At 40.1% G+C, this 72,089-nt stretch overlaps 1 protein-coding gene across 1 annotated transcript; it reads left to right on the top strand.

Moving 5' to 3' along the window:
• The first annotated feature begins 21,332 nt into the window (after positions 1-21,332).
• Positions 21,333-51,498, top strand: LHX8 (LIM homeobox 8). The gene is made up of 9 exons (XM_082458216.1): positions 21,333-21,422; positions 23,423-23,509; positions 23,908-24,069; positions 27,911-28,032; positions 30,128-30,348; positions 30,866-30,969; positions 35,605-35,700; positions 42,205-42,388; positions 47,614-51,498. The coding sequence occupies exons 1-9, from the start codon at positions 21,342-21,344 to the stop codon at positions 47,688-47,690; spliced, it is 1,134 nt and encodes a 377-aa protein (XP_082314342.1). The 5' UTR covers positions 21,333-21,341; the 3' UTR covers positions 47,691-51,498.
• The last annotated feature ends 20,591 nt before the right edge of the window (positions 51,499-72,089 follow it).

Raw genomic sequence — 72,089 nt, 5'->3', positions numbered from 1 at the left:
AAGTATTTGTTTTAATATTATTTTTCCCAGAAAAATATTGTACTTTGCTATATCAGTAACAGAAGTTAATCTTTGCTGCCTTAATACTGTATTTCCCTTCACCATAAGAGCAGCTTAACATGGAGAATCAAGGTGTTAGTAAAACAACAAAAAAATACTGAAACTCCTTGCTATTTAACCTTGAATAAAGGCTCACTTTCCAAATTCTTTATCAAAAATAAAGAATAAAAATGTACTTGGAACTAAGAGTCTATTAAAATCCACCTTATTTACACTCTAATTCTGATGAATTACTTTTATACATTCATAGATAATAAATTCAAGATATTACTGACCAATCTTCTAAAAATACTATAACATTTTCTACAATGCAATTGTTTTGAAATATTTTTTCCAAATGAAAAAAAAATCAATTCGTCATTTGTGTAATTTAAATGAAATTTTGGTTATTCCTGAAATTATTTTAGTCATTCATAAATATCTATTTAGCATTTCTCTTTGATAATTTGTTTTATCAACAGTATTATTTTAAATGTTTTTTGTTCTCCAAAGAGAAGAGTAAGAAAGAAATGCTCTAAAATTTGAGATGTTTTACTTGTAATTTAAATCTTGCTGAGACTCTTGGCTTGGCGTTCTCTTAAAAAACAAAAACAAAAACAAAAAACAAACCAGTCACGTTTAGCAACAGATACAATAGCCAGGCAGCCAAAATAGGTTAAACTTGAGTATGACAGTGTTTTTACTTTATTTTCCCTTCCCCCCAGATGCCTAGCAATTCTTTCTAAAGACAAAATGCTGATTAAACTATAATGTCCTAGGTAGACCTAACAGTAGCACTGGCTGGAAGACAAATAATGGTACTTTACCCATCACATTTTCATTGAACTTAAAAGATATGAAATAATTAGTTACTTGTGAACATTTTAAGTGTGTCAAATATAGTATTTACTTGTAAAATGCTCAATTTGCAACAAAGCACTTTCCTATACTTAAAGTTTTACTAAAAGGAAAAAGAAAAGATACTAGAACCCTAACTTAAAAGGGTCAGCAGTGAACACGTTTAAAACTTCATGTACTGTATATTAATAGCTTACTTTAAAATCCACCAGTATTCTGGGAAGTCTTTAGAAATACTAATACGTATGCCTTTGGTCAATTACCTATTGCCATCACAACTGCTGACCATCCAAGAGCCTAAGAGTTTGCCAACTGGTAAGCCTTACATAAGCAAATTGTAAAAAGAACCTGAACCAAAACAAAAACAAAAGCAGAAAGTGCCGTGTAAGTCCAGGAGAGTCCTCCACCCTAAATGTGTGCTCTAGAACTCAGTCCCCATGCTAGAGGAGAACTACATACCTTCCCACTTAATCTCACCATTAAAGACTCAAAACCAGAGTCTAAGCAAAAGCGAGGCAAATACCTGAAGACAGAGACATTTATTGTAAAGTTTTTAAAACACACCCCTCCACAATTAAAACATTTAAAAAGGTCTAGATGAATGGAACATACAGTAGAAAATTTCAACTAGCAAAGCTTAAGCCTGACTCATTCTGAATTTCTGGTTAACAAATATCAGTAATAAATATTTACCCCCTGAATTTCATCATTTTCAAAAGCTTTAAAGTTGGAGTTTTTAATTTCCTCTTGGTTCTATTTAGGGCAGATGTGCATTTTAAGAGACATTCACAAAAATAAGACACTACTATGCTTTACTTTAAAATACAAATATCCATAATTTTTCTCTCTTTACATCAAAATTTAATAACATCAAAATTTATTTTAATATATTCTTTATTTCTTAGGAACCAGGAAAAAGTAATCTATCAGGAATATCTGCCCCATGTAAATCCACAAGTTGGAAAGCAAAAAAAACCAAGTGAACAGTAACTCAGTATAGAGAAAAAAGGCAATACCCCAAAGCAAATTCTCAAAAGCATTTAGGAGAAAGTGTAGCCAAAAAAAAAAAAAAAAAAAAAAATCTAAATCCTTTATCAGGATTAAAATTAAAACACTCTGAATTAATGACTGAGTTACATACCCAACAGCTTAAAAATATTTTGTAAAGTAAAAAATAGTGGAATTGGTGATTTGACGGTTACTCAGAAGTACAAAAGACTTTCCTAAAAATGGAAGCTTCAGCTGCATCATGATAAGCAAGCCAGTTTGATTATTTCATTTTCTCTGATCTAAACTACCAGATTAGCTAGTAGCTAGAAATAACTGACAGATGTGGAAAATCTCTTTGCAATACAGTTTTGCAAATAGCATGTTTGTGCAGAAAGTGAGATAGGTAGTAAATACTTAAGATCAGGCATTCTGGGATTTACAACTAACTCTGAAGCCAGCAACTCCTAATAGTGTTTATTTGCCTTGGAGTTGTTTTGGGTTTTTTTATTTATTTTTTTGTTTTTTTAATTCTTCCTGCCACATAGACTATCAGGTTTTTTTATATTGCTGTTTGTTGGTATTTGTGTTTTTTTTAATTAAAACTACAGTCATCAGCTTCATAAGGTCATAGCCTGTAGGAGGGAAGTAAAATATCATTTTTTTCTCACTGCATTCCTACATCCTTCAGAGTCTGACCATGAATTTACTCATTTATGCAACAAATATTTATTGATTACTTTCTACAAATGAGATAAATAAGGATAAGTAATAAGGAGAAATATGTTTTAATAAACTTTTTCCTTTAAAACACCCAGTAAGATTTATTTAAATTAAAAAGTTTTCAAAAATGTTTACAGTTAAACTATCATGGGCTTCCCTGGTGGCTCAGTGGTTAAGAATTCACCTGCTAATGCAGGGGACACGGGTTTGAGCCCTGGTCCGGGAAGATTCCACATGCCACAGAGCAACTAAGCCCATGAGCCACAACTACTGAGCCTGCGCTCTAGAGCCCGCGTGCCACAACTACTGAAGCCCACGCGCCTAGAGCCTGTGCTCTGCAACAAGAGAAGCCACTGCAGTGAGAAGCCCGTGTGCTACAACGAGGAGTAGTCCCCGCTCGCTACAACCAGAGAAGAGCCTGCACGCAGCAACAAAGACCCAGCACAGCAAAAAATAAAATAAATAAAATTAAAAAAAAAAAAAAAACTATCACAACTTGGTTTTGTTCTTAATTCTTTTGCTTTTCAGTTATTTGTTTTATTTAGTGAGATTTTGGAGAATTTGCCCATGTCTACTTTCAATGTTGAATTAAATTCTACATCCTTAAATAATCAGACTTAGTGGTAACATTGAAGAAGATAAACAAAGAAGCACTTTAAAATTTATTTTGGAGAATGTATGAAAATTAGTTTGGGGAGGAAAGATGAAAGAATTATATTATTCTACATTAGAAAACTGGTTCATAAATATTTTGCAGTATCATCTACTCCCATCTGTGGGAAAAATTATTTGTAGAATAAGTTGTTAAATGTCTATGTCAGCCAACTGCCTGGAAGCATCAAGGGATCAGGAAAGACTGTGTCTGTTCTGTTCATCAGTGTGCCCCCAGTGCCTGTCACAGTGCTTGGCACATAACAGGTGCTCAATAAATACTTGAGTGAATATTCACAAGCCATATTTTCCATTCTCTTGCTGACAGAAGAAAAGGTCTACTACTGCTCTGCTTATCACTTAGATTATCTATACTCGGTATGTTTTTAAAAACCAGTTCCATCTACTTATTCTTCCTCTTGAGGGAAGAAGAACCTTAGTGCCACAGCTTTTTCCTTCTCCACATTAGGGCTTTAGACTTTGCCTTCCTGAAGGCCTAGAAGGGAAGACCAACAATCAGTACAAATTTGAGAGGAGCAGTGTAGTCTGTAGGTTCATAACTTTAGTTCAAGCAATGTCTGTTTCATCTGCCATTCCACCAAGACTTCCCAATGTGTCTTCTCTTATTGGAAGTCTTTTTTGGACCGCACCTTATAAACTCTTTAGAAAGCCCCAAGCAGTTCTAAATCCCTAGGTTGCACACTATCTACCAAAATCAAGTCACTTCAGTTTAGATATGAATTACAACAGAAACCATTATCAGATTTTCTCATATAATCCCTAAGTGCTAATGAGCCCTTATCACTGTGGCTTTTTTTGTTTGTTTGCATTTAGAATATGCTCCACAATTTATGCTCTAGAAATTCAAAAGGTTACCTAAAGTTGTAGACATCTCTGATACACTATCTCATTTGATCATCACAATGACCCTTTAAGTTAGTCAAAGAAGTCATTACTACCTTCATTTTCTAAGTAAAAAAGAGACATGGCAAGGTCACAAGGCTAGTAAGTAGCATAGCTGATTCTTTCAACTATAACTTCAGACTTTTTTTTAAAAGACCTAATGCAGGAATCCCAAACTAGCAATGTTTGTGTCTTGACACTCAACTTTTTTAAAACCAAACTTAATCTGAATGTGCATAAGTAAGGTATGTCACAGGCCTACCACTCCTTATTGTATTTTATTGAGCCTCTTCATACATTCATATTACTACCTGGTCACTAAATTTATTTGCATTGAGATCCCATCAAAAAGAACAGCCATTCATTTATTCACTGATCTATTCATTTGTTCAACAACCACAGTATAGCCACTATTTAGACACCAGGATTATCAAGTTCCATAAGACATGGTCACTGCCCTCAAAAAGTTTTTAAGCTAGTAATGGAATCAGATAAGGCCATCTGGATAACAGGGTAGCAGATAGAGAAATGTACAAAACACCAGCCAAGCACAAAGGTAAGGTATTTAAATCAGAATGTGCAGATCAGATCATGAAAGGTAATCATTGTATGGCTATTATAAGCCCCAACACCTCTCTCCCAATACCCTCCTTAGTTTTCAGATAGCATTCCAGAGGACAGCTTTCAAAGTTTAAATTTTGAGTTCTTATTAATATTCTGTCATATGGAATGAAAACTATAGACAGCTTCAGGTTAAGCTCAAATCACTACAGATTTGTGTTAAAAATTAGTAATTATGTTTTGGAGGCGAGCCTAAGGCTACAATTCTACTATAGATTTAAGAATTTTAAAAATAGATCTTTAATATATAACAAAAAGGTAGATGAGAGATGCCTTATTTCTGATATATAAGCTATATTCTATATTATAGTTAGATTAAAACCACTTCAAGTGTTTTATTTAGCACTATGTATACCACTGTGTTCTAAATACATGTGCTTTTATTATATCAAATTCAGGGAAGGTAAAAAGCACATAACAAAATTTACCTAAAAGGAACATATCCAGTTTTCTATGTATTACGTAATACTCACTAAGCCTCTGGATCTAGAAAAACTGAATTATATGTTTAAAACTATTTGTTGATTTGTTAAAGGCGGTCTGGTTCAACCACAACATGAAAACTGTTTAGATTTCACATGTCTTGGAGTTTTTACCAAAAACTCTAATTCAGTCAGATTGTCTGATGGTAGTTTTGTATTCAAGTCTTTAAACTCTTAGCCTCAGGAATCAGTGTGTACAGGAAAAGAGCTAATGAATGTGCTAACTGGTCTTTGTCATATACCTTCAACTGTTCTCCATATATCATTTAGGATGCTCTTGGTCAAATCAAAAATATCTAATTCAAGGTAGTTTAAACCATAGAGGTAAAGTAGAGGTGCAGGTTAACACAGAGGCTCTTTTTCTCACTCATTTTCTCATCTTTGCCCTCCTCTCTCCTCCATATGTCAGTTTCATCTTCAGGCATTTCTTTCATGGCCGCAAGACGGATACATTTGCTACAGGCTTCCTAGTTTATATCTATGGAAAATAGGGACTCTCCAACATTCTGAGGATCAAACAAAACTCCCAAGGGTCATTTTGATCAGACAATTTGCTTCCTTTATTCTTTCAACATATATTCATTGATCATCTACTGTATGTCAGGTACTATTCTTGGCACTGGGAATACAGCCATGCACGAAACAGATTACATATCTTCATGGAGCTTAAGTTTCTGTAACCATCCCTGAATTAATCACAGTAAGGCTGCACACCTGAAATATAACATTTTAGATTAATTATAATTCAATTTTTAAAAATCACAGTGACAACTGGTTTACCTCCATTAGTTTGCCACTCCTGGACCTAGGGTTAGAGCCAATCCTAATCAAACTACACAGCTACTGCACGATGGAATAAAATACATGTCAGTAAGGCAACTGCAATGTTTATCCCTCTCACCTATTAATATTTGGCAATGGATATTGATAATCAATTAAATCAATTCATACACAATTCTATATGAGTTGAAAAAAAATTTTTTTAAATATATATATATGGAATTATTCTACATGGAAATAAGCTATACCTTGGGGAGAATGGAAGTAATCCCCTGCAGTTGTGAAATGGGCTATGGATCTCAGCCAGACAGGATGATGGGACTTCAGTTCTACCCAGCTGCTCTTGAGTTGTCCACCACCTAAAAAAACGTTAGCCATGCCAATGTTTTTTATCAACGTAATTAATGTCAGGAAATATGTTGGATAACTTTTTTTAAAAACTTATATTTTGGAAAGTAAAATATCATCACTCTCCAAACCAAGCCTACAGTGTCCTAGTTCCCTTTAGTCTCTTCCATGGCCACAATCTTCATCCTTGACTTTAGTCCACTGCCCTGCAAATATCCACTAAGGAGACCTGAATTTAGGATGGCCATTTCAGTCCAAAGTCATTATGACTACCAGAAAACAAACCAAATAATACATGTCACACTCATGGGTGAGAGGTCTGTTAGAATTAAAAGACACCAGTTAAATATGTTGAGCTCATTAACAAATGACCTATCAGATCACGTTACCAGTTTCTCGCTCTGCCTCATCTTCATCATTACTGGGGTTTATTTAACACCAAACCTAAGGATGAATCAACAAAAATAGGATGCCAGAGCTATAGCATTAGCAGAATCACATTCAGCTGTGCCTACAATGGACACTAACTATATAGCCAAGCAACTGCCCAACTCGATGAATATGGCTGCTCAACGAAAAGAGAAATCACCTCCAACTTGAAGGGAAATGCTCAAGGAGAAAGCAGCATTTAAGCTAGGTTTTAAAGGTTGAGGGAAGAGAAGCAGAAGAATGAGGAAGCCTGTTGGGGATTTCTCATTCTGCTAGACTTGGATCCATACTCCGGGCTGGAGTCAGAGTTAACTTCTCTTAAGATAATTTAATCTAGCTTTGTAGAAGGAACCGATGCTGGTTAGAGACCAGGGTTCAGCCTCAACTTGATTTCAGTAAATAAACTATGACGTGATGATACTCTTAAACAGGAATATAAACTGAAGAAAAATTTCCTTCTGGAGGACTGTCATAACTAAGATTTCAAAGCTGGTTTAAGAAAAGTTCTTAAAACTCTGTGAACAGTGATTTACCATTAAAAGCTAGAAAGATTTTCAATGATGACTTATTCTGATGACCCCTATCTCCCCCCCAAAAATGCAGAAACTGGGGCTTAGAAAGTTAAGTGATTTCCCCAAGGTCAGCACACAAATAACTAAAAAGAGAAGGGGCTAAAACTGACATACAGGTCAGCAGATCCCAACTGTCAAAGTTTTCACATCAGCATTCTGCCTTCCTAAGAAGCAAGGAGTTGAGGAAAATGGAGAGAATCAGAAATGAAATGTACGACAACAGCCAGTAGGAATCAGCTGATCACATAAATAAATCTGTGATTATGATGAGGCAAATGAGATGCAATATCCTCTAAAAGGAAAACATAATGTAGACTTATCCAAAAACCATGATTAGACAGAAGACAATTAAAATGCAATGTTTCCTCAAGGGTAAAAGGCATTCAATTAATTCAATCAAATGATTGCTCCTTTCTCTCCTGATATTTTTCATCAATGTATAATAAAAGAAGAAAATTATACTTCAATCTCTAAAAGTATTAGAGTGAGTAATTAAAATTAACTTGGCTGTAATTCTTTGAAGTGCTAAAGAAACTTTACATCTACATTTTTTCACTCTAAATTCCCAACAAAACTTTCTGTAAACAAAAACATTCAGATTTTAAAAAAATCTGCTAAACACTTAATCCCAACTTGTTTGTATGAAAAATAAGCTCACTCTTGTAGTTTTGGGATAATTAATTCCCAAAGTTAGCAAATATATGTTGGAAAAAAATAGCCAATATTGACCTTAATCATCCAATGCCTTAAATGATAGTCTTTGTAGAATCCTTCTCTCCCCTCCCAATCACCTATAAAATTTTTCGGTGATAAAAATATAAAATTATTTTGTAGGGGAGAGGGAGAAGGCAAGAGGAAAAGAGCTGTTCCAGATTTTTGAATTAAACAAACCTAAAATTTTTTCTAGCTCCAATACGGCATCCCATTACTACTCTTTCAACAGATTCTACAACAGACTGAAGAATAACTATGATGCAAGACTCAAAATAATTGAGCAGATGTTTCAGGAACAGCAAGTAAATGCTGTCCCCTTCCCACATCTGAAAAAGTACCAAAAGTCTTGGTTCTCTCAGAACCATATGGTATTCTGGGGGTAGTCTGCTTTTATTCACTTTCATTCCATATGAATTCTATAAAAGTTTTTTTAATTTTAAAAACCTATAGAAAGTATTATGATAAGATCATATGACACTTTACCAATTCAAAGCCCAAGAAATAGACAGAAATCATTATAGAATTGCAGGGATGAGCTAGTTCTATTTTTGTCAGTCTTTTTAATGGATTTTGGGGATTTTCTGAGAGCAAGGACGACCCATGTCTTACTCTTCTCTGTATCCACAGCACCTGGTACTTTGTAGATGCTTGATGAATTGAACTCCAAAGATGTATATAGTTTTCTTTCAATAATCATTGACATCATTTTGAGACCATCCCACTTTTATACATCCCACTTTTATACTGATGTAACCGAAAAATAATCTTTTAAGAAAATGCATCTATTTAATTATTCTTCTAATCCAAGGTTTTACATGAGGATAATTATGCATTAAATATGTATAGGAAAAGGCATTTGACCTTAAAGAGGCACATAGAATATTGGTGCAGAACTGCAGATTGACAAAATTAGGTTTGTTATTTTTTCCATTAAATAGTCTAAGCAGATTAATTGGAGCCAGACATGTGAAGATTCATAAGGTTTGATTTTTTGTAATATCAGTTATTAAAAAGAAATTTATAGGTTAAATTTGACACATCTAAATTAACAGTTTAAGGAAAATGTAGATCTTGATAAAAAATTTTTTAGAAGTATATATAGACAGAAATGTTATGAGACTGGTTCCAGTTCTATAACCAGATTTATCTCACAGAAACACAGTACTGAATTCCAACTCTCTTGATTAAATAATGTCAATTACCTACATTATTATGGATACATTTTATTTAGAAATTAAATATACCAAAACAAAGATTTGTTTTCCTAAAGAAACGAATAAAAAGAGACTATAGCCCCCTAAGCAGTTATCTAATGGACACATCTTTAATCATAGATCTACCATAAAAGCAGTCTGTCCAGGTAACAACTGAAAGACTGTGACAATCTGTTTTTGGCATAACTCAATCAAAGGAAATGTCTTTGTCAATTGAAGAATGCTGATTTTCAGGAAAGAATGTCAGAAGTTTATTAACCCAAGTGTCAAGCTTTATATTTCTGTGCTTATAACTAAAGTATCATGTGGAATTACCATTTTTAAGGCTTTACACTGGGGTATACACATTGGGTGTAAACAAAATAGGTCAATGTATCAATAAGAGTGTTGTGTTCTAGAAAAGATATTTGAAAACATACAGCCAGTATTCACTTTTTCAAGCCAATTCCAGTCTTATGCCACTATTAGATATATATGCTTAGCCATCAAATATAGATACCTTAATTTTTTTTGAATTGTCATAAATAGCTCTACTTTTTTTTTTTTTTTGGTCACACCCAGGGCCCTTGGCAGTGAGAGTGCGGAGTCCTAACCACTGGACAACCAGGGAATTCCCTAAATAGCAGCTCTACTTTTAAAGAGGTCAGATGTGGGCAACATTGCCTGTTACCTTTTGATAATACAGTGAAAAACCTTTATGAGTGACCTCATGATAAAATATCTATATGTACATATAGATATATAATTTTAGTTAGGCTCAATTATTAAGTTTATCTGTATGTATTTAATATAATTTAGTATATATTTTATATAGTCACATTATAATGTTATTCTACTTTATTACATTTTAAACCAGTTGTTACACCCTTGGGAATAACGTCAAAAATACAAATTGCCAAGTTTAATATATATAATGAAGAAATACATAAATCATCAAAAATACACATTAACTCCCAATAGCCACATCAAAATTCTTGTGTGTGTGTATGTGTGTGTGTGTGCGTGTGTGTAGCAGTTGTTTATTTGGATGATTATTTGATCTAAATTTAATAGTTTTATTTCTAAATATTTTTCTTTTCCAACATCTTTACTACCTTAATATTGTTCCTCCTATCTAACATTTAGCTAAACTGCTGTTGACCTGGGCATATGTGTTTCTGATGTCTGTCAGCAACTATAAAAGCATAATTTCATTAAAGTTTATTATATATATGCTCAGGACTGAGAGAACATTATAAAATGAAGAAGTTTGGCTAAAGTTCAACTGGGCATCAAATAGCACTGGCAAGAATTTTCTTAAACAGATGGTGTAAAATCTTACTAACACAATAGTGTGTGCTTAACACAAGACCAATATCAGAAACAGATGTGCTGCAAATGACCAAAGTACCAAACAGAAACAATAAACATGGGATATATAATAAAAACGATCCCTGTGCCAACTGAAAAAGAAAGGGAAAGAAAAAGAGTGAGCAAACGCATTTCCTTGTCAAATAAGAAACGCTACTGATATTTTTCCAGAGCAAGGTAGGCATACAAATATTTTCCCTTTGGCTTCCTCTTATGGTTGGTATTAAACCTCTAACAGGGTGGCCGAAATTAAGAATATAATTTTTCATGCATGTTTTTAAAAAGTGATCATATAAAAAGGAAATAGGTTTTTGCATTAACCTAGGAAATTTAGAGGATCTAAGAGTCCCTATACATCATTTGGAACTGCAAATATTCTCATCAGCCCAGAAAAATCTCTCTCCCCCACCCCCCGCCGTCCCTCCCTCTCTCTCTCCCCCTCCCTCCCTCTCACACACACACACACACACACACACACACAAACACCTTTTATCAGAGCTATACACAAGTGCCTGCTCAGTTACAAGTATTTGCCCAAGCATGGCACAGCAGTATTAAAAGTACCAAGGGCCAAGCGTCAATGGCTGGCACAGAAACTAAGACCAAGGAGAAGAAACTCGAATCCCTAGAAACGCCCTCCCTGAGGCCAGAACCTGCCCCTCCCAAACGCAGGTCAGGTTCAAAGTCCTAGGGCCTAGATCACCAGGGCCTTCGCCTGCCTGCGTAGACGCCATGCCTGGAGGAAAACCAGTCCACGACGCGACTCTGGTCGTCAGTCCCGAGACAGCCTGCATTCCCGACCCAGCCTGCATTCCCAACTCGGACATTTCGAGCCTGTCCACTTTACTGATCAGTTCAGGCACACGTTGTTCTGACCTAGTCGGGCCTCGCCCCACGGCCTGGTTTGTTGCAGGCTTGGATTCTAGGTTTTTCCTCCTCTGTAACAGCTTTCTGTGAGATGCTAAGATATGCCCTCTGTGGGTTGGAAGGGTTGAATAAGAATTACCTACCTATTTACGGGCAGATACAGCTGAGGGGCAGAAGGCCTTGGGCCTTGGGTCTCCTCCAGGCGCTGACTTTTTCGGGAAAGAAAAGTCTTAACATCCTCTGGAATCCAGATCTGATTCCAGGAGACGAATGTTTCGCATTTGAAACCAAAGCTTCCGCCCTATGGTCGCCCACGGAAAAGGGCGCGAGGAAGGCGGTGGTCAAACCCACCAGGGCGACCAGCCTGACTTCAGAACCTGGCCTGGGGTGGGCATTCGGGCGCTCGGAGCCGGGGCCACCCTCCTCCCGCATTCTCCCGGAGCTTGGATTAGTGATGTGGGGGTTCACGCAGGGTCCCCGCCTGCTTTGGGACCGGGGCACGTCGCTGGGGCACTCGCCCTCGTCGCCCTCCCTGCTTGCGCCGCCTCGGAGCCTCCCGGGGTGCACCGCGCGGCCGGGACGTTCCCGGCCTGCCCCGGGGCCGCCGCCCGCCTCTGACCAAGGCCAAGGGGCTGGGGACCACGGCCCGAACGCCGCGAGGACCTGAGGGGCTCCAGGGCCGTTCTGGGGAGGTCGCCTCCGAAGGCAGGCGCCGGCCGAGCCGGCCCAGGCCGGTGCCGGCGGGGAAGGGCCTCAGCCCCCTCGGGAGGCTGCCTGCAGGCCTGCGCCTTGGGCTTGGGGGTTACCAAGGAAATGCAACAATATTTACGACCTGGCAATGAGAAAGTGTTCGCCCAGCGTGAGAGCTACCTCCTTCCCCTCCCCCGGCAGCTTCCCGCCCCTCTAGCCCTTCCTCCCCTCCCCCCTCGGGCTCCACGCACGCTTCTGAGCCCTAAGTAACTGACAGCGGCGGCAGTCGGGCTCCTCAAGCCTTGCCGTCCCCCTCTCGCCCCGCCAGCTCCTAAGAGAATTCAGGCTTCTGGGACTCCAGAAGCAAGGGAGGAGCCACACTTCCAACCAGCCAGAAGGGGGCACTTGGCTTCATACTCTGCCAGGCTCACCAAATATCCTTTATATATAGTACAATGGTTAAGACCTTGGAATCGGTTTGCATCCCGACTCTTGCTAATTTGCCTTGAGAACTTGAGTCTCCTCTCTGAGCTTTAGGCTCGCCGCCTGTGAACTGGGCATAATAACATCTACCTCCTTGATGATTGTGAGGAATATACGTGACAACATATGTGAAATCTAGGTGAAGCTAAACAGTAAATGGTATTTCTTATTATAGAAGAGTATCTACATACATGCACATATTCGTCTCTAAAAATACAAAGCCTTTTTAGGAAAAAAGATATCTCGGCCTGGCTGGGGATGGGGGACCGTGTAAAGAAACAGGAATTGTGGCTTAGTTTATTAACTGCCTAATTTTTTTGCACCCTGACCTTTAAAAGACAGACTTCCAGATCAGTCCATGTATGTTTTATAATGCGAGAGGTTTCTCCCATAATATCCCTAAAATTAATTATTAGGGCACAAGTATTTTGAAAGGAGGAGGAAGAAACCTTGAAAAGGCATTGTATTTATTTAAACCTTCACCAGAAACGGCTGCTTATTGTTTTGGGTGACTTTGAAACTCAAAAGCAATAATAAAGGCAAACTAAGTGCTGAGCAGGTCAAGGCGTTATTCCTGAAAGGTAGTGCAACATGTAGGTGCCCTTTTAATAAAACGCTGCTCTGAGTCCCTCCAGAGGAAGGGGCGGCTATTTGAAGGAAATGAGAAGGGAGTACACTCTTTTAAAGGGATTTTTCCCCCCACGTTTCTTTGCCTGCAGCGGCTGTGGCTGAGTTTGCAAACCTCCTTGATGCGTCTACCAAGAGACCCCAGTCTTCAAGATAAAGCCCTAGTGCCTTCCTCTTGGTGTCGCAGTAAATTCAACACCACGGGGCTGGTGCAGTCATCCCAGGCCAAGAGAACTTTTCCAGCCCTTTTCCAGGACTTTGGGACCCGAGTTGCAGAGTCCCATGGCTACTGTTCGTGCTCTGGAGTGGTCCTTGCTTGAGACGGGTTGGGTGGCGCAGAGAGGGGGATCTACCTAGTTTAAGACTATCCATTGCCCGCACCTCTCCTCCACCTTCTTCTGTAATTTTGCAGACTGTAAACAGGGGTGCATCTCCTTTCCAAGCCAGGGAAGCCTGACAGCATCAGCATCTGGCTCTCAGTGACCTCAGCTCCCATCCTGACTGTCCACCGCAGGCTCCCTTTTTGCCCTGGGGCAAGCCAAAACTTATGTGAACTTATGTCAGGCCAACACACACAGCATTTCCATGTGTGCAGTCAGAGTGAGTCCATGGAGGCTTACCCGGGCTTCTGGGGTCCAATATGTTCCAACTCCTAATCCCGTTAGCATCCTCCTCTATAACTGAGGCTCAGACCTGGATGGTCTCTGAGGCACCCAGAGTAGGCTTCCAATTGCAAACACTGAAGTCTGAAGGACAGTTAAGGTGCAAAATGAACCATTATAAGACCCTCTTCCTAGAAGAAAAGTGGAGCCCGGCAATTCCCTCAATTTAAATTTTCAGAATATCTGTGTACTTCCTCGCTTCGATTTAAGGGATTAAAAGATTTTGGGTCCTGGGCAAGAAGGTGCCAATGTAAAGAAATAGGAAGCTAGAACTACCAATACAGAGAAAGGCATGAGACCCTCTGTACTACCAGCACATAGTTTTTTCCCATTCAAAAAGCCATCCTTTATTCCCTGGTGCCAGACACTGAACTAGGTTCCAGAGAGTCAGAACAGCACATGGTTCCTGCCTCTGGAGTGCCTGAAGCCTGGAGCTGCGTAAGATCTGTTGGGGTCGACTTTATTCACCTGTTTGTTTCGGGGAAATCTATTTCTAAGGACTTCTCCGGAGTAGTGATAGAGGGTGCGGCGAGATGACCTTTGCAGAGCCGGAGCTGGGCACCGAGGCTTCTGCAGACTCCACTTTAGTGGAAGTCCAAAGGAAAGTTCCGGAAGTGGGCGCCGGCCTTTGCACCGCAGGAGGTACGGAGAGCTGTGGTCACTTGTTCAATCCGGGTTTTGATCCACTGGCTGATGATTAGTCATCGGATTCTGTAATTTGCAAAGAAAAGGAGAAAGATTTTACCACCGATTTAAAAGCTCGACTCCTTTTTCCCCTTTGCAGTTGGCTTATTAGACACTCCAAACCATTCTGTGCTTTTAAACCTCGGCACCGCAGAGTAAAGGTGGGGGCTAGGGAGCTCTTTCCCGCCGGATGCCCGCTAACTGCAACTCAGCCGGAAGCGGGCGGGGGCAAGCGGCTGGCAGGTGGACCACCTGCACTGGAGCCGCAACCCAGGTCAACTGGACTACGTAAAAAACCATCTGCAGTTGGGGTAGATGAATCCACTGAATGAAATTGTCCTTTTCCGAACTCACCCCAAAGAGGACAACATAGCGGAATGGTTAAGACGCGGGCTTTCAAAAAAGAAGGAAAGTCAGGCCTTAGCATACGGCGTCTGGGTTCGAATTCCGACTCAGCCTGGTATAATGGCCTTAGGCAAGTTACTGAAGTACGATTATGCTCCTCGGCGCCAGTGGGGCGTTTGACAAAGAGCAACAGCGATGAGTACTGCCACTTTCACAATATTCAGAAGTTTGCACAAACTGACAGAAGGCAGGGTGCCAAGCATTTAAATGCGCCAGATTAACCCCCAAATAAAGCAGGGGAGGAAAAGTTGTTCGGGTGCGTCCTTGGGCCGAGATGCCACGGTTAGAGGTGGCTCGCGGCTGTGCGTTCTTCTCCAGAGGCCCTGCAGCACTGAGAGGCTCCTCCGGCACTGGCGACCAGATCAGGTGAACTACTCGGAATGGTCAGCTGGAATCAAGGTCGGTGCTGAGGAGCATGGCCTGTCCCCTTCACCTGGGGAATGAAGCCTTTGGTGACGCCTCTGCTTCTGGACATCTGTAGGGTGGCGAAGGAAGACGCGGAGGAGAGGAAGAAGATTGCATTCATTGAGAATCTACTGTGTCTGTCGGTGCACACATTCAACATCATTAGTGCTGTCATCCCCATTTTACTGATGAGAAAACCAAGTTGTTAAGTTGTTAGATTACTCGAAAATCCAGTACAGGTTTGACTAACTTCAAAAACCGTGCTCTTAGTATAACACATTGCCTAGCTCTTTTTATTTTTTTTTATTTTTATTTTTATTTTTTTAACATCTTTATTGGAGTATAATTGCTTTACAATGGTGTTTTATTTTTTTATTTTTATTTGTTTTTTTTATTTTTTATTATTTTTTTAAACCCCGATCTCCCATGAAGGCAGGCAGGCAGGCAGGCAGGCAGGCAGGCAGGGAAGGAGCAAGGGAGAAGGGGAGGAGAGGAAGAAAACACTGCCACAATTGCAAGAACCAATCTCCCGTGGCAGAAATCCATATAAAAAAGTTATTTAAGTTGAAAAATTATGGCTCAAGATTATTCCTCAGGCTTTTAAAAAATTATCACTTTACAAGATACATCTGATAAGCAACAATGGGACATGGAAGTGTTGCCGGGGGAGACACTGAGGTTGCGGGTAGAACTGCGTGGGCTTGCATGGGTGCACTCACACTGGCTAACCACCGGAGCTGCAAGTTCTCTTATCAAAACCGGATCGACGCCTGCGAATGGTAGGCTCACACAGCTCCCTGCCACCACTACCCCTCCCCACTCCACCCAAAAAACACCGTCAGGCGCCCACGTTTTTGCACTCGGATCAAGTTTGGCTCTCCTGCCTCCCTTGCTGGGTTTTAGTTAACTCTCAGGGATCCCTGGGAAACGAGGCGGGGGCGGGGAGAGGAGGACGGGAAGCCTGCGGGGATTGGTTTCCGTCCTCTTTCTAGATTAGTGAGCTCCAGGCTAGATCAGCTTGGTGGCCTAGGATGTGTAGGAAAACGCCGGGGAGAAGGGAGTTAGTGAGTTGTTGTTGTTGTTTCTCTCCAACTCGTAGTTTGGCACTTACGGAGTTGCGTGGGCAGAGGTCTGTAGAAATAGGTTAGAATCGGGTTTCCGCTGGTCCTGCCCTGTTGCTCATTCTGAACGATAAAATGCATATAAAATCAGCAGCTCCAAACCACAAGCGTGCTTAAGGCGAGATTGTCGGCTTGGAAATGTCATAACGAGTAAAGAGTGTAGTGGACTTCTGCGCTTTGCGCAGTAGCATTTAGCCCGGGAGCGTCCCAGACTGCGCCCTGCCTAATTTCGGGCTGTATATGGCTTCTAATTCCCTCTCTCTTACCATCCGTCCTATCAGGCGAGAAACACTTCCGCTCTCTCCTGCCGCTGCGGACCTGGCGAGTTTACTTGAGCTCAGGAGGGAAAGGGGGAGGAGGGGGTCGAGCGCACCGCCTGAAAAGGAACACCGAATCTACACGTACAACCCTCTTGGAAGCAGGACTTGGTTTTTGGTTGTTGGGTTTCTAGAACTGCTGGTGACAACCGGCCCCAGCGGGCGCATCCGACAGCATATAGCGGAACAGATTCCCGGCGGGGCCGGAGAGCGGAGGCTGGGTCTGAGCACCGTGCACTCCAGCTGTCCCGCGCCGAGCACGCTAGCCTCGCCGGGAAGCCCCTCCAGCCTCGGCCCGCAGTGGGGGAGAGACTGGTGGGTCCCAGACGGAGGCCCTCGCCACCCTTGGGCGACCTCCGCTGGCATGAATAAACGTGCCCTTCCCTTTTCCTCGGAAACTGGGTGACGAGGTCTGAAAAAGGAGCCTGGGACCGGTAAGTCCCAAGGTGAGCGTATTTCCCACTCCGCGATCTCTAAGGGGGCTTCTGAGCTGGGCAAATTTGTGTGTGTGTGTGTGGGGGGGGGACAAACCTCTGGAAACTATTTCTTTCCGCCCCTTTCCAGATCAATATTAATAATGGTTAGACGAGGTGGGCAAAAATCAAAGGATACCCTGAACCAAGTGTGACCTCCGCAGTTTCAGAGCGCTCTTGGCTGAGAGCTTTCCCGCTTACCGGTAAAGAGGTCACTAAAAGAATCACCCACAAGCTGTGTCTTCTTACCGGCGCAGAGGTCTTCCCCACCTCCACGCTCCGACAGTCCTCTGGCCGACCCCCGGCGCGGGTACCTGAGGGTAGGGGTGCGGTCAGAGAGAGCCGCCGGCTCGGGAAAGTGCAGGGCCCCAAGCGCTGGCGCTGCTTTTGCGCCTACAGGCCAAGGAGTCCTGGACACGTCTCGTTTGACAGCGTTTTCGTCCGGGCCCCAGTAGTGTCTCTCCCAAGTCTACACAGGTCTGACTCGAGCGCGTCCTCAAAGGCTGGTGGGAGGGCTGGGAGCCGGGGCGGGCGCGGATTCAGGAAGCGAGATCCCGAAGATTGCTTGAGTACCGCGGAAACTCCAGGTTAAGTTCCGTCAAACATGTGGTTACTCACCGCGAGGAGCTCAAAGGCAATGGGTTAAATAGTCAAGTTTGTGGGGACTTTCCCTACTTAAAGTAATAATTTGCTAATTCGGATCTATTGCTTTTAAATATCGAGTTCCAGAGACCTCTTGTCAATGCAGGCTTAATTTCATCCCACTGATGAAGGATGTTTATAAACGGCTCCTGTGGTGCAAGCCGAGTGTGAAAATATCAGTTTTATGCCTTTGGATAAGAATTACCGAGGTGGAAGGCTTATTAGGCGATTACAAATTTCGCAGCTGCTCGTAGCCCAATTAGGCAGCTCTTCGCCGTGAGTGGAAGCTGCGGGGGTCAGAGCGGGTTGGTGTTCCAGCTCTCCAGCCCTGGACCTCCAGTCAAGGCCTGACTCTACCCAGACCCCTTCCCTGACCCCCTCGGGCTTTAGGGAGACACCCTGCGCCTCCCAACTAGCTGGGCACCGCAAAGCCCGGGACAGGATGCACTCCCAAGTCTCTCTGGCTTTCTTTCTCCCACCCTTGCAAACAGCCCTGCCCTCCAGGGGTGTTGGTTGCCCCCTGGGTGGGCTTGAGGTCTCAGATTTTCATTTAAGGAGAGGTGGCATTCCAGAAATTTCAGGTTAGTAGGTAGGAACCGCCCCAACGCGGCGAATCCTCACCCACCTGCAGACACACATGATGATGTTTTTTTGGTCTGTCCTTGTTCGACCAAAATTGGTCTCAGTTGGAGTTCGAGCTAAAAACCCTCATTACGAAGACAAAAAGAGTCCTGACTTGTAGCACAAGCACCTAACGTAGGAAGAGGTACTCTGCAAAGCATCAGGCGAACGCTTCCTTTTCCGGAGCCGAGGAGGAGCCTGGGTAAGAGGTGTGACGCGAGCTCCGAGGAGTTGGGGCCACTGTGCAGGAATGACCCCTCGGTATGCTTGCCCTCGGCAAGGGGTCATAGGGTGGTTGGGTCGAGGACGAGAGGGAAGCGCAGCCCTGACATTCATAGCAAACACCTGCGCGTCCTCCTCCTCCTCCCGCCTCCACACACGACCTCCAGCCAAAGGCCTACACCGCCTGGGACTCAGAAACTCACCACCCGCAGGCCTACTGAGCAAGGCTGGGTGCGCGCAATTACCCCGCGGGAAAAGTCCGCGTCGTGCCGGGCGCCAGGAGTAAAGCGGCCGCCAGACCAGTCTTTTAGGTCTTCTTATGTCTGACTACCATTCTTCTTCCCCAAGCCCAGAAGCCTCTAAAAATGAATCATTTCCTCCACTTATGCAGCGATAGGAGCTCTTAGATCAAGATTAGTATTTTGAAAACCTGATTGAGAGCCGCCTGATTAGGCGGGGGGGTGGGGGTGTGTGTATGTGGAAAGACCGCATAAACGCCCGCGCCCCCGCCCTACTTCCAAAAACAACTCCAGCTCTCCCCGGATCTCCAAATGACCCGCGCGGCTTTTTCTCCCGGATAGCAGCCAAGCAGTACCCCAGATTCATTTTGCAGACCCTCACGAATAGAAACTGTAACTAAATCTCCGAATTGGGTCTTTATTTTTAATTCCACTTTCATTCCTGCTCTATACACGGCCTGGTAGTCAACATTCTACACGACTCTTTCCATTCAGAAGAGCCATCTCGAGACCGATGCTATTTAATGGAAAATGCATTATGTGGATTTTTCCAAAAATACTAATATTTGCACTTGATGAGAAACACAAGTCTTTCTGTTCTCCAAGCACAGGTTAGCATTTCGAGAAGTCGGTCCACCCCAAGCCTTCAATTCTGTGAGAGGTCACAGATTAATCATAGCGTCCCCCTCCCCCCACTGCGTAAATTTAAGCGAGAGCTCCCAGAGAGGACCTGCAGGGGGATAGCTAATATTAACGTGGGCGCAGCTGTGCGTAAAGAAAACAATGGCGTTAGGAAAATGCTCTAGAGACCCTCGTGTTTATGGGAGAAAAATGTAATGGAGGAAAAACTAAATTTGCAGTCGTTGCTTGGTCCCAGGCTGTTACATGGGCTCACGTCATCACAGGAAAGTCTACCTGTCTTTGCCCACTGCCCTTCCTCTAGCCTGCTGCTGACGGGTCTGGGCGGGAGCACTTCGATCTTCCTCTTCTAGACAATAAGGCAAGGAGATAATATTATAAACATATATATCTTATCGAAGCAACATCATATGATTTTGTTAAAGGCCATTAAGAAACAGAGACTTCTAAATATTCTTATATTACTGTTTCAGAAGCTTGCTTTGTTTCCTTAAAAAGGGAAAATTGGAAATAAAAATTGTTAGCCTTACCAAATTCCTCTTTGTACACTACATAATGAAGTAAAATTTGTACCATAAATAAGTTATTTAAACAAACACACCCTCCAATCCTAATCAAAATTACGGTATTCTGAGACCCCCCTCTCACCCCCCTTCCCCCCCAACAAACCCGCCGCCAAAATTTGAGGCAGGAGCTGGCCGCTTCTATGGCTTAAATTTTGCGTAGGATGAGATGAAAGAGCAATACTATTAGCAACATACTTTTTGTCTTTCTTGTAGCCTTGATTTCAAATCTAGTCGCAAATCATAAGCTTTTGTGCTGCTCAGATGTTCCTTCTTTATCTTAATGAGAAAACTTTTCGCAAAGGAAGTGCGAACCTCTAGATAAGTCAGCCCCCAGGTTTCCAGGGAGCCGTCGCTGTCCTCAGCTAGACAGGGGAGCTGCTCGTTTCAGGAGAATGACTGAAACATTCAAGTCACCCAGACCTCCGCTTCCCCTTCAGCTTGCTGCAGAAAGAGATGTAACCTGAATCTTTGTTTAGGTTTTGGTTGGGGAGTGAGAATCAAAAAGCCACGGCAAATGCGGAGAGGAGATTTTTTTTTTTTAAGTCAAAAGTTAACAGGCCATTCCCAATGTTTTGTTTTGTTTTTTTCTTCTTCTTCTTTAATACTAAATCTGGAGTAAGTTGGCTTGTCCTGATAAAGATCTTGACTTGTAGAGAAGGCGGGTTTTTCTTAATGAGGTGAGTCTATTCCTCCAGGAAAAGACTTTTCCCCCCACACCCTCTTCCCTCCCTTCATGTAAGGTTCCACCCTCTGGAAAAACAAAACTCTTTTTTTTCCTTTTCCTAGAGGGACAGACCTCAATGAAGTTGGGAAACAATCTTAAGAGCAGTCCATCAGAGTGGTTACGGTCACAGCGGCCTCTTTGGACGAAGACTTGTAGCATTCTTTCTCTTCTCGGTGTCAGCTTTTATTAGTGCGCTGGGGCTGGGGAGGCGGGCCAGATCGGCAGACACGGACAGCCTCTGACCCTCTGGAGTTGGTATGTGATAAGCAGCCCTAGCAGTGCCATGTATTGGAAAAGCGAGCAGATGTTTGTGTGTAAACTAGAAGAAAAGGACGTGCCGGAGCTGGCAGTTCCTCCCGAGAAGGTGAGCGACCCGACGCCTGGCCAGACCAGCTGAATCGCAGTTTCCTTGAAACGCGAGCTGTTTGCGCTCCTAAATGAGGTTCAGAAATTACCTGTAACGGCCTCATCTTCAAACCTGGCAGTTTTTTTTTTTTTTCTTACGTAGTAGCGTTAGTCAGTAATCATTGCCTCCCCTCCCCACAAGCTCACTTAACCTGAGGCCATGGAGACGGTAATTTGGGAGACGAAACCTCAAGCCTAAGGCGCTCTCGGGTACATGTGAGTCGTGCTTTTGTTGTGTTTGCAGTGGTGAAAGGGCGGTCGGGAGAGTGAGTCTGGAGGTCCAGGCGGCTGTGGGGTGGGAAGGAACAGACGCGCGGCTTCCCGCTCCCAGCCGCAGGCGGACGCTTGCCGGCCCTAAGGAGCTCCTCCGGCCGTAGGGCGGTCCGCGCTGCCGCGGCCCCACAGCGAAATAGAAGCAGACGTGGCTCCAGGAAGGCCTCTGGGATCCTAGGGCGGGCTAGGAAGGCCATTTTACTTTAAAAAACCGAAAGAAGCAAACCCCAGGGCTCTCGAGTCACACCATTCTTCGAGTAGATGGGGGGAAACTGACAAACTCTCACCTCACTTTGGAGGCAGGAGCCGCGGGGTATCTCGCGTTTTAGGTTTGAAAATCATCTGCAGCCTGTTTGAGCGCCTCCGCCGGACCCGCACTGGGCACCGCTGACTTTGTCTTCGCGCCGACGCTGGCGGGGAACACTCGGCGAACGCGGGGCTCTTCTGCCTAAACTCTTTGTGTCTGCGGCGCTGGGTCCCGAGTAGGGAGCGCACCCGAGGGTCCCGGCGGAGAGCCCAGGGGACTGGGGGGCCCGGACAGTATCTCTTCTGGTGCTACCAGAGTGACGGAAAGAGGGAGGCGAAGAGACAGAAATGCAGAACTGTGGGCCGTTCGAGTTCCGGGACCCCCCCTCGTCCCCCAAGCTAGAGTTTCCGTAAACGAAGGCAGAAAAAGCCCAGAGCTGCTGCGTTTTCGTTTAAGAACAAAACTCCTACAAAGGCTTGGAAACACTTGAGTAATGCGCGTTGTTGCTTTAAAACATTTTGACCGAGGTTGGGTGAGTTTTTTTTTTTTTTTTAATGACACAAATTAAATTCAGCTGGATATTTTCCATTATTCGACCCGCTTTTTTGCGCTAGCTAAAAATAATCCTTTAGTCGCTCAAATGTTGACTTACCGAGCAATAAGTGGCAATTTACACCTTAAAGAAACGAGTATAAATCACTCGCAGCTCTAATTGCTGTTAAGTTTACGAAAGAGCTGCTGGCTCGGTTTAATCTGAAGCATTTTCATTCAAATTGTCATCGGAACAAACACCAGGCTTCTTAAATCCAGCTGTAATTAGCTTTCAAGTATCCTATTAAACCTCTTCACCTTTTGGGCTATCCAATTCAAAAAGCCCCCTTTTAAAAATATATATGTGTCTTGCTCTTTTAATTGAGGCTATTAAAGAAATCAAGTTTCTACCCCCACCCCCTCCTCAAATCCTCTTTTCTTCTCTCCCACTTCACTCCACCCCCATGCACCCCCTTTAGCCGGGTGATCCCCGCTCCGCTGTGATTGACGTCTAGAAAGAAACTGCTTTGTGCCGGGATGATTGTTATTAACTTGTTACCCCCGGCAGGGGGGCGGGGAACCGACGTGCTACGGTGAGCGCGGGGACCCGGAGCCCCGAGAGCGCGGCACCGCGCCGGGCGAGCCGTTGGTGCTCCGGTGGCCAACTAGTCGCGCGCTGAGGCTGCGCCGCCGCCGCCGCCCGCTGCCTGCAAGGGAGGCTGCGTCGGCGTCGGCTTGCCAGACGCGCGCGGGCCCAGGCGCCCAGACGGCTGCACGTGCGGCCCGGAGCGCCGTGGGCCTTCATTAGCCCGCCCCGCGTGCGGAGAAGCTGAAGCTCTGGGCCGCACGTGCCGGCTCTGAACTTCTCGTCTCTGTTCCTCCCCACTTCCCCGCCCTCACCTCCTCAGTGCCAGGGGCTCATGTCGGAGGAGTGCGGGCGGACTGCAGCCCTGGCGGCCGGGAGGACTCGGAAAGGCGCCGGGGAAGACGGACTGGTGAGTGGGTAGGGACCCGGGTGGTGGCGAGCCGGGCCATGGGGAGGCAGCCCAAGGACGAAGGGCTGCTGTCCCCGCACTCCTCCCCGGGCCCAGTTGGCCCCTCGGGGAGCGGGTGGAGAGGGGTGCTGCGGCGGGGGGAGAAGCTGAGCCGGTGTGGCGGGCTGCGCAGGGCCGCCAGGCGCCCCAGGTCATTGAGGTCAGTGGCCTGCAGCCCCGGCGGGGGCGTGGTGGGAGCATGGACCCGGGGGGAGAGGGCGAGAAGCGGGACCTCAGGAACTGGGGGTGGTTTGGGGTAAGGGAGGGGAGGCTGTGAGGGAGCCCCCGTGGGTCTGTGGGATGGGGAGAGAAGGAGGGGTCTAGAACCGCCTGAGACCGCGCCTCGTGGCTTCCTGCAGGTGAGCCCCGAGGGAGTGGGGGACGAGGACTCGTGCTCCTCCTCGGCCCCACTGTCCCCGTCGTCCTCGCCCCGGTCCATGGCCTCGGGCTCCGTCTGCCCCCCTGGCAAGTGTGTGTGCAACAGCTGCGGCCTGGAGATCGTGGACAAGTACCTTCTCAAGGTAGGGCGCAGCCGCGAGGCCCAGGGGCAGCGGGGTTCCCCGGGAGCTCTGGGAGAAGAGAAAAGTTTATTTTTCCTCTCTTTTCCACTCAAGTTCTCGCTGGAGAATGTAGACTTTCTCAGCACTACGGCCCAGTCAGGGGCAACTCATGCGGTGGGAAAGAGTGGGAGAAGAAATCTTAGAATACCCGCTGTTGCAAAACTGCTTACGTGTGACCCATCCTGGTCTAGACGTGCCGATACCCTGGGTGGATGTGCTGGAGTTAGCCACCTACTTGTAGCGGAACAGAACTGGGGAAACGCTTACCCATTCTGGAAACAGGGTCCTGCCCGATTATTTTTACTGAGCCTCGGGTTATGGTCCCTCCACCCCCAATAACACCCACACGTCTGCCTGCTTATGAGGACTCCAGGTCTGTATATGTTGATCGATTTCCCCTTTTCAGTGTCTCCTTCGGTGAGAACCACTGTCAAGTGCCTTAAAGGGTCTTTTCTGGATAGATATTTTACAATCTTATGTTTGTTTACACTAACCTGAGGCTTTTCTAGAGTAAAAGTTCATAGTAGCATTTAAATGAAAACCATTTTCAATATCTTCCTCCTCTTATTAAGGTTTAATACTTCAGGGCCACCCAGTGATTTTTTTTTTAATGTCATCTCCAGTGCTTAGTGGAAAAAAAATGGAAATTGATGTAAATTTATACAAAACAGAAAGAAAGAAAAATGCTTGGGATGAAGTGCTTCAAGTGGTGGTTTGAGAGTTGACTGTCTGTCTTGATTTGTTTTACTTCTCTCAAGATATTGTGGGGGAGTTTTGGAGTACAAATTCTGGCAGGCTAGTTACCCATGTCATTGCATGAAGGATCATAGTCCCTTGTGTCTTAATTCTAATACCATGGAATTTCAACTTCAATAGCTTTTTTAAACCACTATTTAAAATAATGATCTCTCCTACACTGACTTAGTAGCAAACCAGTTCACTTTCTATTCTCCTCACCTCCCCCTCCCCACCACAGTTTTTCAAAAGAATTCATTATGGAGAATATGAATTCAAAAAACAAATTAGTGAGTTTCTTTAAATTTCTCCCTCAACATACAAAGCTGCTTCATCTGGGGAGTTGGAATGATACCCTGTAGATACAACCCAGATAAAGCACCAAAAGGAGTTTTGGTGAAAACGTTTAAGAAGTGACTAATTTACTTAATTGGTGGTTGATTCTTAAAGCTGGCTTTCTCTTTAAGTCTGTATTCTTAAGATTCCCATTTCAGTGTTTCCACACCTGAGCCTTTTTGGATATTTAAAAACCATCTTTTGGATCAAAACTAGTTTCTTATTTTCAGTGAGCCCTCTCAATAATTAGCTTAATCTTTAAGAATGTTTCTGATGGATCTATAATGGATCCACTACACAGCAGAGAGGGTAAAGAAAAAAGTTATTATAAAGTGACTCTTAACATATCCTCTGAAATAGATAAAATCATTTCTAGTGTTCATCTTTTATATGTTAACATATGTTTATATGTTTTATATTTGTATTGTATAAAATAATCTAAGTTATCTGAAGAGTCTTTTAAAGCTTTCCTTTGTAGTAGGACCAGAGTCCTCTCAATGAAGTCTTCTACGTACAGTCTTAGACCACCCCTTTTTGTACATATTAGTGTATGTACAAGAAAACTAGCTGCTGCTTATTACATAGGAAACTAGTTCTAACAAAAGTTTGACACTTTATGTTTAAAAACTGAGTTCTTAACTTCCCCCCCCCCCATTTTGTGTGCTTATTCTTCCAGATAAGTTTGAATTCAATTTGAGTCATCTGGTGAAAAAATAATTGTTAGACCTAATAGAATATTTGAGGGTATAACTGTTTAATATAGAAAAACACCATATTGTGAGGCAAGTTAAATGGAGTTAGAACAAAAAAAATGAGAGGTGTTAGATGCATCTGTTGCCCCATCTGATACTTCAGTGCCCTGTCGTTTGAGGGATTTTTTTTTCTGGCTTGGTCCTATATATGTATACATACAGAGATTGGATCAATGCTAGCCATCAGGAAAGGTTTATAGTCGCCAGAATTTTCTCTGTTCACCTTACTTTCATCTCTGGAAAAGAAATGGAAGATGAAGGAGATTTTTTTTTTAAGTAAACTTTGAGGAAAGGTGGCAAACCAGGCGTTACATCTGGCTTTAGGGAACTAGAGAATGGCCATGACTCTGCCCTGAAGCCTGCATCTAGCCTTGCTTTAAAAAAAAAAAAAAAAAAAAGAGCCTGGATAACATCAAAATGCAGAAGGCCTTAAACAGTGGAATACTAAAGGAAACCTGTATTTCTACACTTTAACTTAATTGGGCCCGTTTGAGGAAAAAAATAGAAAGAAAATGCATCTCTAATTAATAGGACAGCATTCACCATTGTTAATTTTTTTTATTTCGATTTCCTCAGATTTTTTTCCTATTGTTTCCTATTGCTATTTTCCCTGTTTTCTTGTATGGTGAGCATGTAGTTCTTTTATAGCAAGACCAAAACTTAAAATTTCACTAAAATGGTACTCTCATTAGTGCTTTGGAAAGAGACACATAACTGTAATTAGAAGCCAGTGAAACTTTCTTCCGCTTCGAAGGACCTTTTATATTTCATATCACAGAAAAATATGTTGAACAGTAGCGCTAATATGATAGAATCATTGGACAAGATAGTCTTTATTATGAAATAGTGTAGCAAAAGCTGTATTTCACAATTTCCCATTTTTCCAATTTCCTAATTCTTATATTAGGCATTAGATCCATTTGTAGAGTATAACTGGTGTTTTTGCATCATTGCCGTTCTCTTAAATGAAATTTAATTAAGCATAAGCCTAGTTCCTGTGTCCATTTAACAAGAGCAAAATTTAGGAGCCTGCATTACAGGCAAATTCAATTCAATACACATCTTCGTTTTTGAAGGCTAAAGATGTGCCGCTTATACAATGATAGCAACAGTTTAAGGTAAGGCTATTTATGATTTGTCCCCTGATTTGACAATGTTTCATGCTCCTATATAGAATATAAAGTGCTGTGATTTATTAAACTAAATTAAAGCGTTTAATGTCTCACTTCCTGAAGTATAAATGGCAAATAGTTGGGCACCTTTTTAGAACCGTTTATAATAGATTTATTTTTTTCCTCTAGTAACCATATCATTAAAGTAGGGTTACCAATGCTTTATGTTTTGATTATTTAATGTTAGACAGGAGCCAGGGCTTTGGCCATATCAACATTTAAATCTACCTTAGGAATTTCTGTTTTGTAAGTAAAATGGATTGCCTGGCTTCTTTACACGGGTAAGTATTTCTTACAAAGCTTCTTTTCCATTTTCTTTCTCACTTTAACTAAAAAGTAGATTGAGAAGGGATGTGGCTTGAATTCTTTAGCTACCATGTTTCATGGTGGGAAGAATTTGGTCAAGGAAAAAAATATAAAACCAGTATGTAGGACTTTAAAGTGGCTAAAATTTTCCCTGTGTTCATAGACATTCGATAACAAAACAAAACAAAAACAAACAAAAAAAAACCTGAATAGACGTTCAATTTAAAAAAAAAAAAAAACCTGAATTTTTCAGAAGTGTATTTAAAAAATTAAACACAAAGTGTATAATATGCTACTGTGATTTTCTGTTTGAGGTCTAAAAGAGAATATATCTAGATGCGTATTTGTGTAAATGACACCTCTTAGATAGAAACATTTAGAGTATGTGTTAAAATATTAAGGGGCCAGCTTTTAAAATTGCCTGATACAGAAAACCAATGAAGGATACTCTTAAGTGTGGTTTTAGAATGGCTTCTCATCCTAACCCCTTCTTCTTCACAGGTGAATGACCTGTGCTGGCATGTTCGGTGTCTCTCCTGCAGTGTCTGCAGGACCTCCTTAGGAAGGCATACCAGCTGTTATATTAAAGACAAAGACATTTTCTGCAAACTTGATTATTTCAGGTACACCGAAACTTTTTTTTTTAGTAAATAGGTACTCCAAGAAGGTATTACACAAAGAGAATTTTGTAAATAGCCTTTCTTGTCCAGTTTTATTTACTGAAGCCCACTTTTTCTTATACAATGGATTTCAAAATGAGAATGCTTCATATTTTTGAGGTATAATTTATATTAAAACAAAATTAGCATGCTTATGTGTTTTAGGAACTCAGTATACAAAAATTAATTTTAAATAATTATTTCCACTTTGGCGAATGAAAGTTTTTGGTATTAAAAACAGGGAACTTTCTTTGCTGTGCAGAGGTATAAAGTATGAAATATAAGATGACTTATTATAGCAAAGCCCTTTCTTTGTTCAGGAGGAGTAGCAAGACAAAAATGAAGTAATTATGGGGGAAAAAAATCAAGGTTTTGTTGTGCTTTCTCCAGTTTACTATAGAATGACCCCTAGTAATATACCTATAAAATGCCAGCAGTTTGGAAACTGTGATTAAACCATATTATTCAGAAGAATTGACCATTCCAGTATTGGAAATACACCAAGTCTAATTACGTATTCTGCCTAAAAATCCTATTTCTTTTGTCCGTTCTTTGATCTTTGTTTTGTGAGATTGTATTTGCTTAGGATATTAAATGTAACATTTTCTCCACATGGTCTCTTTATAATAGTTTAAATGTGAAGTTTCTTCTAAGATAGAATTTAATTCTTAATGGATAGCTATCTCAAAATTGAAATCATCCTTAAGCATGACTTTTTAAAATTATCACATTTTTTCCCTATTTGCATTTCCAAACGAAGAAGAATGTTCATTGTGAAATTGGGAAGTTAATACTACATAGTGAAGTTTGTAATACTAATTATGTTATTTATACTCAATTTCAAAAACTGATTTAAGAGAATTTAGTGATTGATTTGAATAAAATTGCTAGGTAATTTAAAGCACTTCATGAAATCCAGAGTCCTTTATTTTATAAAGTCATAGAATTTTATAACTACCCAAAACATATATTTCTCAGCAGGTTTACTCTCTGTTTCCTCAAAAATAGTAGCAGTTTGCCTCCTCTTTCACTTAGGATATGCTAATCTTAATTTTTTTTTTTTTTGGGTAATTTAAAGCCCCTTGAAATGTTTGGTTTCAGAGACTTATTGAAAGTCTAGTTCTTCAGGATTTTTTTTATACTTCATATTTTATTATATTCTGAAATTTATTCTTATGATTCAGTTTTTCAGATTAACTTAAAAACTGGCAATACCTCTAAAGATATGTTAAGGAATAGACACAGACACATATACTTATCTAGTTTAATGTGGATATGCCAAGTTATGACTGCAGTTGTGGTAGGAGATATGACAGAGAGTGTCTGGTCACTAAGACTGAGAGAAAAAAGAAATCTTTACATCTGGCATTTTGTTAAGATTAACTTGCATTTAATGTCCAGATATGTGTCTAAAAGTTTTAGGTAATATTTCCCCTCCTCTTGTGGATGGTATTGCAACAGCTTGTTCACCAAAGGAAACATTTCTGAGTTTTCCTTCACTGAGGTTTCTGAGGTTTCTTCACACCAGAGTGAACAATTTCTGTTCTATTCATTCTTTGATAATATCAATTGAAAATGTTTTAACTTTAAAAAAAAGTTTAGAGCATTTTCTAATTATCTCAACTTGGTTTTAAGACGTCATTATTTATATCTTCAATGGTATGCTTTTGTATTTTTAGGTTTCAGTCTCGAGTGTGGGTGGGTGTGTGTGTGTGAGTTATGTTGAGTCTCTAGGTAATTTATAAATGTACTGATATTTGTTACAAGAAGGATACTGAAACTCCTATGTCATTTATTTTAAAAGAAAAAAAATCCTTTTCTCCTTTAGAGTAACAATGAGAAGTTTTTGTTTTATTAACAGGTTTGAATTATGATCCCATCTCAAGTCTCGATTGTGTACCATATGACTTTTAAAAAATAATTGATTCCTGTTTCCTTTTCAAAAGATTTAAATACTTGGGTTAATCCAATGAGTAAATAAAGTGTTAGTTTAATCTTAGACTGATGAATATCTCACCAAGCATTAAAATCTTCACCTCCCACCCTTCTATTTATGTAGAAGGTATGGAACTCGCTGCTCTCGCTGTGGGAGGCACATCCATTCTACTGACTGGGTCCGGAGGGCCAAGGGGAATGTCTATCACTTGGCGTGCTTTGCCTGCTTTTCTTGCAAAAGGCAACTTTCCACAGGAGAGGAGTTTGCTTTGGTGGAAGAGAAAGTCCTCTGCAGAGTGCATTATGACTGCATGCTGGATAATTTAAAAAGAGAAGTGGAAAATGGTAAATATATACTTAAAATACTTTTGAATCTTTTGGGACAGCGAACACAGGGACAATAACGATTTTTCCTAAGGTCGTCTTAAAGCATTACTTTGTGCAGTGTAATTGTGGTGAAACTCATTAAGCCCTCCACTGTTAGTGATGGTCTCCATCTGTTTATTTACAAGAAAAGCCATGGCATATGTATTCGCCTTGTGCCATATTCTCAGGAAGCAGCCTTGAGTTTAGGGTTCTGTTTTGCTTTTTGTAACCATTTGTTTCCTTGTATTTGCCTTTGTAAGGATGAGCCTTAGATGTGCACTTCCAACTTGGTGCACTTTTGACTAAATATACAAGCCTACAAATGGAATATTGTTTCCACAGTATGTTTCTAGTATGTTCTAAAACTTAAGGGATTTGGCAAACTAGAAGATGTATACAGTTTCATACCAAACCAAGAGATGCAAGAAACCTATTATTGTATGATTGTTCATACAACTACCTATTATTGTATGAATGGTGTGTTTTTTAAATGCAGGTAATGGGATTAGTGTCGAAGGCGCCCTCCTCACAGAGCAAGATGTCAATCATCCAAAACCAGCAAAAAGAGCTCGAACAAGCTTTACAGCAGATCAGCTCCAGGTAGACATGACAATGAATTTATGAGTTTTTGAAGCCCTTCCCCACCTAAAAAAAAAAAACAAAAAACCACCAAACCCAAACTAACAAAGCCAAACAAAAAACAATCTCTATGCTGTCTTAAAACATTTTTGTTTTCAAAAAGGTTAGCCTGTGCTTTTTGTGAAAACTAACTTGTTAGATGTATGAAAACATTGCCCTAAATATTGTTTATCAATATTTCGAGAGTCATGATGTGATATGAACTCATCATTCAAGTTCGTCTCCCTGGGGTCTGTTAGCATTAACATCAAAGTGGAAACAAAATATTGATCTGTTCTGACTTCCTGATAAAAATTACTTTAACCCAGGCATTTACATTACTACATGTAATTATGCTAGAAGATAAAATATTTGGGGACTCTTAACAGAAAGAGACGCTCAGTATGTGGGTCGGTGGGACACTAACGTGTTCATCTTTTTAACAAACCACATTGAGTGTTTTAATGGACAAGATTGTACATTTTCTGAGTAGGAAAGAATTGTAAACGCTTTACCATAAATAGGAGTCTACCGATTGACTCCAATCAAGTAGACCCTTCTTGTTTTTAAAGAGGGTAGAGGGAGTAATTCTATAATTTGATGCTAAAGGTTCATTATGTTCCCTGAAAAGGGAGGGATTATTTTCAACTTAGTTGCCCTAAGTATAATTGTTGTAAGTTCTATTTATGCAAATTGTCATGAAAGTAATGAAATAATTACTCCTTGCTTTATATTTAAGTCTACGCATACAGTGATTCATTCTGGCATTTTTTTTCAGATAAAGAAATCACATTTTCTAAAAGATTAATGTGACTGAAGTATTTGTTTTATGTTAAGGTGAGGTAACATCTGTAAAGCGCCTACCATGTATGGCTGGGTGCTTTACACATAGTATCCATCTTAGCTCAGACTTGAAAGGATATTTATACAATGTTAAGAAATGAGTGAAGGTAATATTTTGAAAAATCACTTATAGTATTCTAATACTTGGCAGTATTTAAGATGAATGCAGTAAAAGAGAATTTTTATTTTGAGAATGATTAAGAAAGAAGCCTTGATATGACACAAATATTCCAAGGGAACTTAATGGCATTGGAAGCAATCTAGCATTAAAATCTAGATCTATTCTAAAAAATTTCCAAAAGTGTTTTTGATTTCTTAATTTAGGCATAGACTGCATGGTCAGCAGGTAGGAAATGAAAGATAAGGCAGTTGAAAGAGATATCTGTTTGAACCTTGCTTTTTCTGGGTGCCTCATTTGGTTGTAATGAAGATCACGTAAAGCCCCAGGTTAGGAGATATGAATAACTGTGGGAGACCTGGCAGCAAAATACCCAGTAGTTAAAAGGTGTCTGAGTTAAAATATAATCTCTAATGTAAATATGTTCTGTTTATAAAGTGGGCTGTTTCCATGAAAGCCTGGCTATAACTTTAATAATCATAAGGCTGATAGCTTTAGTTCGATATAAAAATTCATTAGTAAAAGGATAACTTTGAAAATTTGAAACTGCTTTAGGTAGATATACAATCTCATATAGGAAGATAGAGGCACTAATTAAATAGAAAGGGAATAATATTTGTGGAGGTCTTTGTATACCAAGTCTTATGCCAGACATTTTCTCTACATTATCTTCTTTTATCTCTTACAATTCCTTGATATAGGTAGCCTCATCCAAGAAGTGTAGGTACTCCCCCAAGGCAGACCACCAAGGGAATGGCAGAGAAGACATTTGGACCCTGCTCCCCAAACCTCTGGTCTTTTCATTTTGCTTGGCCTCCCAGGAGACCATGAGTAGAACTGTGCCTTAACAAAACTCCACTTAACGACAGTGGCAGCTAAAAGAAGAGTGAGATTCTGAATCTTGGAGATAGCCTTATAGTTTTAAATTGCAAATGTGCATAAACTATTTAAGCCATGCATTATTATACAAAAATATGATCTGAATCAAGTTTTAAAAATTTATATCAGAATCATAGGTTTTTTAAAATGAAAGCAGAAATTATATACTTTCAAAGCATGTTCTCATTTATTCAGTATTTATTAGCATCTATCTGTGCCAGGAATGGCTGAAACAAATGAGACACAATCCTTGTCCTCAAGTGTTCTTTGTAGCTTAGGAATCTAGGATAAGTTGAATCATTATACTTTGCCAGAACCTCTAATAAATCAGGCAGTGTACCTCGTTGTCAAATTGTCCTACTTTTCAGAAAGCTGAATATAGTTAAGTAGTGCTTGAATTTAGCAAAACAATAAAATATAGGTGATCAATAAGTCAAGACTATTCATAGAGTACTGGTTTGGACTTATAAGACTTAAAATGGGAGGAACAAACAAATTTCCCAAATTCTTCTTTAGAAGCTTATGGGAAGAAAAAATAGTTTGACTTTCAGAATAGAGTGCTATTTTGTGGTAGCAAAGATATTTCAAATATTGTCTCATTTGTATAAATTGTATTTTAAAAGTTCCGGCAGTACTATGGTTTGCTTATTGTAATTGGAAGTATTTGCTCAATGATTATTAATGTTAAACATGCCAGGGTTAGCACCTACTTTAATCTACTTTCAGATCAAGTTGGTCAGCTGCTACTATGCAGACTCCTCACATTTCTGGTAGACCTTCTGGCCTTAAAATGATGTCTCTACAGAGGCTTGCTCCTTGACCATGTTAAAAGAGCTCAGAAAAGGAGTAGGGTGGGTTTTGGCATCATTAGTGACCAGAGAGTAATGAAACCAAGTTAAAATTAAAAGGGTTCTTTTGTGAGACTAAACACTGATGAACACATCTTACTTTTCCTTTAGCATATTCCAGCTTCAAACCATCAGTGTTGATTTAAGGTTTCCTTTATTCCTTAATGAGAAATTGCTTTAGTAAATGTAATTTACTTCCATTATTAAACTTGTGAATTTGAAATGCATTTGTGAAAAGCATGCTGTTTTTGTTTTATAAATTATCAATAATGGCCTTACAAACAAATCTTCAAATATCTGTTCAGCTTTTCTCCTTGAAAAATTAAAAAACAAAGACATAATTAATTTGTTCATTCTTTTTTCTCTTTGGGATGTTACGTGCTCAACTACATATAAACACAACTCTATTTGCACATGAAGATATTAAAGTTAACACATTTGGAGTAGGAGAGGAAGAAGGAAGTGAGCTGGGCGAGATCATAAACTTTTAGGCTGATTCTGCCCATTTTTTAAAGCAAAAATACATGTGCTGTTTACAGTGAGTGTGTGGACAAGTGTAGCTGGATAGGAAGACAGGAATACCTTATTCTGGAAGAGTCACTATCAGCGAGAACGTAACTGAAAAAAATTATATAATTTGTAAACTTTACAAGGTTTCCTGGAACAACATCGGTCTTTTTCTCCACACTATCTTCAGATTTTCCTCACATTGCCGAGGTTCATTCCGTCACACACAAAGTCTTCAGCGCATACTGTGTGACAGGAAGGGGGATTAACTCCTGCGTATATGAAGAATAAGACAGTCCCTTTGCCCTCAAGAAACTCACTATCTGCTATGGAGAGCTCGACTTACTAACACATTAGTACATTAGTTAGCTACGCAGTGACAAGTGCAGTGGCAAAAGATAGTATTATATGAGGAGCATAGTGGAGAATGCAGTTAATCTTGCCTCCTGGAAATGGTGTCGAGGTCAGCAGGACTTAAGGTCTTTAGGTAGATTATCCCCATCACATGCCCACAGACATGCACAATCATGTTGGATGCCAGACTCCCCTTTCTCATTCTTATAATACTTTCTTTATATTTTATAATACTTCCCTCTATTGACTTTTAAGTAATAAAATTCAAATATCCCACTTGATTTCCGTGATTTCCTTTTCTGAAAGAATCCAAAGCCCTTGGAGTGTGCTTTTATTCTGGTACTCCTCCTCCCTCCCCCCCCCACCCCACTCCTCACCTCTCACTTTAGCTTGTATTGTTGCTAATTATTGGCATGCGTATATCTTCTCCTAGGAAGTTGAGACCAGAATCACTTGGGAGCTTTTCCATCTATAAATGTTTAGATCTCAGAAAATTCTTATTCAATGGGCTGATGGGTGTCTCTTTTTAAGATCCCAGATGTTCCTTTGCATAGAGCAAGTGCTCAAAACAATTAATGATGGAGTCATTACAATTAAGTGGAATCCATCTGTTGCACTGTCTACTTTTGCAGACTGATAAAAATTGCGGTAGGGGCCTTGAACCTGTTTTGCTCAGTAGAGGCTGAAGATAAAAAAAATATTTTTTTAAGTTTTTTAATGCTAGCAATTTTTAACAAAACGGAAAAAATAGTAAAGAGATTTATACTATTACGCATTTTATTTGTGGATTGTCAGAAGGGAAGAAAAGATGAGCTTATTTTTAACAGCATAGTTGAGAGACAAGTTTTTATGTTGAAATAGATTTTTTTTAAGATTTCAACATAGCAACTTGTGCATAAATGTACCCAATATGCATTCTTTTTTTATACATCCCCATATTGATTTTCAAGTAATAAAGTGCAAGTATCCCATTTTCTTGTGCATGTCTTATCTCTCCTGTCATCAAAATGCATAAGATTGAGCTTCTTATTTTTAGCTATTTACTACCTACACTTTTTTAAAAAACAGGTTATGCAAGCACAATTTGCTCAGGACAACAACCCAGATGCACAGACCCTCCAGAAACTGGCAGAAAGGACAGGCTTGAGCAGACGTGTGATACAGGTGATTATTTTAAAGGTTAATCAAGAGATGTTAAAAGTTCTAGGTCATTTTTCTTTTCCCCCTTTTGGTATCTGGTTTATTTCACTTAGCATAATGTTCATCCAGGTTGTAACATGTATCAGTACTTCATTCCTTTTTATGGTTGGATAATATTCCAATGTATGTACCACATTTTATTTGTCCGTGGACGAATATTTGGGTCATTTCCACTTTTTGGCTATTATGAATAATGCTGCTATACACATCAGCACACAATTATCTGAACGCTTGCTTTCAATTCCTTTAGATACATACCTAGGAATGGAATTGCTGGATCATATGGTAATTCTGTGTTTAGCTTTTTTTTTTTTTAATAGATCTTTATTGGAGTATAATTACTTCACAACACTGTGTTAGTTTCTGTTGCACAACAAAGGGAATCAGCCACATGCATACACATGTCCCCATATCCCCTCCCTCTTGCATCTCCCCCCCGCCCTCCCTATACCACCCCTCTAGGTCATGGCAAAGCACCAAGCCATCTCCCTGTGCTATGCTGCTGCTTCCCACCAGCCAACTATTTTACATTCGGTAGTGTATGTATGTCGATGCTACTCTCACTTCACCCCAGCTTCGCCCTGCCACCCCATGTCCTCAAGTCCATTCTCTATGTCTACATCTTTATTCCTGCCCTGCAACTAGGTTTATCAGTACCATTTTTTTTTTTTTAAGATTCCATATATACATGTTAGCATAATGAAACAACAGACAAAGGATTAATCTCCAAAATATACAAACAGCTCATGGAGCTCAATATCAAACAAACAAACAATCCAGTTATTCTAGGTCTTTAAGTGTGTAAATTGTTGGCGGGGGTTTTTGTTTTGTTTTTTGTTGTTGTCATTGTTTGTTTTGTTTTGTGAAGAAACGTCAGAGCATTAGCTTCCCATTTTAGGTCTCTTCACACTCTAATCAATTTTTTAAAACCTGATAATTAGCCTGCTTGGTCTAGGCTACCATTTGTTGACCATTGATTCATTGCTCAGAGCAACCCTAAGGATCCTCAGGCTACAAAGACAACCGTGGTTCCAAGCTAGATCTGGTTCTGAGGCCAGAATTTTTTTCTACTTTTCTATTATTGTGAATGTGAGTGAGTGGGGGAGGGGTGGGCAAGAGGGGGGATATCTATGGCCTTTGTTAATGATCCTGGTAGAGGGAGTGATGTAAACAAAACTAGGGAAGGATGAGTCAGAGCAAATCTGTTGACAGATAAGATTTATGTTTGCAAGTTGTGGGGGATGGAATTATTGGAGCTGAACTTGGAGAGGCTGTGCATGTAGAGTTATCTTCTGAGCAGGAAGAGATTTTAGGAAGAGATTTTACGTGATTTTACGTAATTTTAGGAAGAAAGGTCTGGTGACAGTACGTGGGAAGAATTAGAGTTGGGAGAGGCTGCGTAGAGATTGACAGATTAGGTGTGATGCCCAGCAAAATAGTGATTTTTTGAAAAGAGAATTAATTAACTGAGGTAGTGGCCTAGAATTCATCCGAAAATATTTTATTGACTGAACACTGATGGCAGGTACTGGATGCTAGAGAGACAAGAAAAGGACCTGGATACTCTAATGGGGAAGCAGAGAGACATCAAAGATGACTCTTAAATTTGAAGTCAACGTATCCATGGGAATGGTGCTATTGACAGAAATATTAAAGGTTTTTTTAAAAAACGGGTTTGGTAGTTGGGAGGGAGATGAATTCCCTTCTAGCTGTGATAATCAGACAATGATGGTAGCAGTTGAGCACATAAACAGGTATTTTAAAGGATGAACAGGACTCAAACAGAGAGATCCAGTCCCATGAAATTGGGTAAGATCCTTTAGAAAGAGATCACAGACAGTAAAAAGGGAAGAACGGACTTTATGGAGAGAGCTGTTTGAATTGGACCATTACAGTCAGAATCAAGGAATGAATCTGGTATAGAAGCATCATGGAGGGCCAAGGAGTTAGGTGGGTTCAAGATGGAAGTGGTCAATTGTGTCAAGATTTTCTGTTTCCCTCAGATCAAGGAAGTGGAAAATAATTTTAAATAATATTTAAGGTTAAAAATGGTGTAAAGAATTAATAATGCTAGTGACCATAACTATCGAGATAAAGTTCAGTGGGGAGAAAAAAGGTTAAGTCCAACACTGCACATATAATGTTTTACTTCTTAAATTGGGTGATTGGTAAACAGGTATTTATTCTTCAGTTTATTAAGCCTGAAGTATTTCATATTTAAAAAATCATTTATACCAAGAAGTCAGTGGGAAAGACCTGATGATATTGTATCTTCTCCAAAGACCTAGATTCCCAGTGGATTTGGTTGAGTGCAGTGTAATGAGGCTCTCTGAAGAGGCAAGTCCCATGACCTCAGTATTTTTCTGAATGTCCAGGGTATTGTGTTTGTTTCAGAGTGCCAAATTTTAGAAAGGGACTAACAGGGAACCAATGTGAAAAGAGTGCTCCCTTTACAGGAAGGTTAAGGTCATGAAAGTCTAGAAATTATGTGCTGGTATTAACAGCAACAGGGATATTTATCTGGAAAAAAGATCCGGAGATGGTAAGGGAAGGAATAGTATAAACAGAATAGGTGTCTTCAAACGTATGTGAAAGGCTGTCCTACAGGCAGCGGGATTGGGTGTCTGCAAGGGAATGTAGGAAAGAAACAGATTTCACTCACTATGAAGAATTTTCTCAGTATGTAAGGCTACAAAAATGGCATAGGCTACCATCGAGGTAGTGAGTCCCTGTACCTGGGAGTGAAGCTTCCTTTGTTGAGGTAGTTCAGACTTAATGGTCTGAGGGGTCCTTGTAATCTACGACTCTATACATTCAATGACAGTGACTGCTGTAGCTAAGTCAGATTCATGATTATTATGTTTTAGATTATTTTGAAGTTGGAAGGAAAGGAAAATGGAGGGTTTCTGAGAGCTTTTCTTATTATTTGAAGAAATAAGGACCGCAGACAGACATCTGTCATGTAATTTCCAGGTTCTTAGGTCACCAGTATTATGAGCAAGTTAACTTCATTTCAAGCACTAGAACTTGGAGAATATGCTGTTGGATGGTGGCTTTTAATATGTGAGGATTGAATTTAAATATTTTTGATAAGATGGCAAAGGAAGGAGTACTAGCAATCCAAATATATAGTCTGTCACAGTATTTTTGAAGGATTAATTACAGTGATCTCAAATAGTAGTCATAACCTCTTTGCCCAGCCTACTTCCTAGCATTGGACACACTTTAGAAAAGTTAAAGAAAAGAGATTTGATTACTAGGCCTTGATTCTAATATGCAAACTAGGCTACCCAAAGATTAGGTAGAAGTAATGTTCTTATACAGGGTGTAAGTACAGGTCTCACCTTTACTAGCTAAAGTCTGCATAGTGAGACATTATAACAGAGCAGATCATCATTGAGCTGAAATCACAGAATAAAGATGGATGATTTTACTTTTCACACTCTGCATCCAGATACAATCACTGTTCACATACCCTTTCAGAGGTGAATTACGAATCGTGTATCTTACAGAAACATGATAAAACATTGCTATTTCTTCCAGTCAGTGTGCTTGAAGTTCTCTTTCCATATTAAGATTTACATCATTTTTATTGCTACACATATTGAGCATAGCACAATTTATTTAGTTTATTTCCAATTTTTTGGTATCATAAAAATGCTATAGTGAACAACATTGTGTGTATACCTTGCACGTTTGTTCGGTAGTGTCCATAGGATAAATTTCTAAAAGTGGGATTGTTGAGTCAAAAGATAAAACATTTTTGGGCCTTTGACTGATAGTACAAAAATCGCCTTGCAGAAAGTTCATAACCAATTTATTCTACCAGGACCTATGTGTGAAATTTCCCTTTCCCCAACGCACGTAAATCCTAAAAACTGTCATTCTTTTACATCCTTTCCAATTTGGCAGTCAGAAAATGTCATTGTTTTCATGTATATTTCTTTTATTGTCAGTAAACCTTAACATGTTTGCTTATTTTGAAAATAAAATTTGTATTTTTTAGCGCTCTTTTCTATTGGGTTATTTCTTTTCTCTTTATTGTACTGATTTTTATTGTTTGTCATAGTTTAACTTTCATAGTTCATCAGTTTCCCTTTCACTTATTTTTTCCACATAGAAATTTTACATTGTTTTGTATTCAAATCTCTTAATATTTTTTTCTCATAGCTTTGATTCCACCTAGAGAGTATATCAACATTGGCTTTTGTTTCCTTAAACATTTATGGTCCCAATTATTTACACCTAAACCCTAATTTATCTGGAATTGACTTTTGGTTACATGTTGTAAAGTAGGGATTTTTTATTTCTTTTCTCCCAAACGATTAGCCAGCTTCCTCTAAATCAATATTACGCCAATACTGATTTCCCAATAATTTAAAATTCCATCTTTTTCATACATTAAATTCTTGTATTTGACTCTTCGGGTTTTCTAAGAGATTCATCTTATGCATTAGTCTTTTCTTTTGCAGAATGTCTACATGGCCTGCTTTCAGCTTATGTATTTTACAATTTAGAACTCAAATTTTTTAAAGAGTATGTTGCTCATAAGAAATTTTAACCCTTGTTAGAGGTTTGAAAGCAGAAGGAGGAAATGTTAAGTCAGTGAGGAGAGTCAAAAGGACTGTATTTTATTCCTGAAGCTAGGTAGACCTCATGTCAGAAGTTGTTTTCTGATGTCTGGAATCTTCAACTATATTTTGCTGTGCAAGTTACATGACACTTTGTGTTTTCAAACCCCTCTCTGCTTAATTACCTGTTGATCTTTCCAAGGAGCTATTTGAATTAGCATTAAGGTAGTCATTCTACTGTTTATGTCATGCTTTCTTCATCTTTATTTACAAAGTCTGAGATTTTTAAAAATAACTGAACAGTTTCCATCCAATATATAATTTATTGGAGACATAAGATACTTTGAAGAAACTCTGGGAATCATAGCGCCATGTGTTTTAGGTTATATGTAGTCCTCTGGGGTGCTTGTCTTCCGGGCACTGTCAGGGGAAAAGGCAGGTGACGGCAGTTCCTGCTTACAAGTTGGAGAATGTGTGCGTGTGTCTTCTTGGCTGGGTGGGTGACAGCAGTGGCACCTGTTAAGGAGCCTGTGGAGGAACTGTGACTGAAGACTTTGGGTAAAGTCTCTGTATAGGTACCTAAGAGTCTAACTAGCACTCCAGAAGATGGGGGAGAAGGCTGTGACTTCTCACTCCTCTTCCTTGGTACATGCCTAAGCTTGTTCCTGAAATATACCTCAGGTGCTGCCATTCAGCCACCTGCTCAGATGCCATTGTATTATTGGTTTCTGTTCCTTTGGTTTTAACCCCTTGAGTTTATTTATACTTTGCAGCCTTCTGTTTGTGAGTCCCAAGGACAAGGTGTGTCTTTTGAGATCAGGGCAACTTTTTCACATAAATCTTTTTGCAGCTTCCTTCTGTTCCACATTATTCAGCCCTGATTCCCTAGTGCCGTCAAGTACCTACCTCCCAGCCCTAGGTAGAGACTTAACGCCCCTAGCCTTCTCCCCTGATCCCCAAATGTTCTTACCCTAATTTCCTTAAAGTTTTTATCCCTCCACGTCTCTGTCTTCTTATGACAGAATTGTTCTGAGTGATAGCAAATAAATACTATAATATTTTAATAGAGAAACACTCTGTAGGCAAGTTTTATCTAAGAGCAGGGAGTTCAAATGCAGGTAGCTTAGATACTGGAAGCATTCTGGGCAGTCTAGCCTTACTTACCCTGACCTGCACGTACAACTCTGCTTACCCAGAATATGCTTCCTTTATTTCTGTGATAGAGTGGACAACAGGGTGGTTAGCTCTTTACATTGGTGAACTGTTTCACCAGTGGATGTGTTTGTTATTTTATTCTGCTTAAATATCACTAGTTGTTTCTTATTATAAGCCTGACCTTAACCTGCTTCTTAGAGAATAGCCTATGTATTTACTAATAGAAATTGAACTCAGCAGGTTACAGTGTGACTGGAATAACTGAATCAAGAGGTTTGTAGAAAGCTTTAAGCTCTCAGTAGGGATTTTAGTCATTTGAAAAAAGATTTACAGTAAGTCCAGCAGGTGTCTGAGAATACATTTAGTAGTGCATTTTTTAAAATTTTCTGATGAAAGGGCTTTTTCTGTTTTCCTTTTTGTCCCAAATGGCAGTAGTAAAACCAAGGAAACTTTTCTGGAATTTTGAATCCCTTAGCCCATTTTTATTTTGGAAGATGCTGGCTTAGGATAGAATCAGTTTTTAAGTAAATCAACAAATAATTATTATTTGGGCAAAGAAAATGACCATTGATAACTGTGCAAAATTGTTTCTCTTGTGTCTACAGAATTCTTTCTTAGAAAGCTTATTTAGATTGATGCTGCGCTTATATGGTAGAGTGAGGTTGCATTCCTTGGTAAACTGAACTGGTAATGTACTCAACTGATAATGTGACATAGCTACATTGCTTTTCTCCTCCCTCAGGTGTGGTTTCAGAACTGTAGAGCACGCCACAAGAAACACGTCAGTCCTAATCACTCCTCCTCTGCCCCAGTCACAGCAGTCCCGCCCTCCAGGCTGTCTCCACCCATGTTAGAAGAAATGGCTTATTCTGCCTATGTGCCCCAAGATGGGACAATGTTAACTGCGCTGCATAGTTATATGGATGGTAGGTATCCTGATATTTAACAGCTGCCTCCCAAGCAATCAATTACTGGTAACTTCTAATAGTATATTATTGATATACTATTCACATTTTGAACTATTACCTCAGTAGTAGCTGAAAAATATTGTCAGGGGTGGGTGTAGTAGGGAGAAGAACTACCCAACATTCTTATTTCTGTGACTGCCTTTTTTAAGGGACAAGTTTAACACTCACCTTACAGCTAAAATACAAATATTGATAATGACCCATAGTGCTTGATTTTAACGTAGGAAAAACATTCTTTTTGTTTTCACCTGATAAATATTTAAATAATTTATTTTCCTATGGTCAGAGGAAGTATTCACACTCAGATTTTTAGATTGGGGTTTACTGAGTTTTGTTAAAGAAACTTTTTTATTGAAGCAAAACATACATATAGAAAAGTGCACACATAAGTATTCAGCCTGATGAATTAATAAAATGAACATATCCATGTAAGTACTACCCAGATGAAGTAGTAAAACGCAGTTAGCACCCTGGAAGCCTCTCTTATGTCCCTTCCCAATCATTATCCTCTTCCTCCAAAGTAATATTGTGTTGACTTCCAAAATCGTGTTCTAGTTTTGCCTGTTTTTGAGCTTTATATGAATCGAACCATGCAGAATGTATTCTTGTGTCTCACTTCCTTCAACTACAGTGTTTGTGAGATTCATCTGTATTGTTGCAAGAATCAGTGATTTGCTGGTTTTCATTGTTATACAGAATTCCACTGTAGGAATATACCACAATCCACTTTAGGGTTGATAGACATTTGCGTTATTTCCAGTTATGTATATGCTGCTATGGACCTTATTGTACATGCCCTTTGGTGCACATTAATTCACAGTTTGATTTGGTATATACCTGGGAATAGAACATAGGGTCCTGGCTACACATGTTCAATTTTAGTTGATTCTGCCAAAAAGTTTCCAATAGTGGTTGAACCATTTTACACTGAGACCAGCAGCACATGAGAGTTCAAGGTGCTCCACATCCTCGCTAACACTTGGTATGGAGTGACTTCTTAATTTAGCCAATTTAGTTGTTGTGTAGTGTTATCTCATTATTTTCATTTGCTTTTCCCTCATCACTGATGAGACTGAGCATTTTTTCATTGAGCATTTGTATATCCTTTTTGTGAAGAGCTTATTCATGTCTTTTGCTTGTTGGTCTATTGGCTTGTCTGTTTTGTTTTTTCCTTGATTTGTTCTAGTTTTGGCTATATATTGAATATAAATAAGTTTTTTGATGATTATATGTGTTGCAGATATCTCCTATTCAGTGGTTTGCTTTTTCTCCTCTCTTGAGTATGTTTTATTGAGCATAAGTTCCTAATTTTAATGTAGTTCATTTCATCAGTTTTTTTCCTTCATGGGGAGTGCTTTTCTTGTGACCTGTTCAAGAAATTGTTCCTACTCAGAGATAATGAAGATATTTCTCCTATGTTATCTTCTAGAAATTTCGTTAACTTTGTTTTACCTTTGACATTTAGATTTACAGTCCATCTACAAATGAATTTTGTATGTGGTGTAAAATAAGGAGCAAAGTTTTTGTTATGCTTATGAAAGTACCAATTTCTCAGCTGCTTTGCTGTGCCACACTTATCATAAATCAAGTGTCCATATAATTTATGTGCCAGTTTCTGTACCCTCTATTCTGTTTTATTGGTCTATTTATTTTTATATCAATACCTAATTGTTTTAATAATGGTAGGCCTATATTCTTGATATCCAGTAGTACAACCTTGTCCTACTTTGTTGTTCATTTGTATTGCCATAAATTTTTCAACCAAAAAAGAGAAAACAATTGAGATTTTGATATAATCTATTAGATCCGTTTGTAGGAAACTGCTATCTTAATAATATTGTCTTCCATACCATGATCTTAGTCTGTCTTTCTATTTATTTAGGTCATCTTCAAATGCTCTCTTATATTCTAGAGTTTTCTGTTTAGTAATCTTGCACATCTTTTGTTAGGTTTATTCATAAGTTTTTGTTTTGATGCAGTTGTAAATGTTTTTTCCTCTGTATGTGGAAATCTAGGTTGGCAGCTGTTTTCTTTCAGCACTTTGGCAGTATGAATTACATTGTCTTCTTGCTTCTATTGTTTCTGTTGTTTAGAATATAGATAGTTAATTTACTTGATACCACTTATTGTTGAAGTCAGCTGTTGGTCTTATTCTTGCTCCTTTAAAAGTGAATCTCTTTTTTTCCCCAGCTTTTCTCTTTATGTTTGGTTTTCAGTTTTAGTATAGTGTGCCTAAATATGCTTCTTGAATAGGTAGTTTGATGTATTTCACTATGCAAAAGGATCAGATTTTGTCTCTTCAAGTATTGTTTCTACCCTTATTGAAAAAGTCCATATTTTCCAGCATTTTGACCTTCCATGTTCTAGTCTAGATATTCTTCTGACCTATCTTCCAGTTCACTAATTCTCTCTCTGTCTATGCTGTAAAACTCATCCACCGAGTTCTTAATTTCAGTTATTGTGTTTTCCATTTTTAGAATTTCCATTTCATTCTTTTATATAGTTTCCACTTCTGTGCCAGAATTATCTATTTTATCACTTTATTCCTTAACAAAATTGTTATATTAATTATAGTTAACACTAAAGGACATACCTGACAACTCCAGTATTTTGTGGGTCTGTTCTATTGTTTTTTCCTCTTTGTTTTCATTCAAGTCATGTCTTATTTGCCTTGTTTTTTATTAAACTTCAGATGTTAGGTATGAAAACTAGAAATAATTTGAGGCTCTGGTTAATATCTTCCACCAGAGAGGATTTAGTTTTGCCTTTGGCAGGCGATTAGGTCAGAGGAAGATCAACTTAATCCAATCAGGCATCAGTCCTCACAAGGGCTGGTGTATTTTGGGGTCACTACTCCTTGGAACTAGCCTTTTGGGATCCCCCCAAAAAGCTTACATTTTGTTTTGTTTTGTGTCTGTCATCTTTTTTTTGAATTTTTGAATTTTATTTAATTTACTTTTTTATACAGCAGGTTCTTATTAGTCATCCATTTTATACACATCAGTGTATACATGTCAATCCCAATCTCCCAATTCATCACACCACCACCCCCACCCACTGCTGCTTTCCCCCCTTGGTGTCCATACGTTTGTTCTCTACATCTGTGTCTCAATTACTGCCCTGCAAACTGGTCATCTGTACCGTTTTTCTAGGTTCCACATATATGTGTTAATATACGATATTTGTTTTTCTCTTTCTGACTTACTTGACTCTGTATAACAGTCTCTAGATCCATCCACGTCTCTACAAATGACCCAATTTCATTCCTTTTTATGGCTGAGTAATATTCCATTGTATATATGTACCACATCTTCTTTATCCATTCGTCTGTTGATGGGCATTTAGGTTGCTTCCATGACCTGGCTATTGTAAATAGTGCTGCAGTGAACATTGGGGTGCATGTGTCTTTTTGAATTATGGTTTTCTCTAGGTATATGCCCAGTAGTGGGATTGTTGGGCCATATGGTAATTCTTTTTTTAGTTTTTTAAGGAAACTCCATACTGTTCTCCATAGTGGCTGTATCAATTTACATTCCCACCAACAGTGCAGAGGGTTCCCTTTTCTCCACACCCTCTCCAGCATTTGTTGTTTGTAGATTTTCAGATGATGCTCATTCTAACTGGTGTGAGGTGATACGTCATTGTAGTTTTGATTTGCATTTCCCTAATAATTAGTGATGTTGAGCAGCTTTTCATGTGCTTCTTGGCCATCTGTATGTCTTCTTTGGAGAAATGTCTATTTAGGTCTTCTGCCCATTTTTGGATTGGGTTGTTTGTTTTTTTAATATTGAGCTGCGTGGGCTGTTTATATATTTTGGAGATTAATCCTTTGTCCATTGATTTGTTTGCAAATATTTTCTCCCATTCTGAGGGTTGTCTTTTCGTCTTGTTTATGGTTTCCTTTGCTGTGCAAAAGCTTTTAAGTTTCATTAGGTCCCATTTGGTTATTTTTGTTTTTATTCCCATTACTCTAGGAGGTGGGTCAAAAAAGATGTTGCTGTGATTTATGTCAAAGAGTGTTCTTCCTATGTTTTCCTCTAAGAGTTTTACAGTGTCCGGTCTTACATTTAGGTCTTTAATCCATTTTGAGTTTATTTTTGTGTATGGTGTTAGGGAGTGTTCTAATTTCATTCTTTTACATGTAGTTGTCCAGTTTTCCCAGCACCACTTATTGAAGAGACTGTCTTTTCTCCATTGTATATCCAATCAGGCATCAATCCTCACAAGGGCTGGTGTATTTCGAGGTCACTACTCCTTGGAACTAGCCTTTTGGGATCCCCAAAAAAGCTTACATTTTGTTTTGTGTCTGTCATTTTTAACGAGGGCTTCTCTTCAGTGGTCCCTGATCTTTCATATTTATTCCCCACAACCCAAAGTCTAACTCCTGAAAACTTTGCTAAATGTCTCAGCCTCTCACACTCCTTGTCTTTTAAAATTGTTACTAAACTTGTGGAGGAAAAGTAGCCTCATTTTATTTCTCTCCTACTCTGGGACTTGACTTTGCAAGTTCTCACTACCTGGGTATCTTTCAGATGCCTTCAAACAGATTTCTAAAAATTTTGTCCAGCTTTCTTAATTGCTCTTAGAGGGACATTTGGTTTGAAGCAACATAGTTCTTACTGAGAGTGGAAAGTTCATTTTAAGGTTTGATTAAAGAAAAACTCAGAGCCTGTACCACTGATGCATTTACCTACACTAGGATTAAAGTTGTGTGTGTTCACATGAATGACTGTAGTGTTGCCCAAGTCAAATGTGTTTTGATGTATGTTTAGGGAAGAGGCAGCTCAGCATTCATAAATGAGAATTTGGGGCAGGGATCACCCTATAGAGGCACCTTCGTGTGAAAGCTAGCAACGTCTATGCAGGCAAAGCTCACGTGTTTCTAGCTGCAGGGTAAAGTGCAGTGAATGGGGTATCGATGGAGGACAGTAAAGTGGCAAAAGCTTGTGACCCCAAATAAAGATTTTGGGGTAAACCATTCCTGGATTCTCATTTAATACTATACTCACTGTGCTGAATAAGCTAATGCTCCTGCTGAGGTCAGTGGAATGAGTGTAGCTTGGTGCCCTCAGCTATGAAATCAGTAGTGAGAGAACATTGCCTTGGATTGTTTTTTGTTTGTTTTTTAAATCAGTTTTATTTACCCTACAAAACTGATCCACAAATTTCTTTCTATTTTGTAGCTCATTCACCAACAACCCTTGGACTCCAGCCCTTGTTACCCCATTCAATGACACAACTGCCAATAAGTCACACCTAATTCCTTTTTTCAGGGATAGAAATGATTAAGGATATAAACTTGTCATTTATTATGTATAAAATACCATTGAAAATATATTAATGTTAATTTTTTATTTAACATCCAAAGCATTTCCAACATCACTTTGCTGCCCAGGTATGTATCTCTAGTTGGCCTGCAAGACACTTTTATTGATTCTTCATTTTTTTGTAAAACTTATGTTTACAAGAAGAAAACAAATCAAAACTTTTTTTTGTATTGTATGGAAATAGTTCACTCGAGTGTGTATCTGTTAATTTATTTGTCATCAAAAGAGCACTTTGCCTAAAAGAAAGGACTGACAAGTGTGCAAAATGTTTACAATCCTTTGTGAAATTGTAGTGTATCATTAGTTTGTATCTGTAAGTTATTGTTATAAATATTACCTGTATTTTTTGTTATATACAGCTTTATACTTTGAAGCTTGTATCTGTGAATTTGCAACTGAAATTTATTTTGCCAATGTTTTCTGAATGAACTGAATAAAGCTTCTGTTGTAGCATGCCATGCAAACACATTATTGTGTTTGTGGTTGATGAACTATGGCTGTAAATAACACTATAGTTTAATAAGCCCATCATTCTAAGTTTATTAAACATTTTCCATTCTTGTGAAAGTTTCAACCAATTAATCCTTTGTGTGTGTGTGTGTGTTTTCAGCAGTAAGTTGACTTTAGCCTCTTTCAAATATAATAATTCTTAATTTTAAAAAGTCATTTTGTTTTGAGCTGTGTTGTGAGTACACTTTAATAGAAAACTTATTTGTAGATGATTGCACTTACTCAACAAAAGAATACATGAAAATATCTAATTTGGCAGATTGTCCCTTTTGAACTATCTAATAAAATTAATGTGAAAGAAAAGGCAGAGCACTTTTCAAAATGACCTTTTGGGGTGTCCCAAATCAGAAATGAAATGTGGGCATAGGAATATTTTTCTTCAGGGTTGAAAAAGGAGGACTAGAAATATTTGGAGTTTGTGATCAACGCTTCTAGAGCAGAGACTCTTTACTTTTTCTTCCTAGTGAACCCTCTTTAGGGATTGTGATTCTGAGAGCTGAAATCTAAACCTCAGGACTTTATCCTATGTAGCAGTGGACACTTGTCTCGGAAATACAAAAGTAAGTAGTGCCACCCTCACTAATTTTGGGGTTTAAAGAATTTAATCAGTACTCACTTCTTGTCTTTTATATACCAATCAGGGAAAAAAAAGGTAGTGAGAAAAAAATCTTAAGAATCTTAAGTTTGCGTCTTTAACGCGGCGATTCACATCTGGCTGAGGACCGGAAGTAATAGTGGAGTATTTGTAATTCTATTCTAGTAATCATAAAAGCAACCAGAAAGCAGTCACGTGGATGTCAGTAACTTACTATCTACCTCAAACCAGAAGCAACAATCCTAAGTTTCACTATGGGAGAAAGGAGGAAAAAAAGTGTTTTGTTTTTTTTTTTAAACTTTCTACTCCAGTTAGAATCCTTCTGGCCAAAAAACAAAAAACATAGCCAGTAGTCACTCCATCCTGTCTTGTGAAATTGATGCTAATCTCCTTGGGTTTTTGTTTACCTGTCCCAGGCACGAAGTGGTGAGGTCAGCTTTACCTTTACCAGATGTGGAGGAAAGCACTTGTAGTCTAGCCAACCTCTGCACTGTTAGCGGCTTATAGCATTTCCCAGCTGCATATAATTGGCACCGTTTAGCTTGGGAGGTGCTTGATTGTGAGTGTTCCTCCTCCTCTCTCTTTTGTGTTTTTCCTGTGCTCACCACTCTCTGAGTGTTCAGAGAAATTTTACGAACCACATCACTACCCTTTTTAGTTCCGAGGATGAATGCCCAAAGTTGAAGTAAAATTTCCATAACAGAAAGGTTCAAAGCTGTCAAAATGAATGAGACTTATATATCCAGCATATAAAGTTGTTAATAATAAAATATGATAGATAAGAAAATACTAAAAGAATTTTGCATGTGATACAAATATATGACTACGTTTTCATTTCTGTCAGAAGTCAGAGGTCCTAATTTATAACCTTAAATTAGGGGAAAACTGAATTATTTATATATTAGTAATACTCAGTGTAAGCATGTAGGCACAGTACTTATTTGCTTGAAATTAGAGGGTGATCAAACGACTATTGTGAGGCTTGGAGGAAGACTTTTTATTGTTGGACTAGCAAAGACCTGGGTAACAAATAAGTTATCTCTTAGGCATTCAGAGATTCATGAGCTGTAAGAGGGTAAAGATAACTTTCTTGCTCTGCAATCAATTGAATTCACCAATTCAGACATTAAAAGTGAAGTCACACTAAGTCAATACCCTTAAGTGATTCTTCTTAGTAAGACAGGGTAGCTTTAACATTTAGCAGTAATTGTATATTATGCAAATGTCATTCTTAAATTCCACATTACTTTAAAGTACATGTGTTTTGAATATCTCATAATACGTATTGTTAGAATTATAGTTCATGCTGTTAAAAATTGTTATAAGCATTTGAAAACTTATAGCTGTAGTATTTCTTGACTTGGTAAATTATGTATATAATTACTCTAGTAGCTTTATGAGACTAAATGGGATCTTGGGACTGTGTTGTGGCATGAAGGACTTTACCTGTTAGTGAAAGAAATGATTCTACTTTATTATTTAGAACAGAAGTCATTTGGATTGCAATACACTAAGTACCAAAAGTATATTAGCCCAGGAAAAATTCTCAATGATCTCCATTCCAGGAGATAAAGGAACTGAAATTAGCACGATTTGATTTTGCTCTTTTGAAGTACAACCAAATTTTTAGAGAAGAAATGGACCTGAATTCAAAACAAGTACGCTGGATAATGTCTAATAAATATCTGCTTGGATTCAGTCACATAGTAGAAACTATTTTATAGCATGCTTTTCCCCTTTAATACAATAATCATCTTTCAAAGTGAACTACTTATCTACAACATCATTTTAATTGACACATAGCACTACATTACTTGGAAAAACAATTATATATGTAGATTGTTTATAATTTTTCATTATAATGAACATAATCTAACATTGTGAGCACTTTCAGTTTGTCCTGAGAGCCTTAAATATATTTTGTTCAATATTTACAACCACCTCATGAAACAGTTTTGTTACTATAACCCTTATTTTACGATTGTGGAAATTAAAAGTAGTACGTCCAGTATATCAGTGAGAAGTAACAAAGCCAGGATTTGAATCTAGCAGCAGAGTGACTCCAGATACCATATTCTTAACTTCTGTACTTTAAGCATTCACTATATGTTAGGTAACACCATGATGAGCATTCGATAGCCACCCTTTTATTCATATTCTTATTTCCCCACTATGAATTCTTAGAAGTGGAATAGATGTGCATGAATAGTTTTAAGACTCTTGAAATTCATTAATTGTTTCCAGAATGCTATACTAATTTACATCTCCCCCAGCAGTGTTTGAGGTGTTTTCCAGAGCACTTGTCCATCTTGCCTACCAGTGGAATTAATATCGATTATTTTTCCAATATGATAGTCAAAAAGATCATTTTTAAAGCCTTATTTATTACTTGATAAGAAATTTTAATTTACATTTCAGAGATCTAATTTCTTATAAAAGGGGTAAAGTTAAACACAAGCAACCACTTTTATGACCTTTCTTCCTTCAGTTGTTCTGCATGCATGGCTAAGTGAACATTCTTTAGCATTTGTTCAGCTGAGGTATCGTTTACTTGACATCACATATTTTACTTTAGCACCTGGAACTCTTTATAACATATTTTATTAGCTTTGTTGATGATTTTATTGGTTTTTTTTTTTGTTTTTTTTTTTTTTTTTTTTTTTTTTTTACAAAGCCCTTCATACTTTTCAAATGTTTTTCTGTACATCATTGTGTCCCCATTCAGCAGACGAGGGAATTAAAATTTAGGGAACTTTGATTAACATATTTAGGCCTTTAGTTTTAATATGCAAGAGTTCTCCAGAGCATCAGATTGTTTTTATAACTCTGTAGAGATCTCAGGAGAATAAATTTGTAAGTGGTTCCCAATTGCTTGAGTTTCATAAGCAGCCCCAAGGAAGATAGACTTTCATAGGCGCAGAGGATGTGAAGCCCCCTGCAGGAAATGCCCTTCTCCCTCTCTAATTGTATCAACAGTACTTACTAAGGATCTACCAAGGATCTGTATTTGGTGGGGGCTAAGAGCAGAGTTTAGGCGTGGACTGTGTGTGTGTGTGTGGTGGGGGATATCACAGGACAAAAGGAGGGAGTATGTTAAGAAGTAAGGGATAGTGAGTCCTGCGAGGGACTTGCTTTCCCATTGCATTCACAGTGTAATGTAGTAAACATTCACTGAATTCACTGAATGAGGTGGGTAGGAAAATAATTAGCATAATACTCATGCTTGAGCATCCTAGAATATCTTCAAATTCCAAAAGAACTCTTCTTAAATTCTCAAAATATTCTTCCTTCAGCAAATATTTTTTATATACCTTTTGCATTTTATATTCTTTTTACACCATTTAACTTAAGATGTGGGACACCTGGTTTTAGCAATTTCTGACACCAGTGAACTGTAGAACAAGGACACTTAGCCTCCCTGGATGCCAGTTTCCTCAACAGTAAAAGGAAGATTTTTATGAGACTAACGTGAGATGATAAATGGAAAAGATGTGGTAAAAACATGATCTATTAATTTAGTAGGGTGGGGCTGGTAGCAGGAGATCAGGCAAACTGAGGCTGGGCCATTAGAGCACCAGAAGTCTGGCAAGCACTGCCCAACCCCAAGCAACCCCAGAAGGACAGTGCGCTATCCATTTCTTTAAATAAAGTCAGAGGTGGAGCATCTATACTGGTAATGAGTTCCATGTTCTCAAATGAAGTTTTTCTCTTAACCTCAGTACAAATGGAAAACATCTTTCATTGTCCACATGAATCCCTTCTTCATCTTAGAAAGCTTTTCAGCCAAGTAGAGGTGTCACCTTCTGTGATTTGGGTAGATAAAATCTATATATAATTTATCTTGCAGAGGTGATGTGAATGTTTCCAAAAATAGTTTTTAAATCTAAAGGAATGATGATGCTATATGTGAAAATGGAAATCATTGCTACAAATTCAATTTCAGAATATGTATTTCCTGGAACAAGGGTAAAGTCTCTAGAGAACCACTACTAGTTATTAGCTCATTTCTTTGAGATGCACTGGAATAAGTCTGTTACTTTGCCAGCATGGTTCTGAACCACAAAATTTCATCTTCGGTTGAAACTCCTCCAAGTGAGACCGTGTGCTATTCTTAGTTAATCATTTATCTTTCGGAACATGGTCTGGTGCTTTTTCTGACAATGATAAAAACATGTCTCAGGAGTCTTGGTGGGCAAAGCTGGCTTCACAGACTCCTTAACAGAGCATGGCACTTGTAGGAGATCAGTAACGGAAGGAAGGTGAGAGAGGAATCAGGAAAATTCTAACCAAGACATAGGTCCCACCCTCTGATGGGCTTGTATTCCTGTTAGGATGGAAGGAAGGAGACTGTGGTGAAACTAAGTGGAGCGAGCCCGAGTCTGCCGGGAATTCATGGGTTCTGAGAAACATCCTGAGCCCACATAAGGCAGGAGACAAGGTGCCAGGCAGCCAAGAGGGCAGAGTTGAGGTGGTGCTGAGCTGGCTCAGGAGCAGGCAGGTCAAAGGCGAAGTTGCTGCCTCTGTGTGTCATTTGCCTGCTAAGAGTTCTACCCTGAGAGCAGACTTCTGGCCTCAGTGAAGCATGAGTTTATTCTGATCTGTCATGGACATGTGTGGAAACTGCATGGCAGCACCTAGGGCTACAGAAGCCATGTTACAGACAAAACCAGGACAGGGAGAAGCATTGCAAAGACTCGGAAGTCATATAGCCTGAAGTTCTGGTTTTGCCGCACCCCACTGGTGTGACTGTGGGCAAATTATTGAACTGTTCTGTGCCTCAGTTTTCTCATACACAAAACAGAATAAGATTATAACAGTGCAATTCCCAAATGGTTATTGTGAAGATGCAATAAGACAATGCCTATAAAGTGCTTAGTAAGGTGTCTGCTGCATAGTAAAGCCTGAATATTATCTACTGAATATTATTTTGGGGTAAACTCTTATCACCAGAGGAAAAAATGCCACCAGCTTTCACATTAGCCTTCCCTCTCCCTTCTCCATTTCTCTTTTCCTAGCTACTAACTCTTCATCTTGCAGGACCCCCCTCCCCGGCATCATGTCCTCCAGGGAGCCTTCCATGACTGTTCCCCAGCCCATCCCAGTGCAGGTCAGTTGCCGCCTTTGTGTTCCTATCATTTCCTAAAAGACTACCTCTATACTTCACACATATTATTACAATTATTCTTTCTCAAGTTTGTCTCAAGACTAGACTTTGAGAAACATCGGAATAAAGACTGTTTGTTTTAGGGTCTGTAGAACCTAGCAGAAGGCACTGACAGAGCAAGCTCTTTATCAAGGTTCACTACATTGTCCCAGCTTGGAGGCGGGCTCCTGTGGGCAGCCTTCCCCTGCTGGCTCCTCAGCCCGGGCTGCACCATGGTCCACGGAAGGTCTCTGACTCAGATGGACCTGTTTCTTGTTCTCTTCAACTAAGCAAAACAGACAGTTGGACCATTATCGAGTAATTCAGGCAAGAGAAAGCATCCAAAGCACATGTTTTTATCGGAGTTACCCAAATTGGCTGACTCCCCAGCCTGCACTTACTGAGTAATTGCTCAATCTTCCACTTGGCTTTTGCTGTGTAAATGTGGCCACAGGGTCTCTTCATTTCTGTTAAGTGGCTCCTCCCATCCTCTACCTAGTACTGCTTAAAACATAACATTTACCTTTCACCATGCCCATGGTAGCTATTCTAGGCATCAGCTGACCTCGCTCTAGTAGTCATCAGAGTGGGCTAAAACGTTTGGATAGAGGGTTGGTAATTGTTTTTTTATCTGTGTTCTGGATAATCTGCTGTCACCTCTCCTCTTTTTTGGTATGTGAGGAGAAGAGGCCATGGACATACAGGATACGTACACAGACACTCACACACAACTGAGTCGTAAGTTTTACATGCTAGAAACTATCTATATTTTGGCCTCAGGTTCAGGAAATCCCTTTCCCAGGAACCTGTGGCATGGCTTACTGTAGTTAGGGAAAGATCACAGGGTTTGGTGTCAGATAGAGCCTTGTTCCAACTCCAGCCTAGTCCAGACTTATTACCTATGTGACCTTGGGCATATCACTTACCAATTCATCACATGCTGTTTTTTACTCTTGAAATGTCTCTAGAATCCACCCACTTCCCTACGTCTTTACCACTCACACCTGGTGCAAGCCACCTTCTCACATCTGGACTATTAAAGTATATACACAACTATTTTCCTGGGTTTTGCCCCTTCTCCCCTAAAATACAGATCTATCTAAAACCTAGGTAAGTGTTTTTCTGCTCAAAACCCTCCAGTGGCTTCCTTTCATATTCAGAAGAAAATCCAGCATCCTCCATGGCCTTGTAGGGCACTTACCATCAGGTGGCCACCCCCACCCCATCATTCTTCTGTCCTCATTTCCAACCCTTGCCTCACTCTCTCGCTTCCAGCCACACTAGCCTTCTGGGCTATGGGCAAGAGGACAGGGTAAAACAGTGCTTAGAGATTTGGAATAAGACACATCGGGGTCTGCCACTTTCTGACTGTATGACTCTGAGAAAGTTGCTTAATCTCATGGAACCTGTTTTCTATAAATGGGCACTCCACTCCCCTCCTTGCAGGGTGTCTGTGAAGATTAAATGAGATGGAAATGTAAGGCAGTTAGCCCCATATCTGGCATATTGTTGGCCCTAAATGAAGAACGGGTGGCAGCTACTGGAGTGAGGGGACGAGGCAAGAGGGGGGCGGAGGAGAGAGGGTGCTCTGAAGTGGAAAGCAGCATTAGAGCTTTCCCTAACGCGCTGAAAGAGAATAACCCTCTTCCTCACAACCAGGTCTCCAATTTCAGGCCCAATTTCTGCTGAAGTCCACCCCAAGCTTTTTCTTTTGATCTTCTTAGTAGAAATATTTTCACTCCTAATTACCACTTAGCCATCTAAATGCACTGTTAATCTCCCCCTCGCAGCCACCCTCCCAGCCCACGACTCCTTCACTGTGGTCTAAAGGAAGACAGACCCTCAAAGAATTTATTCCTCTGATGCCTGATTGATCTTGATTGCTTTTCATGGCCCTTCTCCAGATTCTCCATATCACTGCTCAGCTGTGGGGCCCATTTAATAAAGGCTCCACTAATGCTGAGGGGGAGCTCCTAGTCTTTGCCAGTGAAACTGGCTCACTTTTCAGGCTTCATGGTGCTCCCCTGGTTTCACTGCTAGATGAACAGCGGTAGCCTGACAGCTCTGCCAACTCTCTTTTTACTTTTTCAGCAGATACTCCAGGGCCACACTTATCCATTGCCAACCAAATGGCTAGTGTTGCTGTTCAGACTCTCACCTTTGTGCTAACACGTATCTGCACTAGCCCAGTGTCTCATGGCTGCTAAATAATTTTTCTCTGTTCAACTGTAAGTTCAAGACTTCAGTGATCCTGGGTCAAGAGTTTCTTTAGGACTATTGAGTCTAAGAGTAAGTGGATTTTAGACCAGGCATCTTCTACAGTAGTTGGAGTTTTATTAAGCAAGTTAAATGAGCAAATAATATAAAAATTGTGTTTAATAGTCCAGGGAATTGGGTAAGTGCTGCCCATTGGGCCTAAATAATAGCCCAGAATTACTCAGTTGACCAGCAAGTCAAGGAAAAATAAAAAGCTTCCCTACGAACTACCTTGACTAGCTTTTAACATCCCTCGGTTGACCATATTATCTAATCTTTCAGAGGATCTGTGGACCTCAGGACTCAGGAACTGCAGAGAGTGCTTTAAAATCATTGAAACTTATAACTCGTCTATTTCTTTACCAACCAATGACTAAAAAGGGTAATACATTTTAACTAGCACTCTAATTCAGTGGTTCTCAAATTTTAAGATACTAAACAATCATCTGAAGACTAGGGAGACGTTAGAAATGGTGATTCCCAGGGATTCTGATTTGCCACATCTGAGATGGGGACCGGAAGTCTCTCTTATACGCACCCTGAGGGTTTCTGCAGCAAATGGTCAGAGATCACACTTTTGACAAGCCCTGGGACAGTAGGAGGGACTTTAAACAGCAGGTTCCTGATAACTGATTCTGCCTCTGCAGGTGCTAATTCACACTGTGTTTGCCCTCATTAAGCTACTATTTATTTATTGAGGGTCTGCTGTGAGGGGGGAAGCTGTGTTGTGTGTTTACTCCTCACAACAATACCACAGCGTAAGTTATTCTCATTCCCACTTTACAGATGATACAGTTGAGGTTCAGGGTGGCCAAAAACTTTCCTAGTAGGCTGGAATTTGAACCCAGCTTTTAGATGTTTTTTTTTACTGCATGTGTTATAGTAAAGGTTGAGGAAGTGAGGCAGGTGTCCTGGAAGCAAACCAACCAAGCACACTCAGAGCTAAATCAGCCCTGGGGGTTCACAAAATTATAACAAACAATTGGGTCTGTTTTGTTTATGCCAAAAATTACTTTTGCTGACTTTTTTTTAATTCCATGAAATCTTTGACGAGATGCTATTTGGCATTACCCAGCTGCCAAAAATGTGAGTCAGTCCTCTGGATGAGTGTACTTGGTACCCCACATCCACATATTTTCAAATATTCAGACATTTTGGTGAGTCAGAGACATTGGCTTGTGCCAGTTTTGTAATTTTCAGGTAGGAAATCTGAGTCACTAAGTGACTGAGAGGTGGGGCCCATTTTTTTTTTTTAATGTGTATTTTCTCTACCTGGTGTGCTAACCTGCATGGGTGTAATCACTTCTTCCAAAATGGTAAGGAACCAGTATAGTTGGTCTTGTCAGAGGTCATTCTCACATGAGAATCCGTTTCCCAAAGAGGCTGATAGCTGGAGATAAAGGGAATCAGTGTTAACAGGCATGTCCTCTGTGCCTTCAAGATTGCCCAAGCTGGAGTTACAACATTAATGCTTAACAATTAACAATTTTACTTTGCTTTTTAAATTGTGCTGTGCTTTAAGTTGCTGAAGTTTGGTGTGAGTAGAAAGCCAGCACTAGGAAAAGACTGCTATCTTATCTCAGATTTCAGTTGATATAACCTTATAAGATTTCTCTTCCTTTCCCTCCTTTCCTCCAAAGAAAGAATGATAAGCAGGGTGACAAAGACCATCTTAGGGACAGAGAATGGCTAAGAGAGAAGGAGCATGATGAATCTGAGGCTTTGCTGATGGACCGAATTGAGAGGCTTCAGCTCTTACATTGAATGTTGAGCCAACATCTTGGCAGAATTATTGGTGTTTGTATAGGGCAAGAGATCCTGAACTGGAAACTTTAGGGTTGCTCTGATAGAGTAATAGCGAAGAGATTTGTACAGCAGCTGCTTGTCTCACCCCTGGACTTGCCAAAGCTTCCCCCATCTTTCATCTCTTGAAGCACAAGAATTCCTCTCTTGCAACAATACTTTAATTCCATTTTAATATCCTTATCCATCAAGTGGAGTTTTACAGTCTAATTTCATTACCTTATAGCACACAAACTATAGTGCATATCACAACTATTTGGCTGCTTTTTAGAGACATGTGGGACCATTACATTAGTCCTAAGATCTTCTGACAGTCACACTTGAATATATTTTATGAATTGTTTTACCCTTGTAAGTCTAGGCCTAATAGCTATTGCTCGAACAGGGATTTGAAAAGACAATAGGAATAAATTTGATTATAGCCACTGTTGAGCGTGTCCACCAAATTCTTTTAAAGCTTCCTTTGATAGAACATAACTTTCAGCCATGGTGAAATGAGGAGAGACTAGCTGGATAAAAAAGCTTATCTCTGTCAGTGTAAGTTTTTCCCCAACTTTATGTGCTTCACTTTATTTTCCGTAACGCCGAGTATGAAAGTCCCATCATTTCCCTTACAAGGGTATTCTGAGGCTCAGCAGGAATTTGGTAGGGACATATTTTCCTGAGCATCTGCCTGAATTCTCCTGCCTTGAATATTTTTTAATCTCCCTTCTTTTAGTCATGATCGCAGACTCAGTGCCTTGCAGAATTCTGGAACAGTCTTTAGAGATCATCTCATCTAGTGCCCTCATCTTACTCTCTGAATCCAAGTTCCCCTCCCTTCCAGCTTCACCTTAGAAGTGGAAACAAAAATAATCTAGCTTGGGGCCCCCGCCTGGATCTCGGAGAAACACCCAGGTTCTGCTAAATAATGTGCTTGCCAGTGATGTCTCTGCGAGATCACTGAGCTGCTCCCAAGTCTTTGCGACACTATCTGCTTGTACTTCAAAATAACCCTCAGCTGGAAACACTAATATCAAACTCTGAATTCTGGCAATCTGTTTCTTTTCATCTCAGTCTCTTTCCTTTGAAGAAAGGGCTCCATCATTAAGAGTTGATTGTAAGCATACTCAGCCTGTTCTGGGAACCTTTTGGGAGCCTCCGTTTCCACTGGGGAAAGCAAGATCTCTAGGGAAACAAAAAAACAAGGCAATATTACTACCTGACATTTAGTGAGCACTTATTATGTGTCAGGCACTATATACATTAGCTTTCTGCACTCCTCCCTACATCCCATGAGTTCATTATTACCAGCCTGATTTCACACTTGAGGAGACTGAAGTACAAGTCACAATGCTTGTAAGTGACAGAACCAGGGTTTAAATCCAGGCAGTTTAGCTCCTGAATATATATTCTTAATCATTATGCTACCCTGTCTCCAAAATACTGAGATGTAAATAAGAAACCATCCTAAGTTACCAACTCAGGGAACTTAAAAAAAGGATCTGATCTTTTAAGTATCCAAATGAAATAACTCTGATACCTCATCCTAACTACAACAAGTGTGTCCTTCTTCCTTCCTATCATGGTAGCTTCTAGAATCTCAGTTATACGTCCTCAGTCTAAGGAGTTCTCTATTAGTATGGCTCTGGAGAGAGAACACTTTTTGTTCTGTTGAAAACTCCCATTCTTTTGGCTGCTGTGCCACATGACATCACTGAAACATTGAAGCCTAGTGATTTGGTCGTGAACTCCCACCCCCAGCCTGGTAGTCCTGGAGCCTCGCACAACCCCTGTGCACTGAAGAAGGACGGTGACGTCAGGGCCCTGCTCCTGTCCCTGGTGCAGCTGGGGGTTCTCCCAGTACAGAGGAGAAGAGGATGCCTCCCTTCTGATCACCCCACTCTGGGTGTACTAAGTTATAGAATCTCCCTGCCCCCATAAACCCAGGTTCTCAATCATTTTATATGCCTGGTTCTATAGCTTCTCTATTTTACACACACACACACACACACACACACACACACACACACACACACATATATATATACACATACATACCCTGTAGCCATTTTCCCCAAGACACGTCTGCAACATCCTGGAGCCTAGAGCCAGCTGCTTCCCCTAACTCTGCACTCTAGCCCTGAAATCTCAGATTCAAAATCCATCCTATTTCTTGTTTCGGGATAAATGACATTTCCTCTAGAGAAATCCCCCCAACTCTACCCCAGCAACTCCTTATTCAAGGTGGGACATGATAAAGTGCTACAGTACATGGTAACAGATAGAATGTGTCTTCACCATTCCTGGTTTTCTTTTCCTTCCTTCCTTCCTTCCTTCCTTCCTTCCTTCCTTCCTTCCTTCCTTCCTTCCTTCCCTCCTTCCCTCCCTCCCTCCTTCCTTCTTTCCTCCCTCCCTCCCTCCCTTCCTTTCTTTCTTTTCTCTTTTTTACCATTCCTGGTTTTTATGTGGAGGAACTTTTTCTATATTCTTCTGACCGATTGCCCCACCCTTTACTCCTCCCTACAGAAATAGGGATACTAGATGAATGATGTTAGGAGGAGTGCTGGGAATGGTTTTCACTTGGGAGCCAGCTGCCCTTAGGGAACAGGCATTCTGCTCTGCTATCATTAGAGAACTTGGCTTATATGTGCAACAGCAACAGGCTTCCTAGTAATAGGCCCCAGAATTAGACAGATTGGGCCCCTCAGTCACAGGCGTCACTGGAAAGCTTTAGCCCTCTCCCATGTGGGGCTGCTCCTGTACGTTTACTGCATGAGGCAGCAAAAGCTATAGTTGTCATTTATCAAATGTGTCCCCAAGACCTGTGCATTATCTCATCCAGTCCTCAAAACATCTTTGAAGAAAATACTCTTCCTGTTTCCACATTAAAGATGAGGGGATTGGAGCTTAGATTGGTCAAATGATTTACCAAAGTCACACAGCTAGTGTCTTCACCCAGGTCTTGAGAAAACAAAACTTAAATAAAACTTACATGCCAACACTGTTGGGGAGTGGGGTACAATTCCAGTGAATCGGAAATGTAGGAAAAGAAGAAATGAGTCAAGGACAGAGGGAAAGCAAATTCAAAGTGGTGCTTTACTGTGGGCTTTTATTCAGAGCATTCTGCTTGGTCACATGGGGTTCTTTGGAGAGAAAGAACCCCATGGTCTTTCCGTGCAGAACCACTGAATCCCAAATCCCATCATGGAGAGGGAGAGCACGCAATTTATCTGCTGGCTCCTTTCTTTTTATCAACATCTGTCCCATGTGGCATTAATTTTCCTGTACTTCCAGTTTATCACCTGTTCCCTCTGGGCAACCAGTTGGAAAAGACAGAGTCTCATGGGTCTCGTCTGCTGGGGCTCCGTGCTGCAGTCATTGTAACTTCTACCACAAAGGACTCAATGCAGGCAGAGACCACAGGTGGTGTCAGAGGGAATGACCTGGGCTTTATGTGGCTGATTTGCCAAGAAGGTTGCAGGGTTGAGCACAGAAGATGAGCCTGGTACAGTAGTAAGTGGCAGGGCAGAATCAAATCCAGGGTAGTGCTTTTCCCAGTACAGCCCAATCTGTGGCCACTTATGCTCTAGTTCATGTTCAAGGAATAACCAACCCCATTCAAGAAAATTCACTTCAGCACTGTGCTGGGTACTGTGAGGAGTACTAAGATGGGATCTTTATCAGTCAGGGTTCTTCAGAGAAACAACCAGTGGGATGTAGAGAGAAATATAGAGAGAGATTTATTTTAAGGAATTGGCACACATGATTGTGTGGGCTGGCAAGCCTGAAATCTATAGGGGAGGCCAGCAGTTTGGAAATTCAAATAAGAGTTGATGTTGCAGACTGGAGTCTGAAATCTGCAGGGCAGGGTAGGCAGGCTGGAAACTGAGGCAGGGTTTCTGTGTTGCAGTCTTGAGACTGAATTTCTTCTTTTTCAGGAAACTTCAGTTTTTGCTCATAAGGCCTTCAATTTATTGGGTGAGGCCCACCACATTATGGAGGGTTATCTGCTTTATTCAAAGTCTACTGATTAAATATTAGTCACATGTAAAAATACTTTCACAGCAACACCTAAGCCAAACAACTGAGCGCCATAGCCTAGCCAAGTTGATGCATAAAATTAACCATCACAGGATCCATTCTTCATCTGGAAATCATGATATTGAAAATTACTCCCTGTGGGCACTGAGAGATGTTGGAAGTTAGTAGACTAGAGGTGACTGCAAGTTCCAAGCAGAATTATACAACAGTTATTCATTCTTTTATTTCTATAAAGCTTCTTTCCAGTGCCTTGTGGCGGGTCTCAATTCAAGGTGGGGAGGACATTTATGGGGCTATCCAGTAATAAGGTTTGCTCAGGTTTCTGTTTAGGTACAGCTTCCCAGATGGGCTCTTTATGCCTGTACCCATAATAAAGGCTTCAAGGAAACTCTCTGAGAGGTTTAAACCTTTTACTTAGGGAGTAGGAGAAGGAAATGGTTTGAGAGGACATCATGTCCTTTTGGCACAGAGCAAAGTTCTTCAAACTGATGACGTAGTAGAGGATGGTTGAGGGGGACAATTGCACATTATCTTCCAAGGAAGCTTTAAAAGGCCGTACAGCTGTGATTTCCTGCATACCAACAATGATTGCGATATCACATTAGGCACTTGACATACAGGATTAAAAACAATATTAACAGATAGGTATTTAACAGATGAGAAAATTGAGATACATAGAATTTCAGTTACTCCCCCAAGTTCCTCCAATGAGTAGATGGCTGAACTAAAAAGCGGTGTTTTTCATTGGAATTGGAATTGGAAGCTGCTGATTAACCGTGATAGTAGTTCTGGATGCCTAGGATCGGGATAAACCTGCCTAGATTGGTGTCTTGCTTAGAGTAGGCAAATGAGTGAATGTCACCAGTCAAGATGTTTTTACTGGGTAAGCCACCTTTTATTTGACTGAAATCAATGAAATCTTACACAAAAACTCAGCATGTAAGGAACATAGTAGTGGAGCTGCTGCAGCTGATGCTTGAAGGGTGGAGGGGGCCGAGCACCACTCGAGATGTCCCTCTTGTCTCCACCTGTGGCCCCCGAGGCACCGCCGTAAAAGTGTAAAACAAGTCCAAAGTCTTGGACATTTGGAAACTGCCAACTGACTCCGTCTCCAACTTAGCATGAGAAATAGTATACTATTTAGGTGAAAAAGTCCTCCCTTGGATCATAAGGTGTTAACACGGAACTCTTCTCATCGCGGTTTCTGTTGACGATAAACACCAAATTCCAAAGTGGATTAAGAGACAGACCACTATGGCTGAGAAATAGTTAGAAGACTTATCTGCAACATACAGGATATAAAAGAGTCAAGCTGTTGGAGACTGGAAATGATCTGTGGGGGAAGGTTGGAGAGTCCCTTCCTTACGATCATCTCAATTCGAGGGAAAGGGGCTTCGGGGGTCCACTTGGAAAGCTGGATACTCACCTCCTCTCCTTGGTGGGCACAGGAACCAAAGGAGGATGAAGAGAGAAAGAACTGCTTGAACAGCTGCTTTGCCAGGGCCTGCACTTCTAAATTATGTATGTGTAAAAGCAAGCCATCGTGGGGGGTTTCTTAAATCTTGTTCAGTGGCCACCCAAAGGGCACTAAAGCCTCAGGAGAAGAGAAGCTGGAGGAAGATTTCTAGGGTCAGAGGGGAAAGGAGCAACTGTCAGACTAGATTACATTCATCCAGGTCGAGAGAACTGTGGACATGAGACCATACAGCAGAGCAGCCAAGTACGGCCGTTCCCCACCCCCGCCCCGCCCCGCCCCCCCAGCTCATCTCTTCTTCCTTCCTTTGCTTCTACCCGGAAAGGTCAGAAATCACAGTGAGCAAGCTGGGGGAGGAGAAGCAACAAGAGGCAGGGAAACAGAGAAGGGCCATCCCCTTCGACATCCCTGTCACCTTTAATTACTGGTTTGAGGCTATGTTTTTGACTTTTAAGTAGCTGTAAAACTTTCTTTTACCTGAAAGAGAACAGAAAGTCATGGGCTCGCCCAAGGTTTCATCCAGGATAGGGAAAGACTTCTCTCGAAGAGCAGGTTTAAAGAGACTGTGAGAAAAAGTCAGCTTTTGTTTATGCTTATACCCACGCACTTTGCTTATCCAACATATTGGTTTTGCTTCTCTTCAGATGAATTATACACTTTGTGACTTTTTCCTATGTATTCTAGCCCAGCCTTCAGGAACTCACAGACCAAGACTCTACATGACAGCTCTTAAAACGTTTGATGGAGGCTTGTCCTGTGTCCCCTGAACCCCTTTTCAACATGATCATTTCTCATGGACCAGAGCTTCACAGTTCCCTCCACCCTGGGCCCCCTCCCCTGGAACTGCTGCCATTTGACTTGCCGCTCATCTGTGGATCCCACGCCTAGGTCCAGCACTCCATATGTAGAGGTTTTATTTCTCTTTGACTGTGAGGAGAATTCTTAATGTTCTCCAATGGAAGATCATTTTACCTAGGTAAAATGACCCAGCTCCAAGCGTGTGAGGACTTCTGAGCTTTGCTTTCTCTTCCTTCCATCACCAAGCTCAGGTCCCTAACCTCTGTTATGCAAACATTGGCTAAGATCTGGGTACCAGTGCCTGTGGCCACAGGTTTCAACTTTCAGCCCCGGTACCAGACAGTTTTACCAATCCCCCTCTCAGCACATTGTGGACGTTGCCTGCTTTTAAATATCTTCTGAACCTTTCCTTCCTCCTTCAAAGAGGATTTTACTTTCCTCTCTACTTATTTTGCATTGACTTTGGCATGTATCAGCACTAACCATTTTTGACATCTTTGTGTGTTCTTTAGAAAACCCTCCCACAACATTTCAACAGGAACTATCCTCTAGAAATGGTGTCAGATAGCATTTGCCATTGTAGAAAGCACCATTCCTATTTCCCAAGATATCTTTATAGGAAACAGCTGGCTCCTGCCTGCACCATCTGACAGATAAATGGCATTATCAAAACATAAGCAGGTTTCTTCTTTCTTGGGATGAAGGAAAACAAAATACCAATGAGAAACAAATTATGATGCTTTTTCTTTCCCCTTGTTTTCTTGTATTTAATCAAACCATTTTCTAAAGAGATAGTTTGCCATCAAAATTTGAATAATCTGAATGCAAGTTACTAGAGCAGCCAAGAAAACCATTAATTTATAGAAATATCATCATAAATATAATTCAAGCCTTAAAGTGAAGAGACATGAACTAGCAGCTCATTCTATTGATTTCAGTACAAGTGGCACATGCAGCTGGTGTGTACAATGTAACTTATGGATTGGGCGTCAAAGGCAAGTGTTCATTGTCAAGGCCATCGTACTCCAACCTTCCAGAGATTTTCAAATTTCACCGGAATTTGTAGAGTAAATGGTATGAGGTTGATGTAGTAGTTTCATTTTTTAAATTATTTTCAGCTAAGTTTAATTTAGTGCTAAATTCCAGTATGTAACAAAAATACAAGTTAAAGGCCCTCTGGTAGTTAAAGTTTGTTTTTTCTCCCTCCTGCGGCTCCCCTGAGAGGCCTACCTTCTTCACCAAATGGCCTGTTTGAAGGCCTCATTTATCCACTCTTGCTGAGAACTTTTCTATATGATGGGTGAAAATTTCTTAAAACCTTGAAGAATAAGTTATAATTTCCCTAAATGTAACTGCGGTGGAGATTCCTAACTCTAATTGGGCAGTCCCTTCAACTGTGGACGCTGTGGATAATGTCAAGAGGTATCTCAAAATTCTCCTACAAAAATTCAAAGAATAAAGTAGAAAACTAATGTCATTTGGACCTTCCCTCCCCTCTCTTTCTCCCAAATAAGTTTCAGTTAAACAAGTAATAATGGATAGAAAAATCTAGAACAAACTCATTATCCTCTCTCTGCAAAGTAGCTCTTCTTCCCCAATCCCATATTTATGTTAATTGGACCAGTGTGCCTAACAGAGGAAGTACTCAGTAAATCCTCCTTTACTGGAATTGTGTAACGTGTCTAAAATTCGTAACATCATTGTATTTTTAAATTTATTAGGTTTTACAGTTATTATCTAGGCCTCACAACGTCCCTTTTAGAGCTCTTTATGCTGAGAAGAGAAAGACCTGTTAACATTTAAGGATACAGAGTTGCTTATTGGCAGATCTGGAGTTAGAACTATCATCTATGAATTCAAATCGTTGCTCTCTTTACTAGATTCCACTAATATTATATCTATATATATAAATAAAATTATATAGAGCTGTATATATAACTACTTGTATAACTTTAGTAACTTAAACAAGACAACCCAAGAAATAAAAACACTCATATATTTTCTAGTTATGTTGATCTCATAGTTAACAGTCCTTTGCTGAAACTAAAATCTCATTGGAGTAATATCAAATATAAGTAGTGTCATAAAAAAATAATAATGGAACTATATTAATGACTTAATTTAAAATGCATTCTATCAATTAAGAAAAAACACCCTCTCTAAAATTGATGATATTTATTATTATTCTTCTCCCTCACCAGATTGTAAGCTCTCTGAGGGCAAAGACCAGGGCCATTTTGTTCATGATTGTATCTCCAGCTCCTTGCTGTGCCTTGCTAACACAACTGAATGGATATGGGTATTGACCATTTAACCAACTGCTCAGTGATACTTATCCATTTACTTTTCATTCATTAACATTTGGGCTCTTTGCTAGGCCTCTGTCAAAATAAGGGTGAACAGACATGGCCCCTTCCTTAAGGAGTTCACAGCCCAAGGAGGAAGACAGACTTATCAACAAATGTTTGTGACATAAAATGTCAGTGCTCTAGGAGATGTTTAGCTGAACACAGGTGAGAATGGGGAATCAGAAAAACTTTTCAGGGAAGGATTCCTTTTAGCTGGGTCTTGAAGAATGAGAGGCCAGACAGAGAAAGGGATGGTGTATGAAAAGAGTCTTCAATAAATAGAGAAAAAATTTTTTTTTACTCAAAAATTTAAAAGTCAAGATATCTAAATTCACTTTTGGGCTTTTGCTTTGTTTTGGCTTTTAGGATCATACAGATTATTCTCCATTAATTAGATTCTTTTTTTCTCCCTATCTTTTTGGCTTTGAATACAAAGCTGCAGACAGATTGTTCCCTTTAACCACATTCTCACATGATTATTACTTTTTCCCAAATCTGGAAATTGTGATTTGAAGTGAAAGTCAAGCTTGACTCCATTTGTGTGCCTCTGCTTATTTTGTTTTCACAACATTGCTTTCCACATTATGAGATGTAAATATCATTTCTCAACCAGATATCATTTATTTATCCTGTCCTAAATAAATACTGCTCAAATGAAGTAATAAAATCAGGATTCTTTATAAAACAAACCATTAAAACATTATTCATGCTAGTCCAAAGGGAAGAAGAAATTTAAAGGTACACTTGGTAGAATCAATGGATTAGACCATGAAAATGTTGATCTTGTTCATTTATATTTGTCTATTCAAGAACTGGAAATTTTTCTTAGAGGTAAACAAAACACTGCAGTGTTTACAATGTCTTAATGAATAACACAGTCCTCTTTAGGAAAAATAAAGTCACCAAGTCTTGTGCTAATAATAGTTCTATTGCGTTATACAAAGTATTAACATGTTTACTTAATACTTAAACTCCAGAGAGTTGGGAGTTTAAAAAAAAAGCAAAGAATGATTATGGTGGCAGTTACATGACTTTATACATTTGTTAAAATTCATAGAATCATACATTTAAATGGTTGATTTTATTGCATGTAAAATTTAAAAATTAAATTAAAAATTCTTTTTACAAAAGAAAAGAAATGAGAGGGATGAAGGGCAGAACACAGACTTTCAGTTTTATCATTTGGAGAAAATTAAACTTTGAGCCCTTCCCTGACACTGCTCTGGACTTCTTTCCAGAAGGCAAACACTTGGTACATTTCAAGCAAAAAAAATTAAAATCAGTCACCCACACAGCCAGGCCAAGAATGAAGAGCAGAAAAGTTGGGATTTGACAAGAAGGAAAGACATCCAAGGCAGGAAGTTGACTTGGTCAGACATGTGGAAAATCAAGACAACTCACAGGCCATTAATGAAGGTCCCCATAAGACAGCCTCGGCCTCTGTACCCCGCCCTCAGCCCAGGCTCTCTCCAGCTGGGAGGATTTATTTCAGACGAGCTGTGCCAGCATCTTCCAAGGGAAACACAGTCAGAGCACGTTTTACCAAGCAATGCTACAAGGAGGTGCAGGTGGCATGCTGGAAGCATCTTCCTCTGGATGGAGAAAGGGAGCCAACCTCATCCAGTGCCCCTGGTTTCTATCTAAGGAAACTCAACTCCATTGAACAAATAACCCAGACCCAAAGCTGAACAAAGGAAAACCCACTAAGAAGGCTTCATCCTTTGAAAACAATAGAAGCAGTGTCTTTTTTGCCTCCTGTTACTGAAACACATGGAGAGGCAAACACATTAGGATGCTCATTGGAAATGACCTGAAGATAATGAGACTGAAAAGCATTAAAAAGGATATGGAAGTGGATGAACATCATTGGATAGAAGCCAATGTTAGATCAAAACTGCACAAGGATTAGCCAAAGAGGATACAGACTAATGCATTACACTAAGCCAAGCACTTCTGTTAGCTCAACCGTCTCTGCAGGGTTAGAACTGATTCTCACACGAAGATTTATAGTTTTACATAAAAAGGAGGAAAAATACATATGGCTAATCTTCTAATACAAAAATAAAAAATCATTGCATGTTTGAATCCTAGCTCCACCACTTACTAGCAGTGTGACCTCGGGTGGGTTATTTACTGTATTTATGCCTCAGTTTCTCCATGTGTAAAATGAGGAGAGCATCGGTGCCTCTTTCATATAGTTGTTTTAATAAGTGAGTTAATATATATAAGGCACTTGGAAAAGTGCCTGGCACACAGTAAGTCTATAAAAATGCTAGTTAATGTGGTTGTCATATAAAAAACATTCCAGATTAGAATTGGTATGCCTATACTAAGTGTATTCTGAAACAACCCTGAAATTCCTGAAGTTTACTTGCTGAGCCATTTGCTAAGACTTCCATTGATTCTTTTGTGATTTCTAGCATAACTGTTTGAGCCCAATTCCAGTATTCCTAGTTCCCAAGGCCTCTATTGTTAGAATAACAATGAAGTGGGATAATCCTGTGTTGGCAGTCAGGTGACCAGTATTTAGCTGAGTTTTTTTTTCTCTGAGTCATCTGTCAAGTCACTTTCCCTTCCTGGCCTTAAGATTCCTACAGTCACAGGAGAGGGTTGGACTAGATAATGTCTGTGTTTCCTTTGAGTTGTGGCATCTTCCTGTTTGATTCCAGCACTTTAGGTGATTTTTTTACATTTTTCATTTGAATGTTTTTGTTACTGAGGACTTTGCATGTGATCTAATATGTTTCTCCACATGCCTTCTGGGCATCTCTACCTGGATGCTCCCTGCAGGCTCCTTGACTTCTGTATGTGAAGGCAGATTTTCACCTTACCTGTCATCCCATGCACCCTACATCCTTCCCCTCCTGACATTCCTGAGAATGACACAACCATTTCTCTTGGTCCCAGCGCAAAGCTTCAGATGCACTGGATGCCCTGATGTGCGTTGCCTCTCCACATCTCTCTTCTCTATCTCCCCGCTGTCATCTTTGAGCAGCCACCTATGTTCAGGCTCTTCTCTGCTCTCCTTTTATATTTTAATGCACATGCAGATTTTGATTCTGTAGGTCCAGGACAGCCAGAGATTCCACATTTGTAACAAGCTCCCAGGTGGTGCCAAAGCTGCTGGTACCCTACCACACTTTCCAGAGCAAGGCATGTAGTCTTCTAGTGAGAGCCCTGAAGTCCAGATGTTTTCCTTTTTAATTCAATTTTCAGATTAGTATTCCTAGGCTTTGATCCTAGTCTTACCTGCTAAAATATTATGACTTATATAATTCAATAGTAAATAAAACTCTTCATAATAAAACCTCTACCTGTGTTTCTGCCTTAACTCCTACGATCGCTAGCCTACATTTAATCTAATTTATCTAACTAGCTTACATTTAATCTAACTAGTTGCTTTTGGGATGTGATTTTGCTTCCTACCTTCATGCCTTGCTCAGGCTTTATACTTCGCCATCTTCCTCCTTTTTATTTTTTCTGTTACTCAATCTTCTAACTCCTTAAAGACCTGACACAAATACCACTCAGTCCTCAAAACATTTCTATTTCCCTGATAGTCATCCTCACCTTTAAATGTCCGTGTTGCTTTGTTTACTTTTTTCTTTTTTTATGTCGATTCACAATCTGCTTTATAATTTATATTTATGCATCTGCCACCTCTCCCATCTGACCCAGGGCTCCTTTAGGGAAATGCCTCATAGCAGGAAAGAACTGTTGAGAACAAATGAACAGAAACATTCCATCATTAATTATCCAAACTCATACAGGCTGAAAATATGAAACAAATTCAAAAAAAAGGGTTAAATAGCTTCATACAGCATTGATCTGTTAGCCATTATTGAGAGTGATGAGGACTTTTGGGGGATACCTCCCACCTTTCATTCATTTATCCAGCATTTGCTGAGGGCTGCCTCTATGTAAAACCACATGTTGAGGGCTGTGGCAGGATCCAAAGAATAAGAGCAGTATCCTGAAAGTCCTAGCCATCTGGTGGTAGTGAAGTCAGGGTGCGGGCACTGGGTGGCCGCTGAGGGCTTCTACCATCAGTTGCTTGGGTCCCTGCCTGAGGCAGAGTCTGGGACCAGAGGGGCTGTGGGTCTGGTCCGTGACATAATTATTATGTTCTGAAAGCCTATGGCTCTGGAGATAGCATAGTTTAATAACAAACACCATGAGGATTTGTCTAGAAATGTGCTTTCAATGTAATTCCATCTCTGCATTTGATAGCCTCCCTTTCCAACAATTATAGCCACCACCTGTGCTTTCATTATTCACTCCAGCGTCTCTGTCTGAGGCCGCCACACTTAACTTTACAGTGCCTCAAAGGAAAACAGGGAGTTTCTCTCACGGTCTTAAACCCCTCTATTCACTCGTGAGTGACTCTTTTTAAGAATTAAGTCTCACAGACACATCCGTCGCCTGTGTGAGGAGGAAGATCAGAAAGCATTGTCATGAAGTCCTTAAAGCTAATTGACGAAGCTAAACAAAGACAAGTTGGTTCGTGACTTCCGCCTCTCGTGAGAAATTACATCGTTTAAATGTGGGATTCCCAAACATTCTTTATAATCTGAGAATTAGAGAATTTTAGCACTTGAAGGTAGTTTAGAGATTGACCAGCCCATTCCTTCATGTCTTCCTCAGTGAGGAAACTGAGGTCCATGATCACACATTAGCTTAGTTCCAGAGTGAGGCCTTAAACTTAAGTCTTCTGAGTCTAGGGCTAAGTGTTAAATGGGAGGAAGAAAAAAAAAAAAATATATATATATATATATGTGTATATATATGCACATCGTGCTTTAGATGACATCACATTCAATTTTGACATTACCACCCCAATTGCAAGAGGCAAATGTCACCCCAATTTTACAGATGAGAAAGATGAGTTTCAGAGAGGTGAAGTAGCAGGAGCGCGCAGCAAGGGTGTGGATAATGCACCGTGCCACTGAGCCCTTTCTCAAGGGAAGACTTTACCTGGTGGCGAACAGCAAGGGGCCCCGCCAGCTGGTGGAATGAGAGGGAGAAAAAGAAAATGGTCTTTATCCTTAGATGATAAGGATATTCTTTTTTTTTTTTTAATTTTATTTATTTATGACTGCTCTGGGTCTTCGTTTCCGTGTGAGGACTTTCTCTAGTTGCGGCAAGCAGGGGCCACTCTTCATCGCGGTGCGTGGGCCTCTCACTATCGCGGCCTCTCTTGTTGCGGAGCACAGGCTCCAGACGCGCAGGCTCAGTAATTGTGGCTCACGGGCCTAGTTGCTCCGCGGCATGTGGGATCTTCCCAGACCAGGGCTCGAACCCGTGTCCCCTGCATTGGCAGGCAGATTGTCAACCACTGCGCCACCAGGGAAGCTCGATAAGGATATTCTTATTCCACCTTTT

The sequence above is a fragment of the Balaenoptera physalus genome (assembly GCF_965194825.1).
Source record: "Balaenoptera physalus genome assembly, chromosome: 1".
NCBI classification, from domain to species: domain Eukaryota; kingdom Metazoa; phylum Chordata; class Mammalia; order Artiodactyla; family Balaenopteridae; genus Balaenoptera; species Balaenoptera physalus.
This window is presented reverse-complemented; position numbering and strand designations above follow the sequence as displayed.

Coding starts and splice junctions, on each gene's coding strand:
- LHX8 (XM_082458216.1), top strand. CDS start 21,342: ATGTATTGGAAAAGCGAGCAGATGTTTGTGTGTAAACTAGAAGAAAAG. Junction 21,423..23,422: donor TGGCAGTTCCTCCCGAGAAG/GTGAGCGACCCG, acceptor TCACCTCCTCAG/TGCCAGGGGCTCATGTCGGA. Junction 24,070..27,910: donor TGGACAAGTACCTTCTCAAG/GTAGGGCGCAGC, acceptor TCTTCTTCACAG/GTGAATGACCTGTGCTGGCA.